General features: G+C 50.5%; 4 protein-coding genes and 2 non-coding genes across 15 annotated transcripts in view; all 6 read left to right on the top strand.

The window, feature by feature from the left end:
* The first annotated feature begins 10,006 nt into the window (after positions 1–10,006).
* ECE2 (endothelin converting enzyme 2) lies at positions 10,007–23,751 on the top strand. 3 transcript variants are annotated; one of them, XM_029215211.1, is made up of 19 exons: positions 10,025–10,156; positions 10,426–10,650; positions 10,860–10,995; positions 11,210–11,425; positions 11,886–12,010; positions 12,127–12,273; positions 12,426–12,491; positions 16,251–16,439; positions 17,136–17,278; positions 17,562–17,676; positions 19,049–19,159; positions 20,106–20,204; positions 20,312–20,389; positions 20,917–21,020; positions 21,199–21,309; positions 21,435–21,502; positions 21,684–21,874; positions 21,982–22,077; positions 22,786–23,751. In XM_029215211.1, exons 1-19 carry the CDS (start codon positions 10,118–10,120, stop codon positions 22,960–22,962), a joined length of 2,436 nt encoding a protein of 811 aa, XP_029071044.1. In that variant the 5' UTR covers positions 10,025–10,117; the 3' UTR covers positions 22,963–23,751. The 3 variants fall into 3 exon arrangements, with proteins under 3 accessions (XP_029071046.1, XP_029071044.1, XP_029071045.1); XM_029215212.1 differs by having other exon boundaries at positions 10,118–10,156; positions 10,426–10,512; XM_029215213.1 differs by lacking the exon at positions 10,426–10,650 and having other exon boundaries at positions 10,007–10,156.
* Positions 23,752–29,432: 5,681 nt separating this feature from the next.
* PSMD2 (proteasome 26S subunit, non-ATPase 2) lies at positions 29,433–38,377 on the top strand. The gene is made up of 21 exons (XM_029215202.1): positions 29,433–29,619; positions 30,070–30,126; positions 30,510–30,674; positions 31,814–31,935; positions 32,101–32,325; positions 32,608–32,766; positions 32,920–33,064; positions 33,234–33,294; positions 33,549–33,695; positions 33,867–33,973; positions 34,171–34,298; positions 34,518–34,605; positions 35,404–35,566; positions 35,692–35,793; positions 35,959–36,104; positions 36,343–36,426; positions 36,638–36,806; positions 36,899–36,993; positions 37,223–37,349; positions 37,768–37,886; positions 38,035–38,377. The coding sequence occupies exons 1-21, from the start codon at positions 29,485–29,487 to the stop codon at positions 38,215–38,217; spliced, it is 2,727 nt and encodes a 908-aa protein (XP_029071035.1). The 5' UTR covers positions 29,433–29,484; the 3' UTR covers positions 38,218–38,377.
* Positions 38,378–42,499: 4,122 nt separating this feature from the next.
* Positions 42,500–60,993, top strand: EIF4G1 (eukaryotic translation initiation factor 4 gamma 1). 7 transcript variants are annotated; one of them, XM_029214306.1, is made up of 33 exons: positions 42,500–42,666; positions 43,487–43,543; positions 43,766–43,859; positions 44,151–44,237; positions 45,361–45,537; positions 45,767–45,866; positions 46,948–47,060; positions 47,850–47,942; positions 48,141–48,207; positions 48,530–49,351; positions 49,617–49,705; positions 49,798–49,984; positions 50,077–50,210; positions 50,339–50,497; positions 50,651–50,836; positions 51,024–51,221; positions 51,428–51,574; positions 51,787–52,023; positions 52,234–52,338; positions 52,454–52,613; positions 52,817–52,917; positions 53,740–53,842; positions 54,081–54,183; positions 54,410–54,642; positions 54,786–54,904; positions 55,030–55,202; positions 55,504–55,629; positions 55,788–55,869; positions 57,409–57,507; positions 57,620–57,754; positions 57,880–57,961; positions 58,099–58,239; positions 60,364–60,993. In XM_029214306.1, the coding sequence occupies exons 3-33, from the start codon at positions 43,800–43,802 to the stop codon at positions 60,546–60,548; spliced, it is 4,803 nt and encodes a 1,600-aa protein (XP_029070139.1). In that variant the 5' UTR covers positions 42,500–42,666; positions 43,487–43,543; positions 43,766–43,799; the 3' UTR covers positions 60,549–60,993. The 7 variants fall into 7 exon arrangements, with proteins under 7 accessions (XP_029070139.1, XP_029070138.1, XP_029070142.1 ...); XM_029214305.1 differs by having other exon boundaries at positions 42,533–42,666; positions 50,648–50,836; XM_029214309.1 differs by having other exon boundaries at positions 42,533–42,666; positions 48,530–49,258; positions 50,648–50,836; positions 60,364–60,988.
* Positions 49,404–49,484, top strand: LOC114891368. Its single transcript, XR_003792479.1, has one exon. It is a non-coding gene; the product is annotated as a small nucleolar RNA SNORD66 (small nucleolar RNA).
* On the top strand, positions 52,662–52,737 carry LOC114891367. Its single transcript, XR_003792478.1, has one exon. It is a non-coding gene; the product is annotated as a small nucleolar RNA SNORD66 (small nucleolar RNA).
* A 94-nt stretch (positions 60,994–61,087) lies between the features above and the next one.
* FAM131A (family with sequence similarity 131 member A) overlaps positions 61,088–67,591 on the top strand; it is a 9,370-nt gene continuing 2,866 nt past the window's right edge. The window contains exons 1-6 of one of the 2 annotated variants that reach the window (XM_029214659.1): positions 61,088–61,816; positions 63,061–63,121; positions 64,107–64,249; positions 66,416–66,509; positions 66,744–66,926; positions 67,083–67,199. In XM_029214659.1, coding sequence (XP_029070492.1) covers positions 66,440–66,509; positions 66,744–66,926; positions 67,083–67,199 — 370 coding nt within the window. In that variant the 5' untranslated portion in view covers positions 61,088–61,816; positions 63,061–63,121; positions 64,107–64,249; positions 66,416–66,439. Of the gene's footprint in view, positions 61,817–63,060; positions 63,122–63,369; positions 64,250–66,415; positions 66,510–66,743; positions 66,927–67,082; positions 67,200–67,591 lie in introns of those variants that run through there. The other variant, XM_029214658.1, reaches the window with a different exon arrangement.

Genomic DNA, 67,591 nt, shown 5'->3' with positions numbered 1-67,591 from the left:
TTATCATCCGGACGTTCAGTCCATACTCGAGGCGGAGAGTTCTCCACTGTCCCTGAAGCGCTTTTCCTCCCGCCCTCTAAATCACTTAGCTCCTGGCGCTGGGTCTCCTTCCTCCAGCAACTCCTCACCACGTGTTAGTCCTGGGGACACAAAGGCGAATGCCATGGTGGCTGCCCTCAGGACGAGGTTGGGAAGTGCCAGAGTTGCCTCTGTACAGGCCTCACTCAAGACCATAATCCTATCCCTATCAAACCCTGCTCTGCTGTGTCCTAGTCTCTGGGATGAGGGCTGAAGCTGGAGGTGGAGGCCCATCTGGAGTGAGAGGAGCCTCCAGACCTGGAAGGACAGGAGAAGCTGGAGCTCAGGGTCACTAGGAGAGAGTCCAGAAAATTCCACCCCCGCAGGGGGTTGTCCAGCAATGGGTTCCAATCCAGCCTTTGCCACTTTCTGTGTGGCCTTGAACTGATGGCCCCACAATTAGTTTTTAAAAATTAGTTCATTTGTACCTGTAACCTTTTAGGGAAATTTGGAAAATCACACAGAACCTTTCACATATATCCTTCCCATCTTTTTCTCATGCATTTGCGTAATATGCATACCTCTCTGAGCCTGCATGTTCTAGTGTGAAGCCTAGAGATGATAGAACCTACATAATGACAGTTTTGTAGATGAACTTGTCATGAGGTGAAGTGGTTTGTCTCAGGAGGTAATGAGCTGCCCCTACCAAAAATGCTAAAGGGGCCATCCAGGTTCTTGCCAAGAACAGTATGAGAGCACTGGGTGAGGAACTGAAACATTTCTCGTTTCTCCCCTCAGAATGAGGGAGACTGGACGAACAACAATTTAACTTGGAGATCCTTCTTAAATAATCTTAGTCCTGTAAGGTACATGCTGGATTGTGATTAAAGCAAAAGACATAAGTGCATAATTGTAAAGATATAGTAATATATGTTTCAGCTATGTTGTGAAAATTTGGAGGGAGTTTTTTTTTATATAAATTTACTTATTTTTATTTATTATTTTTGGCTGCCTTTGGTCTTCATTGCTGTGTGCAGGCTTTCTCTAGTTGCGGCAAGCAGGGGCTACTCTTCATTGCGGTGAGCGGGCTTCTCGTTGCGGAGCACAGGCTCTAGAGCGCAGGCTTCAGTAGATGCGGCGTGTGGGCTCAGTAGTTGTGGCTCGTGGGCTCTAGAGCACAGGCTCAGTAGTTGTGGAACACGGGCTTAGTTGCTCCACAGCATGTGGGATCTTCCCGGAGCAGGGCTCGAACCCGTGTCCCCTGCACTGGCAGGCAGATTCTTAACCACTGCACCACCAGGGAAGCCCTGGAGGGAGTTCTTTAAATTATGCTCCTTTACTTAAATTCTGATGTTCTGCATCCCTGACCATGAGATGAAAATTCATTTTCACAGCTAAAATGAAGTAAAGTTTGCTTGGATTTTTGTGAAAATGCATTGAATTTCTTTTGAAAGCCCCTCAAAACCTAGTGAGATTAATCCATACATTCTCAGAAGAATAATATGCCTTTTGACAATTGAGTATTAATGACACTTTTATTCAAGTGGGAACTGTAGGCCTGTGTAGTGGGTTGAACAGGGTCCCCCCCTAAAATTCATGTCTACCTGGAACCTCAGAATAGATCTTATTTGGAAATAGGGTCTTTGCAGATGTTAATTAGCCAAATTAAGCTAAGGTCATACTGGATTAGGGTGGGCCCTATATTCAATCACTGGTGTCTTTGTAAGAAGAGGACAAGTGAGCAAGACATATACACACATGAGAAGGCCTCGTGAAGAAGCAGAGATAGGAGTGATGTGGCTGTGAGCCAAGGAACACATAGTGTTGCTGGGAGCCACAAGAAGATGGAAGAGGCAAGGAAGGATTCTTCCCTAGGGCCTTCTGAGAGAGCATGGCCCTGCCTAGATTTTGGACTTCTCACTTCTGGAACTGTAAGAGAATAAGTTTCTGGGTTTGTTTTTTTTTTTTTTTTTTTTGGCTGCACCACACGACATTAGTTCCCCAACCAGGGATCAAACCCACGGCCCCTGCAGTGGAAGTCCATCACCCTAACCACTGGACTGCCAGGGAATTCATTATAAGTTTCTGTTTTAAGCCATCCAGTTCATGGTACTTTGTTACAGCAGTCCTAGGAAACAAATACAATCAGTTACAAGTATTTGGGCGTCATCTTTTCACATCTCTCATGATCATGTTTCTCCTTTCTTAAGCTCTCCCCGGACGCTTTGCTCCCACCCTGTCCACTCAAGGGAAGCCTACACCATGAGGGTATTTCTGGGACTCTTCTGTTTAGCAGAAGCTGATAAATCACAAAAAAGAATGAAGCACATCTGTGTGGATTGACATAGTAAGATCTCCAAGGCCTACCAAATAACAAGTGTAGAGTATGATTTCATATGTGTGTATATATACATATGCACACTTACACACACACACACAACAGTGTATTTAGGTATGTAAATGAATATAAAAGAAAGAGCAGGAAGGATACATACCCAACTGCTAATAATGTTTATCTCTGAGGATGGTACTGGGATCCTGGCAGAATGAAGTTCATCTTTTATTCTATATACCTCTGGAGTATATTACATTTGCAATAAAAAGGTTTTAGTGATTTTTTTAAAAAAAGGTTTAAAACCGATGATATAGTCCATTTATCAAACATCACACTCTGACCCTAGACAAATCAGTTGACTTAGAAAGGAGATTAGTAGTTAACAGCATGGAGTTTAGATTCAAATCAAGGATCTGCCTTCTTGCTGATGTGTGACTTTTAGGTATGTCATTAAGCTTCCCTGTGTTGTAGGTTCCTCATCTGGACAGTGATATTGGTAGACTCTATTTCATTGGGTCATTGTGAGGATTAAATAAGTTAACATACATAAAGTGCTTAGGTAAGTGCTAGACAATAGAATTGTTAGCTATTATACAGAAAAGCACAAAGAAGAAGTTAAAAGTAACCTCATCATTAGATACATTCAGATTCACATTTTGTTGCATGTCCTTCCAATCTCTTTTTTTAACCTATGCTTTTTTACGTTTTTGCTTCAATAAAATGAGATTTTGTAATTCTTTTTCTCCTCCACTTAACTCTATATGGAGAACATTTCCCGATAGTATTAACTCTTCTTTTCTATCATTTGTAAATGTTGCATTGTATCCCATTGTATGGATGTTTGATTTATTTAACAAGTCCTCTACTCTCAGACATTGAATCCCCTCCCATTTTTTTTTTTTGTTATTATAGACAGTGCTGAGATGAACATTTGCTGTAGGAGAAAAATGGCCCAAATATTTAATAGCTCTTCCAATCAAGAAGTAGAACCTGGACAGACCAATCACAAGCACTGAAATTGAAACTGTGATTAAAAATCTTCCAACAAACAAAAGCCCAGGACCAGATGGCTTCACAGGCGAATTCTATCAAACATTTAGAGAAGAGCTATCACCTATCCTTCTCAAACTCTTCCAAAATATAGCAGAGGGAGGAACACTCCCCAACTCATTCTACGAGGCCACCATCACCGTGATACCAAAACCAGACAGACAAGGATGTCACAAAGAAAGAAAACCACAGGCCAATATCACTGATGAGCATAGATGCAAAAATCCTCAACAAAATACTAGCAAACAGAATCCAACAGCACATTAAATGGATCATACACCATGATCAAGTGGGGTTTATTCCAGGAATGCAAGGATTTTTCAATATACGCAAATCAATCAACATGATACACCATATTAACAAATTGAAGGAGAAAAACCATATGATCATCTCAATAGATGCAGAGAAAGCTTTTGACAAAATTCAACACCCATTTATGATAAAAACCCTGCAGAAAGTAGGCATAGAGGGAACTTTCCTCAACATAATAAAGGCCATATATGACAAACCCACAGCCAACATCATCCTCAATGGTGAAAAACTAAAAGCATTTCCACTAAGATCAGGAACAAGACAAGGTTGCCCACTCTCACCACTCTTACTCACAATAGTTTTGGAAGTTTTAGCCACAGCAATCAGAGAAGAAAAGGAAATTAAAGGAATCCAAATGGAAAAGAAGCAGTAAAGCTGTCGCTATTTGCAGATGACATGATACTATACATAGAGAATCCTAAAGATGCTACCAGAAAACTACTAGAGCTAATCAATGAATTTGGTAAAGTAGCAGGATACAAAATTATGGTAAAGTAGCAGGATATAAAATTAATGCACAGAAATCTCTGGCATTCCTATACACTAAGGATGAAAAATCTGAAAGTGAAATCAAGAAAACACTCCCATTTACCATTGCAACAAAAAGAATAAAATATCTAGGAATAAACCTACCTAAGGAGACAAAAGACCTGTATGCAGAAAATTGTAAGACACTGATGAAAGAAATTAAAGATGATACAAATAGATGGAGAGATATACCATGTTCTTGGATTGGAAGAATCAACATTGTGAAAATGACTCTACTACCCAAAGCAATCTACAGATTCAATGCAATCCCTATCAAACTACCACTGGCATTTTTCACAGAACTAGAACAAAAAATTTCACAATTTGTATGGAAACACAAAAGACCCCGAATAGCCAAAGCAATCTTGAGAACGAAAAATGGAGCTTCCTGACTTCAGACTATGCTACAAAGCTACAGTAATCAAGACAGTATGGTACTGGCACAAAAACAGAAATATAGATCAATGGAACAGGATAGAAAGCCCAGAGATAAACCCATGCACATGTGGTCACCTTATCTTTGATAAAGGAGGCAGGAATGTACAGTGGAGAAAGGACAGCCTCTTCAATAAGTGGTGCTGGGAAAACTGGACAGGTACATGTAAAAGTATGAGATTAGATCACTCCCTAACACCATACACAAAAATAAGCTCAAAATGGATTAAAGACCTAAATGTAAGGCCAGAAACTATCAAACTCTTAGAGGAAAACATAGACAGGACACTCTATGACATAAATCACAGCAAGGTCCTTTTTGACCCACCTCCTAGAGAAATGGAAATAAAAACAAAAATAAACAAATGGGACCTAATGAAACTTAAAAGCTTTTGCGCAGCAAAGGAAACCGTAAACAAGACCAAAAGACAACCCTCAGAATGGGAGAAAATATTTGCAAATGAAGCAACTGACAAAGGATTAATCTCCAAAATTTATAAGCAGCTCATGCAGCTTAATAACAAAAAAACAAACAACCCAATCCAAAAATGGGCAGAAGACCTAAATAGACATTTCTCCAAAGAAGATATACAGACTGCCAACAAACACATGAAAGAATGCTCAACATCACTAATCATTAGAGAAATGCAAATCAAAACTACAATGAGATATCATCTCACACCAGTCAGAATGGCCATCATCAAAAAATCTAGAAACAATAAATGCTGGAGAGGGTGTGGAGAAAAGGGAACCCTCTTACACTGTTTGTGGGAATGTAAATTGATACAGCCACTGTGGAGAACAGTATGGAGGTTCCTTAAAAAACTACAAATAGAACTACCATATGACCCAGCAATCCCACTACTGGGCATATACCCTGAGAAAACCATAATTCAAAAAGAGTCATGTACCAAAATGTTCATTGCAGCTCTATTTACAATAGCCTGGAGATGGAAACAACCTAAGTGTCCATCATTGGATGAATGGATAAAGAAGATGTGGCACATATATACAATGGAATATTACTCAGCCATAAAAAGAAACGAAATTGAGCTATTTGTAATGAGGTGGATAGACCTAGAGTCTGTCATACAGAGTGAAGTAAGTCAGAAAGAGAGACAAATACCATATGCTAACACATATATATGGAATTTAAGAAAAAAAAATGTCATGAAGAACCTAGGGTGAAACAGGAATAAAGACACAGACTTACTAGAGAATGGACTTGAGGATATGGGGAGCGTGAAGGGTAAGCTGTGACAAAGTGAGAGAGAGGCATGGACACATATACACTACAAAACGTAAGGTAGATAGCTAGTGGGAAGCAGCCGCATAGCACCGGGAGATCAGCTCGGTGCTTTGTGACCGCCTGGAGGGGTGGGATAGGGAGGGTGGGAGGGAGGGAGACGCAAGCGGGAAGAGATATGGGAACATATGTATATATATAACTGATTCATTTTGTTGTGAAGCTGAAACTAACATACCATTGTAAAGCAATTATACTCCAATAAAGATGTTAAAATAAAATTAAGAAAAAAAGAGGTAGAATCTGGGACTTCCCTGGTGGTCCAGTGGTTAAGACTCTGCACTCCCAATGTAGGGGGCCTGGGTTCAATCCCTGGTCAGGGAACTAGATCCCTCATGCCACAGTGAAGATCCCACGTGCCGCAACTAAGACCCTGCAAGCCAAACAAATAAATATTAAAAAAAAAAGTAGAATCTATTTCTCCATCATTGAATCTGGGCTTGACCACCTGACTTGCTTTGCTCAATAGGGACATTAGCAAATGTGATGCAAGCAGAGGCTTGAAAAGTGTTTATGTACTAGGGCTTGCCTTGTTTTTTGTTGCTGGGAATCCTGAGACCACCATATGAAGAAGCCTGGGCTAGCCTCCTGGGGAAGGAGAGACCACATAGAGACTGGGCCCAGCCATCCCAGCTGAGGCCCAAGCATGTAAATGAGGTCATTCAGCTACACCATTCAGCTCCTGGTGAGCTAACCCAGACCTGAAGAACCACCCAATCAATCTACTGAACATGAAAAGTAATAAATGTTTGCTATTTTAATCCATGAAGTTTGGGGAGGTGTGTTATGCGGCCAAAGCTAATTGATACAAACATGCTGTAGATAATGATTATTTCCTAGAACAATTTCCTAGAATTCAACTTTCTGGGTCAGAAAATATGTACACATACGTTTTGATTCATATTGCCAAAAAGACTGTATCAGTTTTATAAGCCATCAGCAGTATATGACAGTGCCCACATTCCCCAGCTTTGTCAACACTGGACATTAATGTGTGTTGTTATCTTCATAACTATACTGTTCTTGTAAGTTAACACATAAACATTTTCCATTCCCTCTCAATTCACAGTCAATTTAGAGAAAAATAGACCCCCAAAACTTACTCTTATATGAAAAGAAGGGCAGAAAAGAGAGAGAAAATAATAGTGAGAGAATAAAACAGAGTCAAAGGTTATAAACACAGAGGAAAAAAAATAGAAATATAGAATGCAGCAGGGACTTCCCTGGTGGTCCAATGGTTAAGAATCTGCCTTCCAATGCAGGGGTCGTGGGTTTGATCCCTGGTCGGGGGAATTAAGATCCTACATGCCTCGGGGCCACTAAGCCCACGTGCTGCTGCCATAAAGACCCAGCACAGCCAAAAGAAAATAAAAGAATAGAGCAACCTCCAAGCCTTTTTATACATAGGGTACTTAACATGCATTCAGGAATAGCTGTGAACCTAATAAATGATTTGGGTCATCAAAGAGGCATGGAAAGGAAATGTCCATTTAGGCCAAACCTAGTGAAACTGGGAACACTGTAAAAGCAGGTACTGGCCTCTTTCTTATGTGGTTGCATTTAATTCTTACAACAATACTCTGAGATAGGGATGATTGTTCCCACCTTACAGATGAAGAAAAGTGAAAGGTCAGAGCTTTCAAATAAATTAATATAGATTATACACCTGATAAAGAGTTGAGTCAGATTTGAGTCCAGGTTTGTCTGGCTTGAAAACTATGTGCTTCCCCTTACTCTTCCAGAGATGTGGAGAAGACTATCAACTAATGCTGGGAGGAAGTATATCCTCCTTTTGATTCATATTGCCAACCTGCTCTTCAGAGGGCTGTTAGATTGCCTGGGTTTGAATTCCAGCTCTACTGCTTACAAGCTGTGTGACTCAGCCTCTCTATGCCTCAGTTTCCTCATCTGTAAAATGGCTTCATAAGTGCCACGAGGATAAATGAGTACATCGAGGTAAAGCACCTAGCGCAGTGGCTGGCCATGGTACAGTGCTGTATAAGCTGGCTACTTACAGCACGTCATTGCAGCACCCATGGGACTATTCTAATGAACCTGTTGCCAGAAAGTCCTTACAAAGTGGCTTTGCTTATACTCACATGGCCATGTCATGGTGGAATTTTCCATGTGGCAGGACTGACCCTGCTGCCATGTTTCGCTTCATCCAGGCTTGGGGGAGAGGGGAAAGAGGCGAGTGATGTGATGCCACATTGCCATCAGACTGAACATGAACAACTCCAGAGACTTGTCCTATGTGGATATCCCAAGGTCGTTTTGCTGCAGACCACAGTGTGGCTGGATGTGAAAGTTCCTTGCTCAGGGAACCCCTGACTAACCTAGAACCCATGTGCCTACTCTACCGTCTGGGAAACAGAACAGGCTTCCTCCAGCCGTACAATTCTCATTTCTACCTATAGGATTTTAATAATAACAACAACAACAATAATAATAGCAGCTAGAGTACTCATTACACGCCACACATTGTCCTAAGCATTTTACAAGTATTGTTCCATTTAATTCTCACAACCATCCTTTGAAATAGGTACTATTCTTATTTCCATTTTACAAGAGAGGAAATTGAGTCCGAATCCAGAATCTTTCATCCTAACTATGACACTGTACTGTCTCTTGTTTGAGAACATGCAATTTTGGGGTGGAAAATGCCAAAAGACAGCAATCCAACATTTCTCAGCCTGATCCATTCATCACCTACCCTCTCTCAGCCACAAGAGCATTCCATGTTAGAAATGCTCACAGCAAGAGGTTTGAGAACTGAGGTGACAGTCAAGAAATGGGTGGTGGATTTGCTACCATTCCAAGCCTTCTCAGGTCAAATCCATATACTCTTTTGCAAAAGAGAGGTGGGATGAGGATGAGGCACTTTAAAAATTTTTGTGGTAAAAAAACAAACAAAACAAAAAACTAGGCACTCTTCAGTGAAGCAGACTGTAACACCACCAGGCTTGATTAAGGAATGACAATATGGAAGGCAGATGGCAGATGCATAGATGCCACACTATTGCCTTTCAGTTAAATATTGCTTGGTGTGTGGGTTTTTTTTTTTTTTTCTTGTAAGCCTCCCAAATAAAGTGATTTGCTTTCCTCAAGTTAGAAGTGTTAGCTCGTCTTTCCTTTAAATATCTGTGCATAGCTGTTTTTTTCCCTGCCGATTTGTTACCATCTGTAACCCTTCCTTTGTGAGATGATCTGATGACAACAATTATCTTGGAGAGTAAAAGTGCAGTCTTGAAACAACATGTAAGGGTGGACTCAGACTGTGGGCTGTGTGTACATGATGCCCGAGCACTTTGTGTGTGTTGTATGTGCGTTGTGTGTGTGTGTCCAGAACCTCAGTATAGAACATATGTTGGCTCTGGGTGCCTGGTGCGTGTATACATTTTGTGTGAATATGCAGTGTGTGCATTCTGTGAGTGGTGAGTGTGTGTGTGTGTGTGGACCGTGTGTCGGGCTGAGTGCCTGCCTGTGTACTTTGGGTCTATGCGCTCCCTGTATAGATATCGTGCGGACATCCTGAATGTGGGTCACCTCCTCCGTGCTGCTCTGTATGTGCTGGCTGAAGAGGGGCAGTGCGGACAGCTGGGGGAAGACGTTCTCCATGAGAGCACAATTTCTCAAAGGTGTTAAAGGGAATGGGGAGGGCCTGCAATCTGGGGAGTTGGGCCAAAAAATATCAGCAGGGTTTGGGCCTGGGTCAAAGGAATGTAAATTCCGGGAGTCTTGCAAGAGGGTGTTGCTGGGATGGGTGCTGACCACGAAGCGGAGAGGGAGTCTCCGGCGTTTCTGCAGGGCGGCTCGCTCCGGCTAGGGCAGCAGGCTGGGTGCAGCTCTGCGGGGCGGGCCGCGGGCACCCGGAAAGAGGACCGGGCGCCGGGCGGACGGCGGGGCGCTGCAGGCGCGCTCCTCCCCCTGCCCCGCGTCTCCCCCACCCCTGGCGCGGCGCCGCGGGGGGAGGGGGGCGCAGGCAGGCGGGGGCGGCGGCGGCAGCGGAGCAAGAGGCTACGGCGACTGCTGCGATGAAGGGCGGTGGCGCGGCCGGGCCGGGGGCCGAGGCCACGGCCCCGGCGAGGGCCAGCCGCCGGGAGCCCTAAGGTGCCGCCGGCCCCGACTCCACCATGAGCGTCGCGCTGCAGGAGATGAGCGGCGGCGGCAACGTGAGTGGGGGCCCCGGGGGAAAGGACCGGGGTTGGGGGGAGGCAGAGGGGCAGGCGGCGTCGGGAAGGGGCTCCGGCTCGCGCAGAAGGGGCTGCGAACTTGACGGGCGGGGGTCGGAGGGACCCAGGCCGGAGAGCCCGGTGAGCCGGAGGGAAGGAGCCCGCACTTCATGCAGGAGGGGCCCGGCAGGGCAAGGGGCGCCGGGGCAGGGCAGTGGGCGCGCAGCTCTCTCTGCCTGACCTGGGTTGGCGCCCCGACTGTCTGGCAGATGGTGGAGTACAAACGCGCCACGCTGCGGGATGAAGACGCACCCGAGACCCCCGTAGAGGGCGGGGCCTCCCCGGACGCCGTGGAGGTGGGCAAGGGGGTCATCCCTGTCTCACCAGGCCCCCGCCCTGGCATGACGGCCGGCACACCCGGGAGCTCTGGGTTGCCCTGGAGGGTCACCTGCCCCCACCTCCGATCCATCTCTGGCCTCTGCGCTAGGACTATGGTGAGGCGATTCGAAGTCATGACGTTGCACAAAACAGGCTGAGGGATCATCTCAGCTTGCTTCATTGCCCCTGTGCCCCAAGTTAACCCCGTTAGCGTCTTTGCTTCATGGCTCTGGAAACTGCCTGAGCCTTCACCCTCTGGGAGGACTTCTGTGATTGGGTCGCCCACCTGCAGCTTGCTAGCTCCAGGTCCTCCTCTGTTCCCCAGGTGGGATTCCGGAAGAGGACAAGACGCCTCTTGGGCTCACACACCCAGCTGGAGCTGGTCTTGGCTGGTGTCTCTCTACTGCTGGCTGCACTGCTTCTGGGTTGCTTGGTGGCCCTGTGGGTCCAGTACCACAGGGGTAGGTGGGCCCACTCCTGTCATCAGCCCTCTTAGCTTGGGGGCTCTGGAGGCAGAAGGGGCTGCTAAGGTTCTCCCTGGGTGGGGCCAGCCTTCCCCCAGCTGTTCTCCCTCCTCCCAGCCTTTCTGCTGTCACGGCCCCTCCCAAAGCATTTGCCTCTCCCAGACTGACAGACAGCCCCCCACCCCCCTACCCCCCGTGTCCCCTGCCACAGACCCATCCCACAGCACTTGCCTCACGGAGGCCTGCATTCGAGTGGCTGGAAAAATCTTGGAGTCCCTGGACCGTGGGGTGAGCCCCTGTGAAGACTTTTACCAGTTCTCCTGTGGAGGCTGGATTCGGAGAAACCCTCTGCCTGATGGGCGTTCTCGCTGGAACACCTTCAACAGCCTCTGGGACCAGAACCAGGCCATACTGAAGCACCTGCTCGGTAAATGGGCCTGTCGGGGAGGCACTGAGCCAAGTACATGCCTTGTTCCCAGCACAGGGCTCGGCACTTAGTAGGTACTCAAGAAATGTCCATGAACGAATGAATAAGTGGATGACTGCCACCACTCCTGGCGTAGGGGATGCAGAGAGCAGGGGGCTCCTGAGGAGTGGAGATGAGTTTGAGGGGGCAGACCTCTGAGGTTAATGAAAGGACTCCTCCCTGCACTCTGGAACACTGCTGAGGTGTGGTAGGCACCAGGGAGTCTGTAGTGCTTAGAGATCTTTGACAGTCTCCCTGGACAGGGGAGAGGAAGCTACTCTTTGCTGTGGCAGACAGTCTTCCTGGGTCTACATTAGGAGGACTACCCCCTTGAGAAGGCAAGGAGAGGGATCAAGCAAGGGTCCAGGACCCCTCTTAGCAGTTAGCATGGTTGCCACCGGACCTGTGTTCTATTCAACAGAAAGCACCACCTTCAACTCCAGCAGTGAAGCTGAGCGGAAGACACAGCGCTTCTACCTCTCCTGCCTACAGGTGGAGCGCATTGAAGAGCTGGGAGCCCAGCCGCTGCGAGACCTCATTGACAAGGTAGGCCCCGGGGATGGGCTGCAGGTAGGGGAGCGGCACAGGCCTTGGGAGAGGATGTGGCCCCAGAAAGCTTTAGAGGCCCCTGTTCCAGAGGTGCCACCATGGTCTCTACTCAGATTGGTGGTTGGAATGTTACGGGGCCCTGGGACCAGGACAACTTCATGGAGGTGCTGAAGGCAGTAGCAGGGACCTACAGGGCCACCCCCTTCTTCACTGTCTACATCAGTGCCGACTCTAAGAGTTCCAACAGCAATGTTATCCAGGTACTGGGCTGGGGAAGGGTGGGGAGGGACTTACGGACTATTTGCTGAGACCAGACTCCCCTCCCCTGTGCTGGGCTGGCTGGGGTGGCTCCCCCCGCACAAGAGTCCAGATTTCATGTGGGGAGGACTCACTCCTCACCTTGCTATTGCAGGTGGACCAGTCTGGGCTCTTTCTGCCCTCTCGAGATTACTACCTAAACAGGACTGCCAATGAGAAAGTAAGGAGCATCCTCAGAATATCCACCCTGACCCCCCTGTTGAGCTGGGCTGATCCCTGTTTACTTTTCCCTTTACCCAGGGTCAGAGTGGCGAAGGTGAGCCTATCCTGTCACCTAGTGAGCTGACTACCATTCCTTCTTTCTCTCTTCGTTCTCCCCTCCCTGCATTCTTCCCTCCCTCCTTTCTTCCCTTCCTTTTCCTTTCTCCCTTCCTCTTCCCTTCTTTCCTTCCTTCCTTTCTCTTACTCTTCCAGTAAAACATTTTACAGGCACCTGCTGTGAGACGTACATTTCAGAGCCGCTGTCATAGGAAGCTTTCAGTGTAGATGGGTTCACAGACCTAGACAGCTGAGAACACGGCTCAAAAGAGGGCCTCTGGGACTCAGGAGAGACCTGGCAGCCAGAGAAGTTTTCCTAAGAAGGTTGCATTTGAGCCAGGCCCTGTAGAATATCTAGGACTGGGTGAGGGCATGCTCAGATTTTAAACAAAAGTGTTGAAGAAGGAAAAGCTAAGGCGTGTTTGGACCCCAGGAAGGGGTCCAGTTTGGCAAAATGTAGAGCTCAAAGCAGATGAGAGGGTGGAAAGGTGGGTAGGAACTAGTTTGGGAAGGCAGTATGGCTGGGTGTGAAAAGTAGATGCAAGAGAGGGAGCCTGGAGATCAGTTAAGAGTGTCTGCAGTACTTCCGCCAAATGGCGGAAGTGGCAGAAGGAAAGTCAGGAAGGGGAGGATGCAAGAGACATAATCAAGGCCAAATCATGAATTGTTGATGCCTGGATGTTAGAAGAGAGGAGTAGAAGGAGGAACAGGTAAAGATAGTTCAGGCTGTGCACCTGAGTGATGGTGGAGTGGAGGGGTCCTTAGAGAATTCGGGATGCCTACAGGGAGAACCAGCTTCAAGCACATTGGGGAGGTGGTGATATCACAGGAAAAAGGCAGACTTTGAAGTCAGACCTTGATTTTAATCCCAGCTTGGCAGCTTGGTGCAAGTTGATTAAGCTCTCTGAGGCTGTTTCTTCATCTGAAAAATGGGGATCACAGCATCTACCTCATATAGTGCTTGGAAGCAGGAGGAGGATGCAAATTTACACTTCTGCACGTGGCAGACCCTTAGGGAGTGGGAGCTGCTCGTTTCAGACGTGTGAGTGTGAGGGAACTGGGTACCATCTCTGTACAGAGGTCAGCATACAGCTGTGAAAGCTGGGTGGGGTCCTGGAGAGAGCACGGGCCTAGAGGGAGCCGAAGGCTTGAGAGGCATCTCCTTAAAAGCCTAGACAAAGGCTTAGGAGAAGTGAGAGAAAGGGCAAGACTAGAGAAGGAAAACAAGGAGATCCTTGGGATTTCCCTGGTGGCGCAGTGGATAAGACTCTGTGCTCCCAACGCAGGGGGCCCAGATTTGATCCCTGGTCCGGGAACTGGATCCCACATGCATGCCGCAACTAAGAGTTTGCATGCCACAACTAAGGAGCCCGTGTGCTGCAAGTAAGACCCAGCGCAACCAAATGAATAAATAAATACTTTTTTAAAAAAAAGAAGGAGGAGATCCTTGTATTTCAACGGCAGCGGGAGAAAGAGAGACTTCTGTGGGGAAGGACAACCAAGGGGGGGGTTGTCCGTCTCCCATTCGCTCCCAAACACTTACCAAGCATCCCTCAGCCAGACCCTCTGCTACCATGTGGTGAACAAGACACTGCCACTCAGTGGGAGAGAAGGCATGAAATGGCCAAGTGCACTTATCCTTTGTACAGTTGCTGGGACTGTTGTAAGAGGAGGAGCATGGCATTCCGAGAGTGCAGTAACAGGGAGCCAGCCCGGTCCTAGGGTGAGGGTAGGCTGTGGGAAGGGAGGGGGTTCTAGGCAAAGGGAACAGCTGATGCAAAGGCTCTGAGGTGGGAAGGGGTGTGACTTGTTGACAGATCAGAGAGGGGTGTGGGAGGGGAGAGTGGGCCAAGTCCTTCTGGACAGGTAGGTGGAGTCATGGTATACATAAACACTATGGGTCAAGTTGAGCATTTATCCCAAAAGAAATGGAATAGGAAACTCAAAAGTGGAGAGTGTTATGAACAGATGTGTGGTTTTGATATCACCTGAGTCAGGGGAGGAATTTTGAGAATTCAGGAGAGAACCACATGGTCTGACCCCCAGGAAAGGGCAGGAGAAGCCTCGATTTACCTCTCAGTGTGTCACCAGTTGTCTTGGGTAGGAAGTCTCCTGTGCCAGCATCTAGGGGAAGCTGTAGTGCCAAAGAAGTCTTGGGAATTCTCTGGTGGTCCAGTGGTTAGGACTCTGCACTTCCAATGCCAGGGGCCTGGGTTCGATCCCTGGTCAGGAAACTAAGATCCCGCAAGCCGAGTGTCACGGCCAAAAACAACAACAACAACAAAAAAAAACCACATTAAAAAAAAAGGCAAGTCTTAAGCTGAAAGTAAGGAAGTAGGGAGAGAGGGGTAAGTGAGCTGGGGGGTGGGGCAAGATCACTGGTTGAACCAACCATCCACTTTAGGAGCTGGGATGACTGGAATTGGTACGCAAACCTCTTCTTCTGACAGCAGCAGCAAGAAAGAGGGGAGGTGGGAAAAAGGAGTTATTTTGAATATCTTGATATTTGAATATTTTGCAGAGAATGGATATTAAGGGATCTAAAACTTCTCAGTAAAGTGGAAGAGGAGATGGCCTTTGGCAATGAAAGGAGCCCCGGGTGGGGCTTCAGGGCAAGAGTGAGAGTGGTCCCTGGGAGGAGGGCCACAGGAAGTCAGTGCTGAGCAGGGCTGAGGGTCTGTGCATGGGTTTTCATCCATCAGTCAACAAATATTTACTGAGCACCTACTATGTGCCAGATGCTGTGCTAGAGCCTGAGACTACAGTGCAGAACAGAACAAACAGCCCCTGCCCCCATGCAGCTAAAGTGCCAGCAGGCTCTGAGGCGACATGGGTTTGTTCTGAGCCCAGGCAGTGCTGGGATTGTGGCCCTGGAGTCATCAGGCCTAGGCCACATTTCAACTCTGCCATCTGCTAGTTTGTAGTATGAGTCAAATCATGTAATCTTGCCAAGCTTCATCTGTAAGATGGAACTATATGGAGTTGCTGTGGTGGGCGCCGGGTCAGGGGGCAGATATATTACATGTAAAACGCAAGCAGAGAATTTGATACGTGTATATACATGTAGTCACTAAATATTTCTTTTCTGTGCTTTTCTCCCCCTTGGAGACCAGAGGGGAAGGCAGCAAGTTTGAGGCCTGGCAGGATGGGAGGTAGAAGGAAATTGAAGCCACTGTGGACCGAATTCCCCACTGGGGTCCACTCAGCTGTTAAGTGAGGGCACATGGTCACTGATGGGCTGGGAAAAGTAGAAGGGCTTTAGGAAATGAGAAGGCAGAGCAGTATGGGAAGCGGATCCATCCACTGGACAAATGTTTACAGGGCTCCTGTGCTAGGCCCTATTCCAGACCCTCGGGATACAGTGGTGAATAAGCCGCTGTAACTTGGAACAGTGCTCTCCTGGAACTTACCTTCTCCTTGGGGAAACACATGATGAACAGTTGCACAAATAAATAAAAAAAGATCCTAGCAGATGGTGATAAGCAGTATGACAGAAATGATGAGGGTCATCCAGGAATACTTCTATGAGGAGGGTCTGCAGACGAGACAGTGAGGAGGGTTTGCAGAAGAGATGGTGAGCAGGGGTAGCAGCCAGAATAGTCGTCTGAGCCTTGGGCAGGACTTGTTGCTGGGCTCTGAGGATGACTTGGGGCCTTGACAGGTGCTTACCGCCTACCTGGACTACATGGAGGAGCTGGGGATGCTGCTAGGAGGACATCCAGCCTCCACGCGGGAGCAGATGCAGCAGGTGCTGGAGCTGGAGATACAACTGGCCAACATCACGGTGCCCCAGGACCAGCGGAGGGATGAGGAGAAGATCTACCACAAGATGAGCATCGCAGAGCTGCAGGTGGGGCAGGCAGGGAATAGAGACAGCTGGGGGGGGTGGGGCAGCCCCAGCACAGGCCATGCAGCTTCCCTTCATGCCATCTGTCTGAGGCAGCCAAGCCTCTCCTCATTTCCTTGTTTTCTCTGAGCTTCCCAGCTGAACTGTTGCTATCCTGGAAGGAAAAGTGGTGTCCATTTTAGGGCACCCCCACTGGGCCATCCCTTGGTCCCTTTCGCATTGCCTGGGGATGCATAGAGGGATTATGTTAAAAATCCATGACAACTTGTACAAGATGTCCACAAAACAATCAGAAGAGAAATGGAAGCATCTCCTGGAGGGCCCTTACTGTGCCAGGCATCGGCCTCTTAGTCGCTGGATTATGGAAAAGTTGGGTAAGGGGGGGTTCTGGAGGAGAGGCCAGGTATGTAGGGACCCTGGGTGGTATCTGGGGAGTTTGTTAACTGTCTGAAAGATATTTGAATATCTGCAGTCCAACTAAATATCACACATGGTGGTTTTCCTTGTACGATATGTGACTGGGTTCCCTGATTGAAGAGCACTTAGGCCTGAAAACGGGTTTATGATAGGAAGGGGCCTCCAAGCAGCTAGTAGCTGTTGCTATGACAATGGAAAGGGCTCCCAGCTCCAGTGTATCAATGGGGGAGTGGTCTGCTGAAAGCCAAGGGGGCAGGGACGCTTGAGATTTTTTGCTCACAGGCCCTGGCGCCCTCCATGGACTGGCTGGAGTTCCTGTCCTTCTTGCTGTCGCCGCTGGAGCTGGGTGATTCTGAGCCTGTGGTGGTGTATGGGATGGATTATTTGCAGCAGGTGTCAGAGCTCATCAACCGCACAGAGCCAAGGTGGGGGGTGGAGCCCAAGGTGTCAGGGGTGGGGCTCAGGGCTCTGTGCAGGCTCTTCCCCTAGGCCGGGGCTTCGGGGGACCCACTTGTGGTCTTTATTTCCACACCTAGCTCCAACCTGATTTTTACAGGCAGGTGTGTGGTCCCAGGGTAAGAGAGAGGGATTATGGGACAGCTCCCACATGTGCCTCTTGGGACTCCCGCTGTCTGCATGCTGGTAGAGCTGGTTTGGGGTGGAAATGTTACCTGCCTTTACCTTATGTTCTGGCTACCTGAATGCCAGTGTCCTGAACAATTACCTGATCTGGAACCTGGTACAGAAGACAACATCAAGCCTGGACCGCCGCTTTGAGTCTGCACAAGAGAAGCTGCTGGAGACCCTCTATGGCACCAAGAAGGTGGGCTTTCTGACTCTGCTCCCACCTTCCAGTCCAGTCAAGCTGACACTTCACACCCACTGTGTGTAGGCACCATTTGCACAGGGTTAGGAATCAGGCTGACTTGGGTTCCATTCCTAACTCCTCTATTTCTTGGCCTATGGGACCTTGAGCATATCGCCCCCACCTCTCTGACTCTCCATTTCTTGGTCTGTAAAACAGGAATTTCTTGTGGGGTTGTTATGAGGACTGAGTTCACGTAAGTGAAGCACCTACCCAGTGCATGCTATGTGTAGGCACTCAACTTTGATGATGAGGGTGAAGGAGAGAATGAATAAATGCAGTTCTTAGTTTCAAGAAGCCCTGTTAAGTGGGGGAAGGAGATGTGTAAACAAACATTATATTTTGGGGTGATAAGTGCTCACACTGAGTGACAAACCTTCTTTGTGTTGTAGGACAGAGGTGGAGACAGCACATTTTACCTGGGGGATAGGGGGCATTAGGAAAGTCTTCTCTGAAGAGGTGACATTTGAAGAATGAGTTCATCAAGAAAGCCAGGGAAAAGGGATTCCAGGCTGAAGGAATACGATGTGTAAATTCCCAGAGGCCAGAAGGAGCGTGGTAGTTTTGCATGTGTTCTGGCATGACTTTGAGGACAGGGCACCGGAGAGGCCGAGGGTGGTGAGGCGGGCCTGGGGCAATCCTTGGAGGGACCTGAACGCTGTGCCTAGGAAGCCTGGCCTTGATCCAGGGATAGAGAACCTGGGATGGTTTTAAGCAGAGGTGTAACCTGGTTGGATTTATGTATTAGGTCATCTTTCTGCAGCTAAATGGAAGATGGATGGAGGGGGTGACGGGAGGGGGATGAGAATGGAGTCGAGTGTCTAGTTAGGAGGCCACTGCAATCTTCAGGCAAGAGATAACAGTGTTACAGGACAGGGAAGTGACAACGGCGTGGACGGAGGAGACGATTAAGAAGCAGAGTTAGTATTAGAATCTGGTGATAGATTGAACGTGAGGGTAGGGAGATGGAGGAAGCTGGTGACTCCCAGGTTTCTGGCATGGGGGACTGACTGGATATAAGACTGAGATGTGCAGCTGAGCAAAGAAACGTCTGGACCCCAGTGGGGTCCAGAGGAGGAGAAACATAAGAGGAGGAGAGTGCTGCAAATAGATTGGGCAGCACACATGTCCCTCCTGAGGTTACGCTGCTGGGGTTGGCATGCTTTGCGATATTGCCCTTCATTTTCCCTGGAGTCTGAAGGAGAGATGGCACCCCAAACCCAGGCCTCCTATGTGCAGAGCAAGAGGGGTTGGCCCTAGAGACAGAGAAAGGCCCTCAGACTGGAGGGCAGAGCGATCTCCAGGAGGCCTGGCTCTTTACCCCTTCCAGTCCTGCACGCCAAGGTGGCAGACCTGCATCTCCAACACGGACGACGCCCTTGGCTTCGCTCTGGGCTCCCTCTTTGTGAAGGCCACGTTTGACCGGCAGAGTAAGGAAATTGTGAGTCTTCAAGGTCCTTCCAACACTGCCCCTTGTTTTAGTTAAAATTCACCATTCATATTTGTATGTACCTACAGGGAAAAAATGTGGAGGAAATTCATCGACAAATTAACAGTGATTACTTTGGGTGGTTGGGATTATGAGTTTGTTTTTTTTTTTCTTTTAAAGTTTTCTGTGTTTTCCAAGTTTTCTACAATGAGTTTATGTTACCTATATAATTAGAAAAATAATGTTTATTTTTTAGGAAATGATGTTTGTACTTAAAATATTACCTATAAGGATGTAAATGGCAGTGTTGTTTATAATAGGTGAAAATGACAACAGCTTAAATGTCCAGCATAGGGGACTGGAAAAACAAATTGTGATTAGGCTGGATTATGAGGCAGCCTTAAAACTGATGATTGTTAAGTGAAAAGAAAGTAGGTTATGAAATGCATATATGTTGCACAACATAATTCCATATTATATGTATATGTGTGTAAATATATGTATGTATATATATATGAATATCCCAGCAGGGGGAAGACACTAGACATAGGTAGTCAAAATGTTGAAAGGAGTTATCTGTGAGGGAGAAGATTTTAAATGGTCTATTCTCTTCTTCAACTCTTCTCAATTTTCCACATTTTCTGCTATTAATGCCTTCTTTTCATAATCGGATAAAAATCAATGCACTACATTAAATTATAATGTTAATTCAGTTAACTTATTGTCAGTTTTTTGATTAATTAGAAAAAAAGCCACCACAGTCCCAGTACCTTCACAAATCATGTTTCCTTCTCATCCTGCCCAGATGCTCAGCCTTATTTCAAGAGTCTGGGTACTCCCATGTGCTCCCCTGGAAGGACAGGGATGGGGCACTAGGGGGGATGGGGCACTAGGGTAGATGGGGAGAAAGGATGCTTTAATGCGAGTGGGAGGCAGACTTGTGCACCCTCCCTCCCAGGCAGAGGGGATGATCAGCGAGATCCGGACTGCCTTTGAGGAGGCCCTGGGACAGTTGGTTTGGATGGATGAGAAGACCCGCCAGGCAGCCAAGGAGAAAGTGAGCAGTGGCCAGGGTTGGGGTGCCATCTTGAGGTGAGGATGGAGAATACAGTTTTGGTGTGGGGGGGAGCCCGGGGAGGGAAACCCTTAACCTGGTCTCTTTAGGCAGATGCCATCTATGATATGATTGGTTTCCCAGACTTCATCCTGGAGCCCAAAGAGCTGGATGATGTTTATGATGGGGTGAGTACCCTGCCCATCAGTACTGAACCTTAGCCCTGTGGGGGGCACAGGGCTCAGGAATGGGAGCTCAAGCACTGAGAGGGAAGGAGATACTTGTTAGTGCCTTTCAGAGGCAAGTGCAGGCAGCCAGCATTGCTCAAGTGCTGGCTGTGTGCCAGGCTGCAGGCCAGACAGCAGTAGAATGCAGTGTTCACAAGCAGGGATTTGTAGTCAAACCTGTTTTTACCTAACTGTAACCTTGGACAAGTTGTATAACCTCTCTGGGCCTCAGTTTCTTCATCTGTAAAAGGGAGTCCTATTAGCACTTACCTGATAGGATTGTTGTGAGAATAAAAGGAGATAGTTTTAAAAAAAAATAAAGCAGCTGCAACATAATATTGGCAATTATTATTTATTAGCTGTTTTACACCCATTTTACAGTTGAAGAAACTGAGGCTCAGAAGGGTGCTAATTAGTAGCCAAACTGGGACTATTATCTTCTCCAACGTGTTCTCTCACTGGCTTTCTACTTCCCACCATTCCCACAGTATGAAGTGTCTGAAGATTCCTTCTTCCAGAACATGTTGAATTTGTACAACTTCTCTGCTAAGGTGATGGCTGACCAGCTCCGCAAGCCTCCCAGCCGGGACCAGTAAGAATGGGGGCTGCAGACACTTGGGGCAGCAGGAGACTTAGGGGAGGTTTCCAGGGCTGAGGGAAGGGGATGGCAAGATGGATCCCAAATGAGGCACGAGGTTCTTCTAGAATGTAGGTCAGGGCTGCTGGGCATCGAGAGAGTCAGGCTCCGCCTCAGCTTCTCCCTCCCCCAGGTGGAGCATGACCCCCCAGACAGTGAATGCCTACTACCTTCCAACCAAGAATGAAATCGTCTTCCCCGCCGGCATCCTGCAGGCCCCCTTCTACGCCCGCAACCACCCCAAGTGTGTCTGAGGCAGGAGGGGCTGGGTGCTGGGGCCTGGGCCTGCGGGCAAGCTGGGAGCAGGGCTGGAGGTGGGATCTAGAAGTCCCCCCACCATGTCCTCACTCAACATTCCTCACCTACCAGGGCCCTGAACTTTGGTGGCATCGGCGTGGTGATGGGCCACGAGTTGACACATGCCTTTGATGACCAAGGTAGAGGTCCATGTAGTTGTCTCCTCCAGCCTAGAATTCCTAGTGGCTCCTGCAAAACCTTGGGATGTTGGAAGCAGGCCCCGTGGACCCCGGGGTCTGTGGACTAGGGCTGGTGGGGGCACTTGTGCCCCCAAGGGTTGAGTTCTGCTCTCGGTGGGGTGCAAAGGTTAGTTCTCCTCAGGGCGCGAGTATGACAAGGAAGGGAACCTGCGGCCATGGTGGCAGAATGAGTCGCTGGCAGCCTTCCGGAATCACACGGCCTGCATGGAGGAGCAGTATAGCCAGTACCAGGTCAACGGGGAGAAGCTCAACGGCCGCCAGACGCTGGGGGAGAACATCGCTGACAACGGAGGGCTTAAGGCTGCCTACAACGTGAGTGGCCCCCTTGTGGCTGAGGCTCACCTGCCCTGGGGGGGCAGGGCACTGGGTGGAGCTGGTGGGCAGGCCCCAACAGACTTGCCGTCTGTTCCCAACCCCAGGCTTACAAAGCATGGCTAAGAAAGCATGGGGAGGAGCAGCAGCTACCAGCCGTGGGGCTCACCAACCACCAGCTCTTCTTTGTGGGATTTGCCCAGGTATTGCCCTCCTGGGAGGCCGGGGGTCTGCCCTTCTCCTACAACCTCCTGGGCACGTCATTAGAAGTCTGGGGCACGCAGAAGGGACTGGGAAATGGGGCCGAAGTTGGAGTGTGGAAAGTGGTTTGGGAAGGCCTCGTGAAGCCTTTTGGCGGGGTCCACAAAAGCACGTGAGGAGGACTGAGGAGGGAGAAGGCTTCAGGAGGCTTTTGCAGATCTCGAAGGTCAGGGCTGCCCTGCCTGATGGGGCAAGGGGTGGGGAGCGGGACTGATCTCCATGATGCTCCCGTGAGGTGGCTGTGGAGGAGGAAGCGCGGGGCCAAGTGGCTCTCCAGGGCTACCCAGGAATAAAGTAAGTGGCAGACTCAGCAGGGTCTCCTCCAGGTACTTTGCACTACAGCAGGCAGCCTCTGGGGGCTGGGTTTCTTCCCCTCTGACACATCCATCTAGGCAACCCATTGTCCAGGCAGCTTTGAAAGGCCCTTAAGGAACTTGGGAGGGAGGGCGCTTTCTCCTCCCTTAGTGCTGATGGCAAGGGGTTGGGGCTGAGACAGCCCGGCTAAGGCCTCTCCTACATCCCTGAGGCTCCCGGAGCCCAGGGCCTGGGGCAGTGGTGCCGTGTGTCCCCAGGATGGCTCTGCTGCAACTGGGGCAGTGGCCTTGCCCGCACTAGACACCCTGTGTCCCCATGTCTGTCCTGGCCTGCAGGTGTGGTGCTCGGTCCGCACACCCGAGAGCTCTCACGAGGGGCTGGTGACGGACCCTCACAGCCCTGCCCGCTTCCGCGTGCTGGGCACGCTCGCCAACTCCCGTGACTTCCTGCGGCACTTCGGCTGCCCTGTCGGCTCCCCCATGAACTCAGGGCTGCTTTGTGAGGTGTGGTAGGCTTGGGTTGGGGAGAAGTGGCCAGCTGTTGCCAGGGCCTGGGGCAGCTTGCCCAGTGAGGCTGTCTGCTCTGCGGTTTGGAGAAGGCAAATGCCAGCTGGGCTGGGCCCGGCCCCTCCACACCACGGATGATGTGAGTCCTAGTCCCTCCTCAACCACCACATCGTGCCAAGGCTTCGGGGGTGTCCCTGCCTCCAGCAGAGCCCCCACCATTCACTGTGACATTCTTCCGCGTCACCCTGCCTGGAGGATGCCTGGGCAGAGGGCACCAGTTCCCACAGGAAGGAGTCCACCTCTTCAGGTCCCAAGCTCCCTGGGCTTGGTGGCCATGGGGCCTGCTGTGACTGCCACATGCTGACCACGCAGGGCCCGGCTGGTGTGCCTCCCACACTTCTCCCCAAGGCTCACTCAGTGCTCCCTCGGGAGTAGACGGAGCTCCTTTCAGCCCCACCCTCGGGGTGGCCCCCACCCCGTGTTCCTCCTGCTGCTGCTCCTAATACTGCTGCCAGCCCTCGCTGACAAACCACCTGTGCTCAGTGCTTAGTGGAAGCCTTTACGAACCTTCCTGCCACCTCCCAGGTTCCCTGGGCTCAGAGGGGAAGAGTGTACATGTAGGGGATGCTAGTCCCTGTGTCTCGGCATACAAGACTTAGGGGATGACTGATTCTCCCTGGACCAAGCAGGAAAGCAGACAGAGCAGGGAGAGGGAAGGATAGAGTTTATTTTTACAGGAAAGAGGGTGGGGAAGGAATGGTCTTGGCCCTGTAGGACCCTGTGCCAATAAACAGACACGCATCAGTCAGCCTGTCTCTTCCTTCAGTCCTGTTTTCATTTACTCATTCCACCAGTATTTATTGAGTACCTGCTGTATGCCAGGTACTCTTATAGGCATTCATTTACTCACGCACCAGACACAGGGGACTGAAATTTGAAGTCCCAAGAAGACAAAGAAAGAGGCAGGATGGAGGAATGGCATGAAATTTGAGTCTGGCAAGTGGAGTACATCCTCCGCTCACTGGTGGCCATGTTCCATCACTGGCTGTTCTATAGCTGGAAGCGTTTGCCACGGCCCTCCGCTGGTGCATGCAGCTGGGTCTGACACTGAGTCTGGGTAACTACCACAGTCGGCTTGGAAGACGGGTGGCCCTTACCCTGCAGTGGAGGGCGGTCCTGGCCAAGGTAGCATTTCACTCCCTGGAGCTTGGAGCACCAGCCTCTGCTTGTGGCTGAGAAGACATGCATTTCTCCATGTTCTCAAAGGCTTAGCGCTCCTGAGAGCCGCTCATCCCATCTACACATGCTCATCGAGGCCTACCAAGTTCCAGGCACAGAGACTGCGGGTTTGGCTGCCACCCTCCAGAACAAGCGAGGGAAACGGAGCATTTATTGATACCTCTGTGTTCCAGGCACTTCTGCTAGGTGGCTCATTTCTTTCTTCATTCATTTAGTTATAAATTTATATATTCATAGATTTATTTTTATAAGTATATTGATTACCAATAATGTGCCAGGCACTGGTGACGGAAAGAGGAATACGATGATTCCCTCCCTCAGGTGACTCTTCTTCTGTTGGCACTTTCACCTTCATAAGCTTGCCCGATCCTCGCAGCAACATATTTTCTAAGTGCTCCAGTTTCCATTTTACAGGTCTAACTGTAAACACTTCACTGCAGTAAGAGACCCGGATTGAAACTGAAGCTCTGACAGCTGTGTGAGCTTGAGCCGGTTCCCTAACCTCTACAAGCCTCAGTTTCTTTATCTGTAAAATGAGAACCAGAGCAAAGCAGTGGAGAAGAGTCCAGTCTCATTTCTCTTAAAAATGCAGTGTTCTCCAAGGTGTAAGTAGGTGTGGGTTTATTAAGTTTGCAGGGGTAAGAGTGAAGCTTTGTCAGTGATTGCTGCTGGGGTCACTGGTTCCTGGGTGATGGCACCAGCACATGTCCCACAGTCTGTATCCTGTCCCAGCATCAGACTGTCCCCATAAAGAGCTGTATGTGGGTCTCTGTCAAGTTACTTGGAACTGTGGCTGCTCACCAAGGGAAGGAAATTGCTGGCTACTAAGAAAAAGGAAAAGTGGCCTTGGGAACTCTAAGACCAAGAGAAAGCACGGCTTGAGTCTCTGCTCTGAGAGCAAAACTCTAGGAGAGGTGGCAAAGTGTATTGGAAAGAGGAAGGCCATCACGTCTGGAAATCTGGTTCTGGCTCCAGTTCTGCCACTCCCCTGACACCAGGCATGGCTTATCCCCTCTTCAGATCTCAGTAACCTTAGCAGTCTGTAAAATAAGTGGGTTGGATGAGATGATCTCTGAGGACTAGATCAGCTTTAATGTTTTAAGAAGTGAATTCATGGGCTTAGCAGGTTCCAGAACCCAAAGAAATATTAAGCAATGGCTTGTGAAGTTTGGGTGTTGCACAGAGTATGAGATTTATAATGTCAGTGTAATGATAGAGGAGATAGGGTTGGTTTCACAAAGCCTTGCCCAGGGTTGGTTTCACAAAGCCTTGCCCTTCCCTTGACACCTGATTTCAGAGGCCAGCTAGGGATACTGACCAGCTGGCCATTGTGGCATTAAAACACCATATTTGCGGGCTTCCCTGGTGGCGCAGTGGTTGAGAGTCCGCCTGCCGATGCAGGGGACATGGGTTCGTGCCCCGGTCCGGGAAGATCCCACATGCCGTGGAGCGGCTACACCCGTGAGCCATGGCTGCTGAGCCTGTGCGTCCGGAGCCTGTGCTCCTCAACAGGAAAGGCCACAACAGTGAGAGGCCCGCGTGCCGGTTAAAAAAAAAAAACAAACAACTCCATATTTGCAAAGGTCGAAGTGTCAAATAATGATGATGATGATAATGAGCAGCTCTCATTTACTAAGGCCCTTTAAAAACATCACCTCATTAAATTCCCACAACAGCTTGTAAGGAGGTCCTATCATTGTCTCTATCTTACAAGTGGCGAAATTAAGGAGAAAGATGACATAACTTCCAGTGTCAGCTAAGACAGACTGCATTAAAGTCAAATTTGGAACTCAGAGCCTCAGATTTGGGATTCAGATGTTCTTAATCACCACCACTTAGTCTGCTAAGTCATGGCAGAATTTAGACTCAAGCATATACATCTGCCTTCTGGGCAATTTTATCATGCTTCCAAGGGAGGCCATTACCAGCAGGTGCACTCTCACGGCCCCCATCTCATCCGGGCCAGGTACATGTGACAACCATGCAGCTGCAGGAAACCTAAGCACATGTTGACCTGAAATTAAGCCAGGTGGCACTGTTTGTTGAGCACTCTGCAGGTGCTTGGTTCCATGGGCAAGGCAAGGTGAACATCAAGTGACAGATGTAACCTTCACCTTTAGTAGCCTGCCAAACTGATAAGTATGCATCTGCAATATGCTCTGATGTGTTAAAGCAGAAGGGGGAATAATGGATGGTGCTCCTGGGTGGACACATGAGAATAGTTATTAGTAAGGTGCTGGGCCGTACCCTACACTATCCCATTGGAAGTTTGACTAATTCCCATGCACAATACAGTAACATATGCCAAACAGTATGATTTCACACTCGCAAGTGCTCTCAAAATGTCAAGTTGGAAGAGAATCTCCATAAAATAAGCACAGTTTCAGTAGACCTATCACGAGTCACAAATGGAGACTCCTGACAGTTTCCCAGTGCTGAGCTCTGGGCTCCAAAGAGAGCTCCCAATGGGCTATTATTATAAACAAAGATGACCTGAAGTTGAATGCAAAGCCATTCATTCATTCATTTATTCAACAAATATTTGTCAAGGCCCACCACAAGCCAGGTATTAGATTGGGTGCTAGGGGCACAAAGTTGAATAAGACACAGTTCCTGTCCTCTAAGAGCTCAGAGTGGAGGGAGGGAGAGGTATGTATCAAGCATTGTAGGAGCACAGGGAAGAAATTAATAACTTGAAAGACAGAACAGGAAAGGCTTCCTACACAGGTGATACTGAGCTGGAGTACAGAGGATGGGAGAATTTGCTAGCCAAAAACAGTGAAGGGCATTCCATACAGAAATAACAGCAACAAGAAAAGACTAATCCAGCTTGAAGGGGCAGGGCATGTTCAGAAGAGGTGAAATGTTCAGGGAGATCAGAAGGAGGTAAATGAAAGGGGCATAATGAGAGGTGAGAGCCTGAAGAAGGGAAGTTGTAACAGTAGTTATAAAAAAGGGGATTGTAACAACTGCTTTCAGTCCTGGGAATTAACAGTAAAAGGGCCACAATGCAATCTGATTTTGAAAAATATCACACAAAGAAAGTAGCAACCCAGTGGAAACAGTGCAATGCTGTGTCTGGCCTGAAGCATTTCTGGTATTACATAAGTGACGCTTTGGGTCGAATGATTCTCAGATGAGTAGAGCCATCCATAAAATGTGTAGCTCTATAGCTCAGGCCATACGTTTGGGGGAAGCATGGCTGGCCAGTGGGTGCAATGTGAAAGAAGGTGGTAGGAAGGGACAGGTGATGGGCTGTCTCCTGATTGGAGAGCAATTTGGTCACAAGGCTGGGCGTCTGGCCAAATGGTAGGAAGGAGTGCTTCTGGGAGAGCAATTTGACTGAAATGAAGCTTGAGGCAGGAAATCAATGTTATCATAAGGCCTTGAGAATAATTGCCAGACATCTGCATTTGGCCAGAGAGGTTTGGGGCTTGAGTGTTTGGAGGTGGGGAGCAAGGGGCAGCCCTGCAAATTTGAGGAAGCTGGAAAATGCTAACTGCCTCCTCTCCAGTTGCCAGGCACTTAGCTAAGCACTTTATATACACTGTCTTACTTTATTCTCATAAAAACTTCCGAGGGAGATACTTTATTACTCTCATTTCATAGAAGAAGAAACCAAGCTGAGAGAGGTTAGGAAGCTTGCCCAAATATCACACCTGGTGAAGGGCAGAATTTAGTTTTAAATACCGGGTCTGTCCTCTCTAAAGCTTATGTTCTCCCACCCACCCCCAACTTTTTATTTTACAAACTTTTTATTTTACAAACTTTGCCAACTTTGTATTTTAAAGCTACAAAAAAGTTGAAACATAGTACACAGACATTCGTTTACTCTTCACCTGGAGTCACCAGCTGTTAATAGCCTGTGCTTTATGCCACAACATCACCCCGTCTCCTCTAAGGTACTGGTGGGGATGTGACTGGTATAAAAGACAAAATCTGAGATTGGATAGAAAGAAGTCATGGAAATAGGAAAGATTTAGGAGAAATACCTCTACTGATGACTGAAGAAAGCATGACAAAGTATGGACATCTCGAAGCCAGAAAACAAAGTAGGCGCACCAGCTATGGACCATCCAATTTCTGTCAGTAGACTAGGGCTGGGGCCATCACCGGTGATGCAAGTGGAAGGTCATCCCCAGAATCCAAACACTGAGTGGAAAAGACCAACAAGTTTTAAAATGGGCATCAGACCCTTACATCAATACCTATACAAATGTTTAGCCAACATTCATTCAATGCTAACTGTGCTGTGACAGGTGGTTTGTTTTTTTAAACAAACATTTTCTGCATTCTTTAATGCCTCAGGACCCATAAAATAAGATTCCAGGCCAAATGGTGAGTGTTCCCACCAGATGAAAGGGAGAATTACTTCCTCTTTTCTCACCTTCTAGATATATACACATAGCCCGATCAGAACTTTGAGGTTTGCCTGAAACACTCAAGAACTTGGGAGACTCAAAGATCGAGATTCATATCCTGATTCTACTACTTACTATACGATTTCCGCTGTAAAATGGACACAATCCTACCAAACTCAAAAAGTTGTGCGAACAATATATATCATTTAAAATAAGCCCTGACATAAAGTGTCGGTCACATCCCCTCTAAGTCATAAGAGGGAGAGGAAGACCAAAAGACACACTGAGGACAAAGACCTTATCTTGTCCCGTTTTTAGCTCCAGAACTTCGTATTAGGGTATAGGGCTTGATGTATTCATTTCTACTCCATCTGGCTCCGCAGGTGGATTTAAGATGGTATCCACATCCTTATGGTAATAGTAGAGAACTATTCTTCAGCTGGGGAGGTGAATATGCCACAGTAGTGTGGGACTAAACATAGATTACACAGACTTCACAAAGACGGCAATCAAGCGTCCAGGATTTCAAGAATCTCTTCCGTTTGTCCCACCACGCGGCTAACGGGGGTATCACTGGGGTGTACTATTCACACTGCTTTGGCGGAATCGAGGGGCAGTCTCGGCTCGTAGCCAGCTCAACTCCTACTGCAGCTGGCGCCCCCAAACCCCAGACGGCGTTCAGGAAACTCCAGGTTCGAACCGGGGAGGTGCCTATGGCACGCGGGAAGCTGGGAATTGGAGTTTTCGTGAGGTTTCGGAGGGCGAGGTCCGAGGGCTGGAACTCCCAGGCCGCGGGGGTGGGTGGGTTGCCGCAGCGTTTCCGGCCGCAGGCGGGCTCTGGAGAAGGAGGGGCGCCGTGGGCCACGCACGCGAGGACATCTGGGAGACGGGGCGGTGCGCGCGCAGCGGGCCGGCAGTGGCGGCGGCGATGGAGGAGGGTGGCCGGGAGAAGGCACCGCTGCAGCCCCAGCAGCCCCCAGCGACGTCCCCCGGTGGCGGGGATGAGAAGCCGAGCGGCAAGGAGCGGCGGGATGCCGGAGACAAGGACAAAGAGCAGGAGCTGGTGAGGCGCGGCCCCGGGAGCCGGCGGAAGAGGCCGCGGGCTGAGTCACGGCGGCTCCGCAGGCCTCGGGCCCGACTCCCAACGGCCCCGCCGCGCCCGGGAGAGGGCGGATAGGGCGACCCCTCGGGGCTCCCGGCACCCGCCTCTCTGCCCCTCATCCTCCATTCCGCGCTGTCACCGCCGCCGCCCCTACCAGTCCTCACCACCGACTCGTGAGGTGGGCCCGGGCGGGTCATTGTCATCCTCGTTTTTCAGAACGGCGTTCAAGCAGAGCCTGGCCCAGAAGCCAGGCTCCCTTCCCATCAGGGCTTCCCATTCCCTCTCTCTTTCCTTGTCTCACCTGGTCCTTCCTAAGGAGGCAGGCTCACTCTCCACCTGCCCCAGGGTGAATGGGAGGAGGATGTGTTTGAGATTCCTTGTCTTGATGAGCTTCTTCCCTCAACCCTCCAGTCTGAGGAGGACAAACAACTTCAGGATGAACTGGAGATGCTCGTGGAACGACTGGGGGTGAGTCACGCTGTTAACAAAAGCCGGAGCATATATGGATCTTTCCCACTTGTTTGCTTTATTTCACTTGGGGCAACAACAACTATATGAGATAGGGAAAGAGAGACTGTATTTTGGAGTCATATTACAACCATGTTGTGAGGGAGGGGAGTAAAAAAAGATAATTGAAAGATTTTGTAGCTTTGTTTCGTGGGAGAAGCAGTTCTTGAACTCTTAACCTGGGACATTTGTTTTTGTGTCAGGCAGTGTGTGTGCAGGGCGTTGGGCAATCACAGATGGATAAGACACAGTTAGTTACTTTCCTAGGAGGTCGTTGAACACTTCTGTATTACGACTTAAGGTATGAGACTCCTTTTGTCTGAGCCCTAACATCTCCTGATCAGGAGAAGGACACGTCCCTGTACCGACCAGCCCTGGAGGAACTGAGGAGGCAGATTCGTTCTTCTACAACTTCCATGACTTCAGTGCCCAAGCCTCTCAAATTTCTGCGTCCACACTATGGCAAACTGAAGGAGATCTATGAGAACATGGCCCCTGGGGAGAATAAGGTAAAACTATTGCAGAAGCTGGTGGAGGCCTAGTTTAGGAATTCCTTTTCGTCTAGACCATGGGGCTCATGGTGAATCTCAGGAAGCCTGATAGACCTGAGATCTGAGCTAGTTGAACAGTGCCCGGGACTTCCCTGGTGGCGCAGTGGTTAAGAATCCACCTGCCAATGCAGGGGACAGGGGTTTGAGCCCTGGTCTGGGAAGATCTCACATGCCACAGAGCAACTAAGCCCGTGCGCCACAACTACTGAAGCCCGCGCGCCTAGAGCCCACGTGCCACAGCTACTGAAGACTGCACACCTAGAGCCCATGCTCCACAACAAGAGAAGCCACCGCAATGAGAAACCCACGCACCACAACAAAGAGTAGCCCCCGCTCGCCACAACTAGAGAAAGCCCATGTGCAGCAACAGAGACCCAATGCAACCAAGAATAAATAAATAAAATTAAATAAAAAAATTAAAACAACAAAACAGTGCTCGTCGTAATCGACATGGTCACATAAGAGCTGACAGGAAGATTGTCTTCAGAAACAACAGTGTTTCTGTCATTTATGTTGGACCTTGGGATTTTATTATCATGATTTATTATTAACTTACTTTTAACCGTAATATTTTTCTTTTCTCTGTATCACATGCACCTTCATTTGTTTTACCTCTAAAATATATTCCCAGTTCAGTAACTTTCTTGCGTATTGGCACAACCCTAATCCAGGTTTTCAGTTCTCACTGGAACTACTGCAGCAGCCTCCTAACTGACCCTCTTCCTTTGGTCTGTGACCTCCTACACAGTTTGTCTTTCATGCAGCAGCCATAGTGATCTTTTCTAGAGTGTGAATCTTTTCTGCTTAAAACCTTTTAATCGTTTATTATTACGATTGGAATAAAATTCAGAGTCTCCATTTTTCTCCACTCTCCACTTGTTATCACCCTTCAGTCATGTTGGTTCAAAAGAGAGATTGCAACACTAACCTTAGGATTATTATGAGGCTTAGCTGATATAGCATGTTTTAAGTTTTTAGTATGGAGGCTGGTGATATACTTAGCATTTAATTTTGGGGGTAGTGACAGTGATCTTGATTCCATAATGTAACATTCCCCTTACCCTGGATTTGACTTCAAAGGACTGGTTTCTTTATAGCGTTTTGCCGCTGACATCATCTCTGTTTTGGCCATGACCATGAGTGGGGAGCGTGAGTGCCTCAAATACCGTCTAGTGGGCTCCCAGGAGGAATTGGCATCATGGGGTCATGAGTACGTCAGGTAAGACCTTTTCTTCTTGGGAATCTGAAGGGGTTCTGAGATATAGTTCTGAGTTCTGTCTTGGAGTACCAGTGTATTGAGTTTCCCAGATAGTGAATTCCTTGACCCACAGGGAAGTGCTTCCCATGAAGCACTGCTCCTCTAATAGTCTGGGCCTGTCCGTAGGCATCTGGCAGGAGAAGTGGCTAAGGAGTGGCAGGAGCTGGATGATGCAGAGAAGACGCAGCGGGAGCCACTGCTGACCCTGGTGAAGGAGATTGTCCCCTACAACATGGCCCACAATGCAGAGCATGAGGCCTGCGACCTGCTTATGGAAATTGAGCAGGTGGATATGCTGGAGAAAGACATTGATGAGAATGCATATGCAAAGGTCTGCCTCTATCTCACCAGGTGAGTGAGCAGGGTGGGGAATGGTGGCAGGCCTGCCCTCCCCAGCACTTCTTCTCAACTGTGGCTCCTTTATTCTCCAAGAGTATCTGCTTCAAAGGTCGCAATCAAGCTGTAGTGAATTTGTTAACATCTGTGAACTTCTTGAGGTCAGAGACGGCATGTCTCCTTAGTAGTCCCAATAACTAGTATACTTCCTGGTATGTAGTAGGCATTCACTATTGGGTAAGTGAATTAAACGGGGTAAATGAATGCCTGATAGCTTTATTATTTTTACCTTTGTAGTTGTGTGAATTACGTGCCCGAGCCTGAGAACTCCGCCCTACTGCGTTGTGCCCTGGGTGTGTTCCGAAAGTTCAGTCGCTTCCCTGAAGCACTGAGATTGGCATTGATGCTCAATGACATGGAGCTGGTAGAAGATATTTTCACCTCCTGCAAGGACGTGTATGTAAAGGAAAACGTTGGCAAAGGGATAAGCTCATGGGTGGGACATTTGCATGAAGTGCTGGGACATGTAGTTTCTGGTTAGGATTTGAAGGGCTTTTCTGTGCCCTTAGTGGATGGGGGCTGAGCAGATGTGATGGCTCTCTCCCACAGGGTTGTACAGAAGCAAATGGCATTCATGCTAGGCCGACATGGGGTGTTTTTGGAGCTGAGTGAAGATGTGGAGGAGTATGAGGACCTGACAGAGATCATGTCCAATGTGCAGCTCAACAGCAACTTCTTGGCTTTAGCTCGGGAGGTGAGAGTCTTTGCCCTTTTCCAACAAGGTTTTTTGCTTGTGATGATACCTGGCATTTCACCTCTCTGACTAGACTCTCCTTGGTTAGAATTGCCATTCAATGGGGTAACAGAAGGGACAGCTAGGGGAGGACTGGGGGAGCAGTTGTGATCCTGTGACTTCTCTTCAGCTGGACATCATGGAACCCAAGGTGCCTGATGACATCTATAAAACCCACCTAGAGAACAACAGTGAGTAAACATCTCCATGTTTGGGGATTGGAGGATTGTTAATTATGCCCCTTGTATTGAGAGTGATGGCTGGGCCCAACATACTTAGGAATCCTATAGAGCTCAGAATTCCCACATACTTTTTCCCTAGGTCACTGTTGGGGTTATAGATAGAGGATTCCAAGGGGCCAGCTCAGAATCAGAGATCAGCTGCCATACTGTGTTCTTTTCTTGTCCTACTGTAGACCTTCATTTCCTCCTTCCCTCCTTTGCAGGGTTTGGGGGCAGTGGCTCTCAGGTGGACTCTGCCCGCATGAACCTGGCCTCCTCTTTTGTGAACGGCTTTGTGAATGCAGCCTTTGGCCAGGACAAGCTGCTGACTGATGATGGCAACAAATGGCTTTACAAGAACAAGGATCATGGTATAATTCTGTTCCTACTCTATCTTTGTATAATTTTGGTCAATCTTGTTGTCCTCCTAGGTTCATGTGTTATAATGGCAGATCCCTAAGGCAGTTCTTTGGAGAGCTCTTTATAACAGTTTTCTCAGGGCAGGGCCATTTTAAGACTGATAGGATTTTTCCTTGGTATAGGAATGTTGAGTGCAGCTGCATCCCTTGGCATGATTCTGCTGTGGGATGTGGATGGTGGCCTTACCCAGATTGACAAGTACCTATACTCTTCTGAGGACTATATCAAGGTTGGTCTGGGTACAACCCACTAATGCAGACATCCCCTCCCATGTTCTAGGGCCCTCTCAGGACCTCCCTTTCACTGGTAAGGTCTACCCTGTTTTTAACTCCAGTTAAGGCGGGTGCTATAATAAGGCCCATGTTGCATTCTTTGTGGTGAGGAAGGTAGAGTAGCCCGAGTGAAGAATCTATTTGCATTTTGCAGTCAGGAGCCCTCCTGGCCTGTGGCATCGTGAACTCTGGTGTCCGAAATGAGTGTGACCCTGCTCTGGCACTCCTCTCAGACTATGTCCTCCACAACAGTAACACAATGAGACTTGGTTCCATCTTTGGGTAAGGCTTCTTGCTTCTCCTTTTGGTAGTGCTTAGCCTGTAAGCTCTGTGAAAACAGAATCAGGCCCTTTCACCTTTGTATTGCCAAAGAGTACCACTGTGCCTGTTGAGTATTTGGCTCTTGGTGACTATTTGTTGAAATGACCAATCCTCTTTTTGTTTCTTCCTTGTCCTATCGTCGGGTGTGTGTCGGGGACTGCCTCTCCCTGGCTTTTGCAGGCTTGGCTTGGCCTATGCTGGCTCCAATCGCGAAGATGTTCTAACACTGCTGCTACCTGTGATGGGAGATTCCAAGTCCAGTATGGAGGTGAGTAGAGTTTGTTGATCACTTAGGGGAGATAGTAGGGAAGGTGCTCTGAGTCTTGCCGGTCTCTGATAAATGGTGAAAAAATATGTGTGTGTGTGTGTGTGTGTGTGTGTGAGAGAGAGAGAGAGAGAGAGAGAGAGACAGAGACAGAGACAGAGAGAGAGAGAGAGAGAGAGATGTATTATTTCAGTGAAACTGCTTGGGATTGGGCTTCTAAGTCTCAGGAGATATTGAGGCTAAAGAGTTAACATTTTAGTATTGAGTTCCAGCCCTTGGGATCCATGAGGAAGTACCAGACTAGAGTGGGGAGTAACTTAACCCAGCTTGGGGGGGGTACACTGTTTTAGTCATGAGCCAACTTTAAATTTTCTTACTTGTGCAGAATCATTTTAGTGATGGATAAATATAGTATGGTGGCTAAAAGCATAGGTTTTAGTCAGATAGGCTTCATTTCAGATCCTGCCACCTCTGCTTACAAACAATGTGATCTTGGACACATAACTCAGTCTCCTTAGGCATCATTTTTCTCATCAATAAAAGAGGAATAACAGTAGGACCTGTTTCATGGGGTTGTGAGGATTAAATGTTAATAGTATGCAAGCGAGTTGACTTAGTGGCTGACCTGTAGTATTCAGTGAATGGTTGATGCTACTGTTATTTTGACCTACTATCAGAAAGGGGTTATTACCTCATGTGGTTTCAGTGGACTGTAGGAATTGGCTATCTTGAATCAAGATAGGTAAACAACTATTTTAACACCTTATTTTAGTAACTTGATGTCGATTTTCCTATTGCTAGGTGGCAGGTGTGACGGCTCTAGCCTGTGGAATGATAGCAGTGGGATCCTGCAATGGCGATGTCACTTCCACTATCCTTCAGACCATCATGGAGAAGTCAGAGACTGAGCTTAAGGACACTTATGCCCGTTGGCTTCCTCTTGGACTGGGCCTCAACCACCTAGGTTAGGGGATGTCTCTCTATTTGGGCAAAAGGCTGGTAGTAACTGGATACAACAGGGAGAGTTTATGAGTCAGGCTGTGCTGGAAGGGAGTACATGTCCTCTGACCCCTCGAATCTCTCCTTTAGGGAAGGGAGAGGCCATTGAGGCCATCCTGGCCGCGCTGGAGGTTGTGTCAGAGCCATTCCGCAGTTTTGCCAACACACTGGTGGATGTGTGTGCCTATGCAGGTCTGTGTCTTTGTTCTTCCTCAGTGACTCTTCACTTCTCTCTTGGACCTCCTTTCTTAAGTCTTTCTGAATTGCCTTAGATTCTTTAGCTTCTGTTCCTAGAGCAAGCTTTTCCTTGGTGCCTTGTCATTTCTATCTTTTCTCTCCCTTACCACCCTGCCCCAGGCTCTGGGAATGTACTGAAGGTGCAGCAGCTGCTCCACATTTGCAGTGAACACTTTGACTCCAAGGAAAAGGAGGAAGACAAAGACAAAAAGGAAAAGAAGGACAAGGACAAGAAGGAAGCCCCTGCCGACATGGGAGCACATCAGGTTCTGTGGGCAGCTGGGCATACTCCGAGGGAAGCTCTGAGAAAAGATAACTGTGGGTTTGTTTGTTTTAGAGTCTCTGGGTATCACTGTGTATTGAAATAGCATGAGACTGGGTTCCATACATGAGGGTTCAGGGTGTGCCCCACAGGATGGCTTTTTCTTCTTACATGGGACTTGAGTCAGGGGTGAGTTTTTTGTTCCCTGAGCTTATTGGGCTCTGCTGCCTCTTCAATTGCAGGGAGTAGCTGTGCTGGGGATTGCCCTTATTGCTATGGGGGAGGAGATTGGTGCAGAGATGGCACTACGAACCTTTGGCCACCTGGTGAGTATCCCATGGAGAAGATTGAAGTATATTAGTTTTGATGCCTGGGGTTTCCCCAGGAATTTCCCTGATGGGTTTTGTCGGTGGAGAAATGGTCTTTTTGCTGTACCTTTTCTACAAAAATTAAGACCCCGTCTATCCATCTGTTCCTGTAACCGAGCTTATTCTTTCTGCTTTCTATGATACCCTTGTTGTTTTTTTTTATCACCAGCTGAGATATGGGGAGCCTACACTCCGAAGGGCTGTGCCTTTAGCACTGGCCTTAATCTCCGTTTCAAATCCACGACTCAACATCTTGGATACCCTAAGCAAATTCTCTCATGATGCTGACCCAGAAGTTTCCTATAACTCCATCTTTGCCATGGGCATGGTGGGCAGTGGTGAGTATTGGTCAGAAAGAGATCATAAGCATCTTGGGGGAAGGGTTGTTGAGGCCCTTTTTTCAAGCCTTTGTAATGCTTAACATTTCCAGGTACCAATAATGCCCGTCTGGCTGCGATGCTGCGCCAGTTAGCCCAGTATCATGCCAAGGACCCCAACAACCTCTTCATGGTGCGCTTGGCACAGGTAGAGAATAGAACTCTTCTCCTTAGAGTGAATGTGCCAAAGGAAGCGTCTGTGTGATGGAAGGGAGATGTGACGCTTCGTGAAGGGGACCTTGAGTTTGGCCTGGAAAGGAGGGTGTGAATGAGCTGTGAGGTTTCTGTGTGGCCGGGTTAGGTGATTTCTCCTTAGATGTGACTTGTGACTCCCCACGTCCACTTCTCTCCATTTTGTTTTGTTTTCTTTTCCCCAGGGCCTGACCCATTTAGGGAAGGGCACACTCACCCTCTGCCCCTACCACAGTGACCGGCAGCTTATGAGTCAAGTGGCCGTGGCTGGGCTGCTCACCGTGCTTGTCTCTTTCCTGGATGTCCGCAACAGTGAGTCCCTGTCAGAAATCTTACATGGTGGCACATGGCGCCCTCTCCACACCCCTACCAGGGCCTCCTTGGTAATTTAGGAGCAAGACTCTGAGTTAACTCTGCTGCTCTGGATTCCTGAGGTTCATTGGGCCTCACTGAGACTTTCATCCCCCACACTTTTGATCTGACCCAAAAAGATTTTCTTTTGAAGATGAAGAACTGAGCCCAGTTTTTGCCTCTGAGTGACTGGGGGAAAGTGATGATCAAGTCCTCAACCTGTAGGCAGAGTATGGGGGTGGCATCTCCAGCTTGTAGTAGGGTGTATGAGGGGAGGGTTGTGGGTTCAGCTATATAACTGAGGGATTAAAGAGTCAGGGCTGGAGTGGGGTCCCAAGGTTCAGGCATGCCTCTAACTATATTTGTCTTGTGCTCTTAGTCATCTTAGGCAAGTCGCACTATGTATTATATGGGCTGGTGGCTGCCATGCAGCCCCGAATGCTGGTCACATTCGATGAGGAGCTGCGGCCATTACCAGTATCTGTCCGTGTGGGCCAGGTGAGAGGCTGAGCAGAGGGGAGGGCTCAGGCTGTATTCTAGAGCTTGTAGAATGCACAGGTACCATTTCTCTGAAACTTGAATTGGCACTGGGTTGCTGCTGTACTCCTATCCAGAGTCTCTTCATCTCAGTCTTCTCATCCCACAGGCAGTGGATGTGGTGGGCCAGGCCGGCAAGCCCAAGACCATCACAGGGTTCCAGACACACACAACCCCAGTATTGCTGGCTCACGGGGAGCGGGCAGAATTGGCCACTGAGGAGTTCCTTCCCGTCACCCCTATTCTAGAAGGTTTTGTTATCCTTCGGAAGAACCCAAACTATGATCTCTAAGTGGCCACCAGAGGCTCTGAGCTGCAGCTGTGTCAGTGGGTCATGCTTCCTTCCATCAGGGGTGGACACTGCTCCAAACCTTTGGGAGAATTGTTACCTCCTGTTCTTTTGTTACTGAGTGAGATAACTTTGTTGAATAAAGACCTTTATCCGCAAGGTCCCTCTGTGTCTGTTTTCTGGGGTATTGTGGCTGGAGGCCAGACTGGGGTGGGGAGTGGATGTGAGAGGGTATTGTTTGTAGCAACTCTGAGCCTGGGCTAGCAGGGAGGCTGCCAAGAATGGAAAAAACTAAGCCCCTTTTCCTTCTCCCCTCCTTCCTAATCATCTTAGAACAGTGGTTCATCTTTAGAGGCATGAACCGTTGAGAAGCTGATAAATGTACTGGATCTTATTTCTACGAGATGTATGTACACAAATTTTTACTTAAACTTTTACAAATAACTTTCCAAGGGGCTTGTAGGTTCCAAACATCCCCCCTATTCCCACCTGCCAACGCACACCCACCTCAAGCCCATCATTCCCTGGCTTTGGACTAAGGATCCCTTCTCTTAAGAGGCAGCAGAGTTAGTTCCACTCTTCCTAACTTGACTTCTGTGCTACTGAATGAAATGAACATCTTTACCTCGTATGACCCGCTTGTCCTTTTGGGGAGGCTGCTATTTGAGAGATATGATCATGTTAACATCTACCTCGAGGCTGTCCTTGCGGGAACGGTGCAAGAAAGCTTGATCCTGACCTTCCTCTTAGTAGAGCAATGGGAACGAAATGGCCTCCTTCCTGGAATGTAATCACTCTTGATCTGTAGTGCTCCTTCCTGGTGGGACTGGTATGAGTATAGCTACACTGCCGGTGGGGGCCTAGACCCCTGTGGATGCAGTGGAGGAGAACATGTGGCCCTGTCAGATAATTGCTAGCATTTATCCAACACTTATTGTGAAAACACTTACCGTGGGTTTAAGCTCCAAATAGTGACCAGTACCTAATAGGTCATCAATAAATGTTGAAAGAATAATTGCTGTACATACCTCACAACAACTTTGAGAGGTAGGTATTATCCCTGTGTTTTGGTGAGGAATGTAAAGTTCAGAGAGGTTCAGTAACTTGTTCAGGATCACATAGTAAGTAGTAGAGCCAGGATTGGAATCTAAGTCCATCTGACTCCAAGGCCCATGCCCTTCTCGCTGTTAATCAGTCTCTGTAGCCTTGGAGACTTGTGGACCCTATAGTAGTCCAAGCTCTTGGCTAGGCTGGAGAAGCAGCAGCTTTGGATGGAGTGTCTCCATAGTCTTCCCTCTAGTCTCACTTAGCAGCCTGTGTAAAACCTGTATAAAAGGTGGAAATGCTGGACTTGGGAGTCAGCAGACCTGTAAAGCCCCTTTAATGGGAACTGTCTTAAGCAAATCAGTGTGATAAGCCTCTATTATCTCTACATTGGGGATATAGTAATTGTCTTACCTGATTTCTAATGGTGGTGATGTTAAGAAATTAGAAAGTGATTTCCATCCAGTGGAACATTCCTCAACAATAAAAAGTGACACAAGGGAAATTCCCTGGCGGTCCAGTGGTTAGGACTCTGCGCTCTCACTGCCGGAGGCCCAGGTTCAATCCCTGGTCGGGGGAACTAAAATCCCACAAGCCGCACAGGGCAGCCAAAAAAAAAGTGACACAAATAACAACATGAATGAATGTCAAATTTATTATTTTGCATGAAAGAATCCAGATTTTTAAAAAGTACAAGAATAAAAAAAGAAAAGAGTACATACTCTATCAGTTCATTTATATACAATTCTAGTGACAGCAGATCAGTGGTTATCTGTGGATTGGAGTGAAGAGAAAGATGATTCCAAAGGAAGAAAACTTTTGAGAGTGATGGAATTGATCAGTATCTTGATTGTGGTAGTGGTGGTGATGATATTCAACATATCTGTCAAAACTCATCAACTTGTACTGTTTCTTTTTTTTTTGGCTGCATGGCTTGTGGGATCTTAGTTCCCCAGCCAGGGATTGAACCCAGGCCCTCAGCAGTGAGAGCACAGAGTCCTAACCACTGGACTGCCAGGGAATTCCCTGTACATTTTAAACATGTGCAGTTTATAACATACCTAAATAAAGTTTTAAAACATGAAACAAAATTAGAAAGTGATTGCAAACTGGAAAACATAAATAAAAGGATAATTCTCTATCCAAGTCAGTGATTGTACTTTAGAGTAAGAAATTTTCACAGTGGCTCTTAACCTTTCACATTTAGTGTCATTCAGCAATAAGTATCAATGGAGACTTACTTATTCTGCATTGGACATTATTTTAGTTTGTGGATACGCAAATATAGAAAAGCAAATCCTCACAAAGCTTATATAATGAAAAAGAAAATAATTATGTTGTACTGGAGTGTGAACAAGTTATTCTAGGATCACTGAAATAGGGCCTAAGTGCCCGGGTAAGTGAGGGGAGATTTTTGAGGAAACTGATTCTTGGAGAAAGATGAGTTTATCCAGAGGAAAAGAAGGCAGGATATAGCTAAAGGAGTAGGAAAAGCAAGAGGCAGACAAGCTATTTGTTTTCAGAAACCATGGATAGTTTGGCTTGGCTGTGTATAGAGCTATGGGAAACTGTGGTAGGAGATAAGAGACACAGGCTGATGAGGTTTAGAAGAGCTTTGTTGTGCTAAGAAATTGACAGTGTCTCTCAATGGGGACCAATGAATGAGAGCAGGAAAGTGACATGGTCAGCTAGCTATCTGGGTGAGAAAGCTCACCATGGAGGCTTGGAGACCAGGCAAGGGAAATGAACTGAATTATGGCAGTAGAAATGGGGAGGGGGGAAGGGCAGAAGTGCTATTAAAGACAAAATCAACAGGACTTGATTTTGATTCAAACACCGATAGGACCTGATGTCTGATGAGACGTGTATGGGAAGGAATGTAGGATGAATCCTAAATTTTCTGGTTAGGCACTTATTCATAAAAAAGAATACATGAGCAAAACATGTTTGGGAGCAAAAGGAGGACTCTATCCAGTGGGGAGAGATGATGCATTTCTACCTGGGCATACACAATTTAAGATGCCTGTGAGGTGACTAGGTGAAGATGTCTTTTAGGTAGTACCTTGTTCTGACTGGAATTCGAGAGTGATTTCTGAGCTAGGAACGAATTGGCATGCAGGCAGTAACTGATTTTTATTTATGAGTTTGCTTAGGGAGAAAGAGAAATGAGAAGAGTAGAGAAGGGAGCCAGCCATACATGATAAAGTCACAGAAGTCAAGTGAAGAGTGTAACAGAGAACACTCTAGATCTGCATTTTCATTCTCCTTATGGTTCCTCCTCTGTGTGTCTATTTTGCTCTCCTTTCTTTGGAGTTTCAGTTACTCAGATATAATGGGAATAATAATACAACCGATTTTGTAGGAAATTGTGAGGATTAAGTGAGATCACAAAGGTCATATATTGAGTGACCAGTTCATCATTGGTGCAAAGAAAATGTTTTCTTTTGAGATTATATGTGTTTGTATACAGAGACGGGGGTGGGGAGGAGAGAGAGAAAACAGAGCTAGATACCTAGGCACAGTTTTAAGCACTTTCACAAAAATTAATTCCTTTAATCCTCACAATCCAATAGCGTGAAAGCACGATGGGTAAAAGCCCAGAATTGAGCCAGACTGCCTCGTTTCAAATATCCCCATTTTACAACAGGTATTAAGTAGGTAGATAGTAGGTACATCGCCAGGGGAGTAAGTGGCAGAGTTTGGATTAAAATCCAGGCTGACTCTGAGTAACTAGATGTGGCTCTAGTGTGTCCCTTCAGGCGGTTCAAAATCTTGGCTATCGGGCAAGGAGAGGTCTTGGATTACTTCTTCCATCACTATTTGAACTTTCCGTGATTGGTTTTAGTCCCTCCCTGGGAGTGGCCGATCTCTATAAAAGACAAATCTACTAATTCCCTACTTAGAATGTTTCAATCCTTTTAGTGTAACATTCAGTTTAATAGGTCTTTCAATGATCAAATTTACATTATTTCAAAGCTGCCTAATTCGTATTTCTTTCCGTATTTGTCCAAGATTTACTTCCGCAGGACTGAGTCTTTAATTTCAGTGTTCTCAGCCCTCAGCCAGCACTTCGCCTAGCACACAGTATGCAGTCAATAAATACTTGCTCGAAGTATGAATGAACCGCGGAACAGAGACGCAGAGGGGATTCGGTCTGGGGAGTTCCAAAGTTCGGGAGGGGACACGGGGCGGGCAGTGACTGTCACATGACGAGGCGGGGCAAATCCCATGTGCTCCACGGCGCCGGGCGAAGCCCCGCCCTCTGCGCCGGTCACGTGGGGGCGCCGGCTGCGCCTGCGGAGAAGCGGTGGCCGCCGAGCGGGATCCGTGCGGGGAGCCGGAAATGGTTGTGGACTACGTCTGTGCGGCTGCGTGGGGCTCGGCCGCGCGGACTGAAGGAGACTGAAGGTAAAGCCGCCATGTCCGGGCCCGACCCGGCCCCCCCACCCCCTCCCCCCGCATCCGCCGCCATCCGGGCCCGGACCGGCTACCCTGCGCCGCCGCCCCGGCGCCCTGGCCCCGTGGCCCAAGCCCGGGCCCCGGCCCGCCAGGGCCTGATCCCCGGCCCACGTGTGCCCGGCCTGGCCCGGCCTGGCTGCTGGGTGGGGGTGGGGGAGCGCGGGGCCGGAATATGCGGTCCCCGCGGGCTGGGAGGGCGCCGGGTTCCCCGGCCGCTAAGTGCCACCTCGGTCCGACCCGAGGAGGCCCCGCGGGCGCAGGCACCGCGGCTCCCGGCCCGCCGCCCCCTCCCCCCTTTGCGGCCCGGCCGCCGGGAAGTGACACGTTGTTCTTTGGCACTGGCCGGCGCTGCGCAGGGAGGGCGCAGGGGAAGGAGGCGGCGGCGGCGGGCAGGGAGGAGCCCCCGGCCCCGCCCGCCCTCCGGGCCGACCCTCACTTGCTTCAAACCGGCTCCTCTTCGGCCGCCGCCCGCCTGGCCTTTTACGGCCCGACTACCGCCCTTCCTGGCCTCCACTCCTGGGCAGCGGCAGGCCTCGTCTCTGGCCCCGCGCGGGTGCCCCCGCGGTCACCCGCGGCAGGCGTGCCTCGTGTGCCCCCGGGCCAGGCCCCGAACCCGGTGTCCCCGGGTGGGGGGTGGGGACACCACGGCCGAAGCTGCTAGCTCCGTTTGTGATCCGGGAGCCTGGTGCCAGCGAGACCTGGAATTTCCGGTCTGGTTGGTCTTGGGCCCCGCGGAGCCAGGTTGATACCCCTCACCTCCCAACCCCAGGCCCTCGGATGCCCAGAACCTGTAGGCCGCACCGTGGATTTATTCTTAACCGAGGGGGTGAGTGAGGGGCTGTTTCAGCAGGCCAGGGGGGTGGTTGGAGGCGGTGTGGGTTTGACAGGGTGTTGGTGGGGACGTAAGCTGGGTCTTTAATGCTCCTTCACCCGCTTGGCGCCTCCGGGGCTCGCTGCGGGCCCCAGCCCTTGCTTCAGCCCTTCCCCCACTCCATTTGCCTTCAGCTTGGGTCCCTTCCCCTTTCTGAGCTCCTCTCTTTCCCAACAGGTGCTGGGGGGACCCTGATGTGGCACCAAATGAAATGAACAAAGCTCCACAGCCCACAGGCCCCCCACCTGCCCCATCCCCTGGACTCCCACAGGTAATTAGGGAGGAATTAGCAGTGACTGGGGTGCAGGTTGGGGAGACCAGGCAGCCGGGTCAGGAACAGGTTCCAGCCTCTGGATTTTCCCACCCCTTTCTGTGTCAGGGCAAAGTGCAGCTTCCTGCTGCCAAATTGAGACACGGCCCCTGGGCTGTTCCCAGGGGCTGTCATGGGGAGGGTATATGTGGACTGTTGAGGCTCTTGCCACAGATCTGCCCCCTTCACCAGCTTGAGTTTCTGCCCCACCTGGGTTTCCCCTCTTGCTGAAATCTGGTCTCCCCCCTTCAGCCAGCGTTTCCCCCGGGGCAGACAGCACCGGTGGTGTTCAGTACGCCTCAAGCGACACAAATGAACACGCCTTCTCAGCCCCGCCAGGTGAGGGGCTGTGGGGAGGGGAGTAGGGGGCATGGGTGGGAGCCACGTAAAGCTTAGGCCAGTTTGGGCCTAGGATGGAAACTACGGAGGCCCTGTACCTGCCCCAGTTTCCTGACAGTTGCTGTGTGTTCTTTCATGGGGCTCTGCACTTCGCACTGTTGATTACTTACGGTGGCTGGCCCCTCGGTTAGTATATAGTCGGTGGGGATGGCATTACTAGGGGTCCTGGTGCCTTAAGAATTGGGGGCAGTGTTGGGCCCTGCTGCCAACTCTTTGGGCCCTGCTTCCCTATTTCCTCCTTTTACTGGGAGGTTGCCATTGCTCCATTCCCCCCCATCCCTTCTTTCTCTTTGGACTGTGGGAAGATAAACACTCCAGCTGGTTCTTGCCTTTCTCTATTCCCTAAATTCTTCCTCATTAAGTGGGAGAGGATTCTTGTCCTGCGTCCTTCATATTTTCCTTCATCTTTTCCCCTCACCTTGGGGATAATTCTCTTCTTTCCTGTCCCCATGTGCTCTCAGGGAGGATTCAGGTCTCTGCAGGTAATACCCCTTTGCTAATCCTGGACTCTCTCCTGGTCTCACCATTACCCTCCACCCTAGTCAGGGGCTAGAGACAGGGACTGGGGTTCCTCAGGGTGGGGACTTGTTTGCTGTCCAGGTCCTCATTCTGAGGCTGACCAATGCATGTTAGGGGCTAAATCTTGCATAGCGCGTATCTGGGAACTGGGAGACTTGCATGTTAGCGGTTAGCTCCTCAGTACCTTAGGGTGGAGCAGTGCATGCTGGGGAGTATGTTGCTGAAAAAGGCTTTACTTAGGCATGATGCATCTGGATGTTAGGAAGCCTCTGCTGAAGGATAGACTGGAGGAGGTGACATGAGTATGCATGGCAAGGAGGGAGTAAATATGCAGAGTGCAAAGTGTGTATCTGAGTTTGGAGGGCACATTGTGAGTACAAGAGGCCACTTAAACATCACTTGGTCAGGTGAATCTTGGAAGTGTTGGTCCCCATGCTCCAAAGCCCCTGGCACTTCTGTCCAGACTAGAGACATAGCAGAATGGCCATTTTGCTGTCCACTTCCTCCCCTTCCCAGTGCCAACTGCCTTCCTCCCTCCTGACAGCACTTCTACCCTAGCCGGGCCCAGCCCCCGAGCAGTGCAGCCTCCCGAGTGCAGAGTGCAGCCCCCGCCCGCCCTGGCCCAGCTGCCCATGTCTACCCTGCTGGATCCCAAGTAATGATGATCCCTTCCCAGATCTCCTACCCAGCCTCCCAGGGGGCCTACTACATCCCTGGACAGGTGAGGCTGGAGGCTTGGGGGCTGGAGGCCACACAACCTTGTACCCCAACTCCCACTTTCCTTACCCTGACCCCCCAGTCCCATCTCTTCTCCAGAGGTGGGACTTTCTTCTGGTCATCGCCTAGAGTTGGCTTGTCCTGTCTTGCCTTATATTCTCTTTGTAGTCTGATACGGTATTCGTAGCTCCGTCAACTCCTCTCCCCTCCTTCTCCCCCTTCCCCTCCACCAGGGGCGTTCCACATATGTTGTCCCGACACAGCAGTATCCCGTGCAGCCGGGAGCCCCAAGCTTCTATCCGGGTGCAAGCCCTACAGAGTTTGGGACCTACGGTAAGCAGGGGAGGGAGTCAGGTGTGAGTGAGTCCCAGGGAGCATCTAAACTCACCTATTAATTGCTAAGACCCTCCCCAGCCTTGTTTCTTGGTCTAAAAATGACAGGGGTAGCAGGGATTGGTGCTCAATATGTAACTGGTGTTGGGGGGTGGTGCGGAGAGGATTTTATACTGTTGCTGAGAGTTGGACTCCTCCCCATGTCAAGGAATACAGTTCAAGCACTAGTTTGAAGGCCTATTAGTAAATATTCCCTGTGACACTCGTTCCATGGTTGGGGGGAGCCCATGTAACATGGATCTGAGAGGTTTCTGTAGCTGTTTTTCATTTATATTCTAGGAAAGGATTAGTCTGTTCTTTATGGCAGTGGTTTCCAAAATTTTTTGACCATCAGGAAAAATTTTGAGTATGTACTTTTAATGTATGTTTTTGTTTGTTATACGTATGCATAATTTAGACAAATAGCACTTAATGTTGCTTGTCAGAAACAAACAAGTGGAGGTTATGGATGATATTAAAGAATGTATCCCATTTTGGAGACCATTGCTTTAAGGAATTTTTCTCATCCTGGGCCTGGTTCATAATGTTACTTTTTGTTTCCTTGCCCCTTAGCAAAGGGCTGGAGACTGGAATTGGACTCAGGTTGAATGGAACAGGGTTGGCAAATCTGTTTTTATCATTCCCAGCCAAAGACCTGATTCTGTTTCAGGTTAAGTAGTTGCTGCTCTCTCAGAGTATATGTGTGTGTTTTGCTGGGGGTGGGGTGCGTACGTGTTACCTTACGGGGTAGAAGAGGAGCAGACATAGTCCTGGTAGCTGGTGTGTGGTGGGGAAGAAGTGCCTGCCTACAAGGGGTGTGTGTGTCAGTGTTAGGAATTCTTGTAAACGCAGTTCAGACTGGTTCCCCAGCTTTGATAGACACCTCATTCCCTTGGGGAGGAGGGTGGGGCAGGGCGAGGGGCCAGCTGTGGGTGATGAGAGGTTCTCCAGGGGGTGGGAGGTGTTCAAGCAGGCATTTGTATGTGGTTGGGCTCTGACCCTGCCACTGTTCTTCCTTTCCGTGTCCCTCCCGCCCCCCAAGCTGGCGCCTACTACCCAGCCCAGGGTGTGCAGCAATTTCCCACTGGTGTGGCTCCCCCGCCGGTTTTGATGAACCAGCCACCCCAGATTGCTCCCAAGAGGGAGCGGAAGACGGTGAGTAGCAGCAGGGGGCTCTAGGATATCTGGGAAAGGGAGAATCAAGGTCAGGCACATTGTGGGTCAGGGAGCAGGAAATTGAGGGAGATCTTCAGCTGAGAGTAGGCAGAGAATGGGGATCTGTGAAGTGCTTAGGTTCTTTGTAAGGTGCTAAGATTTCCGTGTAGAAGAAGCTTACTGGAAGATTGGAGTGTCTGGTGGGGAAATTCCTTAGAGACCTGGGTCCTGGGTCCGTAACATCTGAGTTTGGTTTTGGGTTTCTGGTGGCTTGCCTTGGAAATGGTTTGCTTTCTGTGGCCCCACCCCCCAGTCCTGGAAGCTCTTGAGGCCTCCGCCTCTGCTCGGTCCTCAAGCCCTGGGCGTGGTGCCCAGAATAGGGTGCCAGGGCTGGGGAAGCCGCTGAGTCACCCTCGCTCCACCCACTGGATCTGGTCTCTGCCCCCAGAGATCAAGCAGACTAGCCACAAGTGAGCCGGATGGGTGCTATATGGGGGTCCTGGGCCCCAGGGCATGCAGCCACTTCTTGGGGACTTCTGGTTGGGCAGGGATGAGGGAGGGAGGAGCATTGTGATGTACGTGGCTGCTGTGAGGTCAAGGGTGTCTTAGGGGTAGCGGCCAAGAGGAGACTATAAGAGCAGCTGGATGGGTTGACAGTAGAACTCATGGAGTTTCTGGCACCCACCTGCCTGCTTCTCAGTGAGGGGTGGGGAGTCCTAGGAGTGGGGCAGGGTGGAGAGGTGGGTTCCTCCTGCTTCCCACTCATCCTGTAGCTTTCTTTTCCCCCAGATCCGAATTCGAGACCCAAACCAAGGAGGGAAGGATATCACGGAGGAGATCATGTCTGGGGCCCGCACTGCCTCCACACCCACCCCTCCCCAGGTACTGTTCTTTGAGTGATGCCCTGGCTGGGATGGCTGTTCTGCCCTGGACTCCTAGGTCCCTGGATCTTTTTCTTCAACTAAGGGATTTATGTCCCTGCTTTCCTGGATTTCTAGGCGGCTAAAGTAGAAATGGCTCTAGTAAAGAAGGGTTGTGGGACTCTTCAGGGCAAACTTGGTAACCCTTTGTGTCCTGCAGACGGGAGGTGGTCTGGAGCCTCAGGCTAATGGGGAGACACCCCAGGTTGCTGTTGTTGTCCGGCCAGGTAAGTAAGCAGGTGGGGCAGAGCCTTTATGGGGAAAAGGAGTGTGAACATTTAAAAAACCAAGGAAGTGGAGTGACTTGAACTGGGTGCCAGAGAAAGCAGTGTGATTGGTTCATCCTGTTTTCCTTTCAGAGAAGAACTAGGTGTCAGGTAGTCAGATTTTAGGGTAGATTGGATTTTGAATGAGAATGGAAAAGACCTAGGTGGGAGAAGACTGGTGTGTGTGTAGGGGGCTGTTAGGTTGGGAATGCTTGGCTGGGAGGAGGAAGAGCAGTAGCAGTGAAAGACTTGCCTCTGATTACTCGTTCTTCCTATGGTGCAGATGACCGGTCGCAGGGAGCAATCATTGGGGAGCGGCCAGGACTGCCTGGCCCAGAGCACAGCCCTTCAGAATCCCAGCCTTCATCACCTTCTCCGACCCCATCACCACCCCCAGTCTTGGAACCGGGGTCTGAGCCTAATCTCACAGTCCTCCCTATTCCTGGGGACACTATGACAACGGGGATGATACAAACATCTGTAGAAGAATCAACCCCCATGCCCCCTGAAACTGGGGAGCCATATTGCCTCTCTCCAGAACCCACTCCCCTCGCTGAACCCATACTGGAGGTAGAAGTGACACTTAGCAAACCAGTTCCAGAATCTGAGTTCTCTTCCAGTCCTCTCCAGGTTCCCACCCCCCTGGCATCTCACAAGGTGGAAATTCTTCCTGAGCCTAATGGCACAGTCCTATCTGAGAATTTGGAACCAGAGTTGGAGTCGAGCCCAGAGCTTGCCCCTCTCCCTCCCCCGGCTTGTCCCTTTGAATCCCCCATGCCCATTGCTCCAACTGCCCAACCTGAGGAGCTGCTCAACGGAGCCCCCTCGCCACCAGCTGTGGACTTAAGCCCCGTCCGTGAACCAGAGGAGCAGGCCAAGGAGGCTACAGCATCGGTGGCTCCCCCCACCATCCTTTCTGCCACTCCAGCTGTGGCTCCTCCAGCTGCTTCCCCTGCTCAGGAGGAGGACATGGAGGAAGAGGAAGAAGAGGAAGAGGAAGGAGAAGCTGAGGGTGAGAAGGGAGGAGAGGAACCGCTCCCCCTAGAGAGCACCCCTGTCCCAGCCCACCTGTCCCAGAATTTGGAGGTGGCATCAGCCACCCAAGGTAAGGTGTGGCTGGATGGTAGAGGTGGGGCACGCTGGGTGTGGTTCTTTTTCTTCATTGATGACTTCTCGTGACGTTGTGTCTGGGTCATAGAAGCCCTGTAATGGAAGGGTTAGATTCCATCTAACCGAAGGGTTAGATTAAGGAATTCTAAGTCAAGAGAGGGTGTGATGAAAAAAGGGAATATTGTACAGTGGCTGCTTTTTATTTTTCTGAGGGGTTTGGGGTACTCCTTAAGTTATTCTCACTCCTCCCCCCCAAATAGTGGCAGTATCTGTGCCAAAGAGGAGACGGAAAATTAAGGATCTCAATAAGAAGGAGGCTGTAGGAGACCTTCTAGATGCCTTCAAGGAGGTAAGGGATCAGAAAGCGGAGGGAGAAGGGCAAAGTTTGGGTATGGAACAGCGGTCACACTGCAACCAAAACGGAATGTCCAATGGTTACAGGTGAACCCAGGAGTACCAGAGGTAGAAAATCAGCCTCCTGTAGGCAACAATCCCAGCCCAGAGCCTGAGGGCAGCAGTGTGCCCCCGCGACCAGAGGAAGCAGACGAGACCTGGGACTCAAAGGAAGACAAGATTCAAAATGCTGAGAACATCCAGCCGGGGGAACAGAAGTATGAATATAAGTCAGGTATGCAGAAGGAAGGGTTGAGAAGGGTTGAGTATGCTTACCAGGGCCCCAGGAGAAAGCAGTGTGATTGGTTCATCCTGTTTTCCTTGCAGATCAGTGGAAGCCTCTAAACCTTGAGGAGAAAAAGCGTTATGACCGTGAGTTCCTGCTTGGCTTTCAGTTCATCTTTGCCAGTATGCAGAAGCCAGAGGGATTGCCCCATATCAGTGATGTGGTGTTGGATAAGGTTGGTGGGCTTAAGGGAGAGGGTAAGTTTGGGCAGGTTGGCTGGCTGGGGAGGAGCCAGAGGTCTTGAAAGAGTGGTCAGTAGCTAGCCCTAGCCTGTTTCTCATACCTTCCCCATCCTTTTCGCAGGCCAATAAAACACCATTGCGGCCACTGGATCCCGCCAGACTTCCAGGCATAAATTGTGGCCCAGACTTCACTCCGTCCTTTGCCAACCTTGGCCGACCAGCCCTTAGCAGCCGTGGGCCCCCGAGGGGTGGGCCAGGTGGGGAGCTGCCCCGAGGGCCGGTGAGTGGGACTGGCAAGGGGAGTTGGGGGTGTTGGCTTCCTGTATCTCATTGTGGGGGTGGGGAGAAGTCTGCCCTGGAGATGTGTGGTAGTGGTAGTAGGTCGTGCTGACTAGCTCCGTGGCTTCTCTTGTCCCTGCTCCTTGCTTAGCAGGCTGGTCTGGGACCCCGGCGATCTCAGCAGGGCCCCCGAAAGGAGCCACGCAAGATCATTGCCACAGTGTCAATGACTGAAGATATAAAGCTGAACAAAGCAGAGAAGGCCTGGAAACCCAGTAGCAAGCGGACAGTGACTGATAAGGACCGAGGGGAGGAGGACACTGATGGCAGCAAAACCCAGGTACCTGCAAGTCGTGGTTTGGTCTCCATTCCTTCTTTGCAAGGTCTGCTCTCTGAGCCAGCCTTGCCCTCTTTGCCTCTGTCCATTCTCATCACTGGTATCTACTTTGTCCATCCCTCCCAGCAGCCCCTGTCCTTCTGAAAACCTCACTGGATTCTGTGCTTTCTCTGTCTCCTCTTCTCTCCAGGACCTGTTCCGCAGGGTGCGCTCCATCCTGAATAAGCTGACACCCCAGATGTTCCAGCAGCTGATGAAGCAGGTGACGCAGCTAGCCATCGACACCGAGGAACGCCTCAAAGGGGTCATTGACCTCATCTTCGAGAAGGCCATTTCAGAACCCAACTTCTCCGTGGCCTATGCCAACATGTGCCGCTGCCTCATGGCGGTTAGTTTCCACTGTTTTATAAACCTTGTGGTTTAGCTTCCCACTTCTCTTCCTAAGACTCTGAGTCCAGCTTCTTGGTTCTCTATCCTGTGCTGTTGGTGGCAGAGCCAGGGCCAGAGGTCTTCCTGGGTCAGGTAGTTGAAGACTTTTGGAGGGTTTTCCCTGCCCTGGACTAGTCTGAATGTGACGTTCTCTTTGACATACAGCTGAAAGTGCCCACTACAGAAAAGCCAACAGTGACTGTGAACTTCCGAAAACTGTTGTTAAATCGATGTCAGAAAGAGTTTGAAAAAGACAAAGATGATGATGAGGTTTTTGAGAAGAAGCAAAAAGAGATGGATGAAGCTGCTACGGTGAGAGAAACTCCATTCCCAGTTCCACTGCTCACCCAGATGCTACTCAGCTGCAGAAGTGGGGGTGGGGATATTGGTGTTTTGGGGGTTTCTCTGCCTTAGGACGTGAGTGCTTGCTGCTAGGTTTAGGAATCTAGATAGTGGAAGAGAGAACAGTTATAGCTGAGTGGCTGGCTGTCTTTTTGATGTGGTCCCTGTCCCATGACCGGCAGGCAGAGGAACGGGGACGCCTAAAGGAAGAGCTGGAAGAGGCTCGAGACATAGCCCGGCGGCGCTCTTTAGGGAATATCAAGTTTATCGGGGAGTTGTTCAAGCTGAAGATGTTAACAGAGGCAATCATGCACGACTGTGTGGTTAAACTACTTAAGAACCATGATGAAGAGTCCCTCGAATGCCTTTGCCGTCTGCTCACCACCATTGGCAAAGACCTGGACTTTGAAAAGGCCAAGGTAGGGGCTCCTGGGGTATGGGAGAGGACAGGCTGAAGCGCGTGGGGTCTGCGGTCCACTGGCAGACACCCTTCCCAGCTGTTGTGTCTGAGTTGCACTGTGTGCCACTGAGCTACAGTGGCGGAGCTGAAGGCCTGAGGAGGGGCATGGCCTGTAGTTGGAGGTGAAGTTTTAGAAGTTCCTGAACTTGATCCCTTTGCTTCTTGTTAGCCCCGGATGGATCAGTATTTCAACCAGATGGAAAAAATCATTAAGGAAAAGAAGACTTCATCCCGAATCCGCTTTATGCTGCAAGACGTGCTGGATCTGCGACGGGTGTGTGTCCCCTCTTTCCCACTGTTTGCTGCCTCTGACCCCACAGTCCCAGTTCCTGACACTTTTGTCTGGCCCTGTCTGATGTAATTACCTTGTGACTGGCCTGTCGCCACAGAGCAATTGGGTGCCGCGTCGAGGGGACCAGGGTCCCAAGACGATTGACCAAATCCACAAGGAAGCTGAGATGGAGGAGCATCGGGAGCACATAAAAGTGCAGCAGTTAATGGCCAAGGGCGGCGACAAGCGTCGGGGTGGCCCTCCAGGCCCACCCATCAGTGAGTTTGAGGCTGGGACTGAGGAGGGACAGTGTGAGGGGTTGTGCTTTCCACTGATGACTTCTTGTTAGTGCCACGTGTCTGGGCCACTGAGACCCCATGATGGAACTGAGGATCTGAGGAAGGGAGGCTGGGGGCAGCCCTCGCAAACGGGGTTCTTGGGACTTAGCCATCATTCCAGTATGCTTTCCTTTTTGTCCCAGGCCGTGGCCTTCCACTTGTGGATGATGGTGGCTGGAACACAGTGCCCATCAGCAAGGGCAGCCGCCCTATTGACACCTCACGACTCACTAAGATCACGAAGGTAGGGGTGTGTGTGTTGGAAGGGCTGATGTCAGTGATGGGAGGATAAAGAGGGGTCAGATGGGCCTTAAGCACAGGTTTGGATCTTAATCCCCTCACTTGTCTGAGGTTGGGAAGGTGACAGCTCAGTTTTCCCCCTTAGACTAGCTGGTTAGATTGCTAGAGACGGGACTGCCAGCTCTAGGGGATGTATTCACATTGGTCTGGACCACTGGTCAGCACCCTGACATGCACACCAAATCCAGCCATTCCCTCCTTCTCTACAGCCCGCAAGCTAAGAATGAGAGTTTTCTACATTGTTTAATGGTTGAAAAGAATCAAAAAGTGAACGATACTTTGTGTTAAGGAATTATATAAAGTTTAAATTTCAGTGTGCATAGTTTTTTTTTTTTTTCTTTTGGCGGTACGCGGGCCTCTCACTGTTGTGGCCTCTCCCGTTGCGGAGCACAGGCTCCGGACGTGCAGGCTCAGCGCTCTGCGGCATGTGGGATCTTCCCAGACCGAGGCATGAACCCGTGTCCCCTGCATCGGCAGGCGGACTCTCAACCACTGCGCCACCAGGGAAGCCCTCAGTGTGCATAGTTTTATTGGAACATAACCACACTCATCCCTTTTAAGTATTGTCTGTGACTGCTCTTGTGCTACAGCGGCAGAGTTGAGTAGTTCAAACTGCCTGGTCTGTAATGAATATTTACTGTCTGGCCCTTTACAGGGAAAGTTTTCCTGGCCCCTGGTCTGGACCCCTTACGGCTGTGTGTGGTGAGGGCTGGCGGGGGCTTTGGCTGGATCAGACCCGTGACTCTCACTCCCTTTCCTTCCTCAGCCTGGCTCCATTGATTCTAACAACCAGCTGTTTGCACCTGGAGGACGATTGAGCTGGGGCAAGGGTAGCAGTGGAGGCTCAGGAGCCAAGCCCTCCGATGCAGGTACGGAGGCCACTGTAAAGAGCTGGGTGGTCAGGAATCAGCTCTCCTGAGGGCAGCGTCTTCTCTGTACCAGGGGCTTTCATTACAGAGTGGTTAGTTAGGTAATACAGGCAGTGTGTACTTGGCACCAGGGACTGAACTACTCTAGTGTCAGGACTAGGACCAAGCGTCCTAAATTGGCGAGTAGGAGATAGGATGTACGGAAATAGGTTTTAATCTGGGTTTTCTCCCTCCCCAGCATCAGAAGCTGCTCGTCCAGCTACTAGTACCTTGAATCGCTTCTCAGCCCTTCAACAAGCAGTACCTACAGAAAGCACAGATAACAGACGTGTGGTACAGAGGTGAGGTTTCCTCGGTGTCTTTGTTTTCACACTGGGAGTACTGATTGGGTTTTGACTGCTGCCATAGGAATCCTTACACCTGTAATGCTCAGAGCTCCTGGCTGAGATTGGGGCATATACCTGATGACAAGAACAAGGCCTGACAGTTGCTCAGCATGTTGGATAGTTAAACAGGAGTGCATGTGGGCAGTACAGGTGAGAGACGATGTGCCTGTCTTTCTTCCAGGAGTAGCTTGAGCCGGGAACGAGGTGAGAAAGCTGGGGACCGGGGAGACCGCCTAGAGAGGAGTGAACGGGGAGGTGACCGTGGTGACCGGCTTGATCGCGCACGGACACCCGCCACCAAGCGGAGCTTCAGCAAGGAAGTGGAGGAGCGGAGTAGAGAGCGGCCCTCTCAGCCTGAGGGACTGCGCAAGGCAGCTAGCCTCACGGAGGATCGGGACCGTGGGCGGGATGCTGGTAAGGGGCTGGGGGGTGGGGAAGGGAAGGGTGTGGGCTGGTTTGGGACTAGCTAGTACCCAGACAGTGTCTTCAGGGCCCCAGACCCTGCTTGCTAGGAAGACTGGAATTGAAGAATCTCTGATCTGTTTTTCTACGCTCAGTGAAGCGAGAAGCCGCCCTGCCCCCTGTGAGTCCCCCGAAGGCTGCGCTCTCTGAAGAGGAGCTGGAGAAGAAATCCAGGGCCATCATTGAGGAATACCTCCATCTCAATGACATGAAGGTAAGCAGTGGGAGTGGTCTGAGTGACAGCAGGGTGGGCGAGAAGGGGCCTGTGCCGACAGGCATGGGTGTAGGGTCTGGGCCAGACAGTGACTGGTCTCTCTTCTGTGCGCTGCACCCCTGCAGGAGGCGGTTCAGTGTGTGCAGGAGCTGGCCTCGCCCTCGCTGCTCTTCATCTTTGTGCGGCACGGCATCGAGTCCACACTGGAGCGCAGCGCCATTGCCCGTGAGCACATGGGGCGACTGCTGCACCAGCTGCTCTGTGCCGGGCACCTCTCCACTGCTCAGTACTACCAAGGGTATGACTTGGTGGGCCTCCCACTTTTACATACCCACAAATTTCCCTCCTTTGTAGGACCCGTGGAACCTTAGATAAGAATGTAGGCTCCTCAGCCATCCTGGTCAACATAACTTTTGGCAGGGTTGGGGGTGAGCCATCTAAGGAGAAGACGACGGCCTTAGTTTGAGATAATTGCCCCATGTTTAGGAAGTGTTGCTGAAGTGCTCCACGGTTGATCCTTTAGCCGTGCCTTTGTTGCCCCAGCAGGAGGGTAGGAGTGCAGCTTGTCTCTCCTAGCTGACTTTGAATTCTCTTTGCAGGCTCTATGAAATCCTGGAATTGGCTGAAGACATGGAAATTGACATCCCTCATGTGTGGCTCTACCTAGCAGAACTGGTAACGCCCGTTCTGCATGAAGGTGGGGTGCCCATGGGGGAGCTGTTCAGGTTAGTCCCCTTTGGTGGAATTCAGGGGAGGTAAAAACAGGAAGAAGAGGGGAGAGGGAGGGGAGGTGTGGCAACTTAGACCCCCGGCTTTAGGGAGGGATGGGATAGTGTGTTGAGAGGGCGTGGAAGGCTATCAACACTGGATTTTTCTCTTGTAGGGAGATTACAAAACCTCTGAGACCCCTGGGGAAAGCTGCTTCCCTGTTGCTGGAGATCCTGGGGCTCCTATGCAAAAGCATGGTGAGTGAGAGAGCCTTTCAGAGGTAGTGTGTTGAGAACTTCTCTACCCACCATGTGGTTTTGGGTGCTGGCAGTGACCCTGAAGCCTCATGGTCCTTTGGTGGGATGGTAGTGCTGTGTGGGTACCTGGGAGAGGAAATGTCGAGGCTGGCACTCTCCCTCAGACCAGTGCCTGTTGTAGGTTCTGGCCAAGGCTGGAGGAGAACGAGAATCTAAGGCCCTAGGCCCTTGATTGATTCACTCATTCATTCAACTAGCATCTTTTAGAACATTTACCATATACTAGGTACTGGGAACACAACAGTGAATAAAAACACAGTTAGGAAACAAGTTGGAAAAGAAACGACAGCTTAATGAAAACAACAGTGTGAAGTAAAGTGTGAAATAAAATAGCTGAAATGGAGTGCCTTAAGTACTGTGAAGTTGCAAAAGGGTGTCTGTTTGGTAACGTTCACAACAGAAACTGCTTTGTTAAAATTAATTTTGATTAGCAAGGAGAAGGGTGAAATGATGGGAAAGGCAAGTTGGGTGTGGTACTTAGTAGTGGTGAGATGTTGGGAAGTGCAGTTTTTTAAAAGAGTTCAGCTATCTGGAACTTAGAGGAGTAAGTCTTTGAATCGAGAGGAATTGTTCTTTCAGCAGCATATTACTTGTTTTAGGTAGAAATACGCACCAGGATAGTTTCTGAGAAATTTAAAATAATAATTTAAAAGAAAAAGCATATGGGACTATTTATGTATTTCATTGACTCTAAGGTGCCATAGATTCTACAACATCTTATGTATGCACTGCTGAGAAAGAAAAGACATGGTCATATTTTTAAAATGTGGTAATATGCCAGCTGTGAGCCAACTCAGTTTTAGTGGTGTTAAAATGGGCGTTTTTAAAATCCATGAAGTACAGTAATTTTGTCAAGGGTTGATGGCGTCATCCTGAATATCTGTTATTGTAAAACAGTGATGGCTTCAGAATCTCTTGCCCTTTACAGAAAATGAACTCAAACTGCCGTTTACATGAAGATCTCTGATTTGTGTTGGGTTGGGGGTGGGGACTTAACATCTGCTTCTAAAGTTTTCTGGACTTGGGAACCAAATAAGCATACTGGTGAGATGTTTTTCTCTTCCATGAGCATTTGTTACTTGCAGTAATGAAAAACTAAGCTATTTTAGAAAAAAATGTAGATGAGTGTGGAAGGCTAGGATGAGATACTTGGATTTGGTTGTTTACATTTTGTGGTCCAGTAATTCTTTGAGAATCCTGTGACAGCTAATTGACATTTTCCTAGAGGTCTCAGGCCATCCCCCAGGTCTCATAGCATGGTGGTGGGTGAGTTCTTGTGACTTGGGGTGGTTATTTGACTGACGTTTGTGCCCGTTACTAGACCGTAGGCGTACTGTTCCCATTCAGTACCTCTGTAGCATCCTGAGCTGCTAGCAGGCACCTAGTGGGCTTTCAGTAGGCATTCGTTGGATGACATTTGTGGAGCTGTTAGCTTCTTGGAGAGAAAGAGAGTTGCTAAGTTGGTCTTATGTTTTCCAGGGTCCCAAGAAGGTGGGGACGCTGTGGCGAGAGGCTGGACTCAGCTGGAAGGAATTTTTACCTGAAGGCCAGGATGTCGGTGCCTTTGTCACTGCGCAGGTTTGCAGCTGGACTTAAGTTAACTCTAGCAGTTGGGGTCAGCCAGTCCTTTCCTCTTCCCTCATCTCACGTGACACAGTTACCTCCCAACTGTGGGCCTTTTTCCTTGCAGAAGGTGGAGTATACCTTGGGAGAGGAGTCAGAAGCCCCTGGCCAGAGGTTGCTGTCCTCTGAGGAGCTGAGCAAGCAGCTGGAGAAGCTGCTGAAGGAGGGCAGCAGTAACCAGCGGGTGTTTGACTGGATAGAGGTATATTTCTCCTGGATATTGGGGGAGAGAGATAAAGGAGAAGGTAGTGCAAGTGAGGGCAGCAAGAATGGAGCCTTCCAGGCATAATTCAGAACTTATGGGCCATTTGTCTGTCTTCTGCACAGGCCAACGTGAATGAGCAGCAGGTAGCATCCAACACATTAGTTCGAGCTCTCATGACAACGGTCTGCTATTCTGCAATTATCTGTAAGAGGAGCCAGGGAGTTGGTGGGGCAAGGGTGGGCCCGACAGATATGGAGGGAGGGAGGTTTTGGTCTTTGTCTCCAGTTCTGAACCAGGCTGAGGGTGCATTATTCCACTTATCCCTGTCTTCCTCCCTGTAGTTGAGACTCCTCTCCGAGTGGATGTTGCGGTGCTGAAAGCGCGAGCGAAACTGCTACAGAAGTACCTATATGACGAGCAGAAGGAGCTGCAGGCGCTCTATGCCCTCCAGGCCCTTGTAGTGACCTTAGAACAGCCCCCCAGTAAGAGCCAGGCCACAGGGATGGGGTGGGCTGGAGGAGCTACCAGATAGTAGGGGCAGTTGTGGAAAGGGTCTCAATCCAGGAGAAGTGGGTGGTCACTGGAGAGCAAAATATCCTGATGGTTGAGTCCTTTCCCCTGCAACAAACATTTGTTTGTTTCCTTACCTACAAGTGCAAGACTCGGCCTTGAAGGTTAATTGACTACCTGTTTTGTGCCTAGCCAACTGTTAGATGCCAGGAGTGCAGAGGTGATAAATGGTAACGTTTCCCAAGTATCCTGTGCTCCCTCTGCCTGGTACAGGGCTGAGCTGCTTTTCTTTGCCTCAGTTAATCCTCACAACTATTGTTTAGGGTAGATGGTGTTCCCCCCTTTTCCATATTGGGAGACTGAGGCTTAGGTTAACATGCCTGAGGTTAATGCATTTAGCAAACAGGTATGTGCCAGGACATTGGGATATTAGCAGTGATTAAGTCAAGCATAGTTCCCATGTTGGCATGGAGTCAAGATGAATGTTGGAAAATGGATCCTGCAAGGGTACTCTCTGGGAGAATTTACCTAGTCAGAGAATGAGTGGGAATTGACACATGGGAGCTAAATGACAAGTGGGAGGGGGAGACTTGACAAGAAGGAACTGTGTGTTAAGGGGAGCTCTGAGGTAGAAAACATGATGCAAGGTAAAAACTGTTGAAGGAATACCAGTGTGGGTGGGAGAGCACAGCAACCAGTTGTATGTGAGGCAAGTTGGGTGGAGAGATGGATGTGGCCAGGTCATGCAGGGCTGTGTAAGCCATGGGATGAGTTTTGGGCTTTAATCTAAGGATAGGAGAGGGCCTTTATGGGATTTTAAGCAAGGATTTTAAACGTTCTTTTTTAGTTTTTAGATCATCCTGGCCATTAGTGGGAAGAGTGTTTTGGAGTGGGGTGAATGTGAATGTGGCCGGATCAGCAGATCAGGGGTGTGTTGGTAGTGACTCAGCCTCACTGGTGGCAATGGAGATGGGAGAGGAGTGGGCAGATTCAAGACACACACTGGCCTGGGGGGCGGGTGGTGAGAGATTGGAAGACATATATGACTCCCAAGATAGTTTCAGCAGGTGAGGTGTTAGTGGGGGGTGCCATTCACTGGGCGGTAGGGAACACTGGGTCAAGTTGAATTTGGTCATGTTGAGTTTGTGGTCCTGGTCGGGGTGATCAGAGATGTCAGTCAGGTAGACAGCTGGGTATCTGATTTCATTTGGAGAGGAAGAGGTGAGGGCTGGAGGCCCATCTCTTGAACTGCTGGCACAGGGCAACACATGTGCAAGTCACAAGAGGGTATAGGATTGCCCAAGGGATACAGCCTTGAGGAGGTAGAGGTTCCACAGGTAGGGACCAAAGGAGGATAGGACCCTATGAACAAAGGACAGAATGATTTTAGGAGAGGGAAGTGGTCAGTAATGCTAGATGCGCCCGGATTCCATAGGAGCAGATCTGAAAGTTAGGGCCTCTGGAGTGTGAAAACATGGAGGCCACCCTGGCAGAAACAGTATTTGGTACAGCAGGGGGCAGGATCTGGATTGGAAAGGACAGAGTAATACCTGAATCAGGAGGGAAAAAAAAACAGCAAGTATAGACAGAAATCTTTGAATTCAACTAATCTCTTGTCAAAAGACAGATCTTTTTGGCTGTAAAGAGATAGCAGTTGTAAAGGAGGCCTTTTGTGTTTAGATGGGAGAAACTTGGGCTTGAAAGTACAGGGCAGAGTGGATAATTGAGTGTATAGGGTCCCCGGGATGGGTGTGCATGGGATTTGGAGAACAAGCTTGGGATAAATAATCTGTTGCTGCCATTGCTGTGGGATGGGGGTGGGAGGCTGTCCGTAGGCAGCGGTTGTGGATCTGAGGGTGTGCATGTAGGTTTCTGAGTTTTGGCCAAGTGACTCACTCTTGCACATCAGTCTCTTAGATCATGAGATAAGCATCCTGTCAGAGACATAGTTACTCTGGAATGGCCAGACACACAAATGTCAGCACGGTGGGTCAGGGCCTTGTCTCAGCAGTGGAGCTTAGGGGAGGGATCCCTGGGAGGGGGGATGGAGTGGTTGTGGGCAGTCTGCCTGTAACTGCTGTCCTGCCTGCTTGCAGACCTGCTTCGGATGTTCTTTGATGCGCTGTACGATGAGGACGTGGTGAAGGAGGACGCCTTCTATAGTTGGGAGAGTAGCAAGGACCCCGCTGAACAGCAGGGCAAGGGTGTGGCCCTTAAATCTGTCACAGCTTTCTTCAAGTGGCTTCGTGAGGCCGAGGAGGAGGAGTCTGACCACAACTGAGGGCGGGTGGGGCCGGGGACTTGGAGCCCCATGGACACTCGGATGGCCAAGCCAGCCGCCCGGACTGCAAGGGGGGGTGGCAGCAGCGGCAGCGGCAGTGGCAGTGGGTGCCTGTAGTGCGATGTCTGAGTTAATAAAGTGGCTGAAGAGGCAGGATGGCTTGGGGCTGCTTGGGGCTCCCCTCCAGGATGCTGCCAGGTGTCCCTCTCCTCCCCCTGGGGCACAGAGATATATATAAAGTCTTGAGATTTGGTGTGTCTTGGGGGGGGGGCACCACTGCCTGCCCCTGGTCCTTTTTTATTTTCTGAAAAATCACTCTTGGGACTGCCGTCCTCGCTGCTGGGGGCATACGCCCCAGCCCCTGCACCACCCCTGCTGCTGCCTGGGCAGGGGGAAGGGGGGGCACGGTGCCTGTAATTATTAAACATGAATTCAATTAAGCTCACTGCCTCTCTGCTTTATGGCCTGCTCCCTCTGGAGAAGGGGTCTGGGTAGGTGGGCAACCTCCTTTCCAGAGCTGGCACTGTAGCACTGTTCTCTGTAACTTGGCACCCCTCTTGCCTCTTCCCCTGTCCATGATCGGGAGGGCTAGGGAGTCTTTCCTGGAGGGTTGGCCCTCAAAGTGGACGTGGTAAGGCTCACTGTTGATTAGGAGGGGAGAAGGGGGGCACAGCTGTGGGGTACTTCATAGAACACACTTGCCTGTCTCGGCTCCTACCAGAATGTGATGCAGACTCCTGTGTGTGAAGGCCCTGGGTTTCAGGCCGTCTATATCTGAAACCTATGGCTTGAAGGTCTCATCTTGAAAAGAGAACCGTGGACACAATGAGGTTTTCTGTCCCCATGCGGTATGACCGGTAGCACGGGCCCAGTGAGTCTTTGTCCGTGCCCCGTTCCTTCGGTTCCCACCCCTCCTGCCTTCAGGTCACTCCGCAGTCGGGTCTGGGAGCAGAGGACGAGCTTTTCTCGCCGGACTCGGCCCCAGACCCCATCTGTGTGGCTGTGACGTCCGCTTCGCCCCGCCCGCCTTGGGTGGTGACGCGGGGGTGGACACGCCCCCGCGCTTACGTCACCAGCCCGGTTCCCTCTCCCGGGAGCGTTGGCGGACGCGCGGCTCCCACCCCCTCCCCTCTCACGGGCTCTCCCCTCCCCGGTGGCGGCCGCGGCCCGACCCTCTGCAAGGCGATGGCCCGGGCCCCGAGCGCGGGCTAGCGTGCCTGGGTGCCCGGCCATGGGCTGTATCGGCTCTCGGAGCCCGGCGGGTCAGGGTAAGAGGCGGAGGCCGGGCCGGTGTTGGGGAGTCTGGCTGCGGCTGCCCGGTGCGCGGGCCGCGGGGGGGGGGGGGCCTGGGGGGGGGGGGGGGGGGGGGGGGGGGGGGGGGCCTTGAGGGGGGGGCTGGTGTTGGGAGAGGGAGGAGCCTGCACTGGGGAGGCGGGCCCGGCAAGAGGAGGGAGCGGGCCGAGCCGGGAGGGGGCTTAGCCGACTCGGGTTCGCTCCTAAAGGCCTGCTGCCTGCCTCTGGGCTTTGCGGGGTGGACTCGTGGTCTTTCCGCCTGACTCCCCACCGCTGAGGGTGGCAGGAGGCTCACAGCCTAGAGAGGGGCTGGTCAACCCTCTCCAGCCCGTGGCGACTGGCCTTGCACGCCCACTCACGATCACCCCCCTCTGCCTACATCTCTCCTCTCACTGTCCTGGGAGTGGCCCTGTGCTGGGAACCTGCCTCTCCGAGCTGTGTCCCAACCCCCTTCAGGAGGTAGGCTGGAAACGCTGGCCATGCTCCCTACCACGGAGTTTTTGACTAAACTTGTTAACCTGCTTTAGAGTCTGCAGGTTGATGAAGTGGACCGCGGCCCCATTTGGGGGCACCTGTGAGCACCTGATCACCTCTCACCTCTTAAAACTGTTTTAGTTCCCTTACCCCACTCCCAACGGAAACAAAAATCACCCTACCCTGTGGAGGGAAACAGGAGCCCAAGGGAGGCTATCAAGGCATCCTTCCCACAACTGCTGATCCCTGCTTGGGCCTTGGTTCCCACAGATGGTGGTGCACGCTGGGGCCTGGCTGTAGTTCTAGTGTTTGAGGTGGGCCAGCCTACTTAACTCCAGTGTCATGGATTTCTCCACGCCTTAGGCCAGGCAGGAGCTTGTGACATTGAGGGCTGGGTTTGGAATGGGTCCTGGGCTTTCAGGGCAGGCGGTCAGTCACACAGGCCTTAGTATGTGTGGTACTTGAGGTTCTTTGGAGCTAAGACTCTAGCTGAGATTTGTACTTTACTTGGGTTCACATGAGGAATTCTGGGATTTGTAGTCCTAAATCTCATGACTTTTGAAGCTGAGAAGCAGCAGGCTGCTCTGATTCCTCTGGCCCTGCTAAGGCTTAGAGTTCAGGAAATCATCCCTCCTTTAGTCAGGAGAGTTTGGCTGACCTCATGACTAGCCTCAAGAGCCCTGATTAGGTACCAGCTGGCAGCCAGGGATGGCCTGTAACCTTGTGTCTTCCTTCTGGTTGGTAGCATTTCTGGGGACCACCAGCTGGCTGAGGCTCAGGGACAGAGACGGCTGCTCCAGCTAAAGGTCAGTTGGCACAACATTGCCTGTTGGCACTGTCTGGGATATGAGCCTCATCTCCCTGAGCTCCAGAGAGCTCAGCTGGGCCCTGGCACTCCCACCTCCTCAAAGCCATGAGGCAGAAGTGTTCTCCTTATGTGACTAGGCACAGGTTCCAAGTGGGGAGGGGACTGGCTCAGCATCCGGAGCCAAAATAGGAACAGAACTGGGAGCTGAGCCTGGAGCAGTTCTGGGCTTTTGGTTCTCCGCATCAACACAGCCAGCATGCCTATGATTTCTGTGCTGGGCAAAATGTTTCTGTGGCAGCGTGAAGGGCCTGGAGGACGATGGACTTGTCAGACAAGTCGCAGAGGTGAGGTCAGGGACGCAGATGTGATTTGGGAGGTGATGGGAAGCTGAGGAGTAGGATGCTTATGTGGCAAGAGGAAAATTACTCTGGCTTAGATTTTGGGAACCAGGCTGAAATAGGAGCAACCAAGTTGGGGCCAAACAGGGCATTAAGAAAAAGCCTTAGGGGACTGGGGCGAAAGTCAGAAAAAATCACGGGTTTGTCAGAAAAGAAGAGTAAAGGGCTGCGCACAAGCTGTGGCTGGCGAGAGGAAGGAACCAGAGCAAGCCTGTAAAGGGTCCAAGTTGGTGGTGGTGATGGTGGTGGAAGACTGTGGTGTGCTTTCCAAGAGGAATGGGTAGGCTGAGAAATCTGAGAAAATTCCTAATTTATCAAAGTTTAGGTTTCATACCTAGGGCTTTGATGACACGATATATCTTGAGGAGGATGGTGAGGAGTGGCTGCCACAAAAGGGCCCCCGGAGGCCTGAAGTTCAGGGCTGTGGGATGGGGGCTTTCAGACTTGCGGAGCGCTCCAGGTGGATGCTTATATTCTGGGAGGTGGGGGAGGTGGTATGGAGAAATGGAACGGCAACCCCGGATGAAAATGGGGATCTCGGCAGAAGTGGGAGCCCCGCTGAAAAGCCTTCCCCCCACCCCTCAGTGGCCTCGGATCCGGCGTGGGCTGTGGAGTGGATCGAACTTCCTCGGGGCCTCTCTCTATCTTCCTTGGGATCTGCTCGGACCCTCCGAGGCTGGAGCCGGTCCTCCCGCCCTTCCTCAGTGGACAGCCAGGACTTGCCAGAGGTGCTGGGCCCCTGGTTTTGGTAGTGGGGAGGGTGTGCCGCACCCCGCTTCGCCAGCCTACTCCTGGCTCCCTTCTCCTGCGAGCGAGCGGAGGCGCTATCCGGCCGGCGGGGCCCCAAGGCCGCCCCCATGCCGGTCTGCTCTGCTTGGCGCTGTGCCAGCGGGCGGGCTTTCTTGCGCCTTGGGCCCTGACGTCAGCGCATCCCGGGCCGTATCCCTGGAGACCCTGTTGCATGGTGATGGGTTGCCAGGGAGACATACACCTTTTCTCTGGGCCTGGGCCGCAGCTGCGTGAGCGCAGGCAAGGATGGCGGTGGCTGGGGGGACTGATGGGTGGGAGGGGGGCGAGCCAGGAAACACCCACCAGGTGCTCCTCCCCCCAGGCCTGGCCAGAGGCTGCCGGCACCACCCTGGGGGCGCTGTCAGCCAGGTACTGAAGGGGAGGGACACGGTGGGCCTGAGGTCAAGGGGCAGGTGGAGTCCCTCTTCTGAGGGGTGGGAACGTAACGGAGGAGAGCTAGGCAATGCCGAGGAGGGGGCGTGTGCCTCTGACTTCATTCATTCATTGAGGGAAACGTTTCCCCGGGCTGCCAAGGAGCGCTGAGCCAGGGGTAGGGTGGAGGTAGGAACCCAGGTGAATCAGACTCAGGCTTTGCCATCCCAAGATCCCTCAGGAGAGATGCAAGGGCATCGCTGAGGTGGGGCTGCAGGCATCCAAGAGGACAGAGAGAGAAACTGGACTGAAAACGTAATGGGAGGTGGCACTTGAGGGTCAGGCCTTAAATGGTAGGGAGCATTTTGTCAGGCAAGGATGGCATTCTTCGCCCAGGGGAAAGCTGCGTTCCTTTGCCTGGAGGGAAGGTGGGGAAGTGGATTTTTACTGGGCAGAGGAGATCGGTGGTGGATTCCAAGCAGGCCTGGAAGGAGGCCGGGGCCTCACGGAGTGGGTTCCTTCAGTGCCTGACTGTGAAGCTTGCGCTTCACTGGGCCTTGGAGGAGTCCAGGAAAGATTTTAAATAGGGACATATTGTGAGCAGTTGCACTCCAGGAAAATTATTTGTTTACATTTATACTTTGCCTCATTCATTCAGCCTATGTATTTTGAGAGATTACTGTGTACCAGGCGCTATGTTAAACACAAGGGTACAGCAGTGACCAAGAGAGACCAAATTCCTCAAAGAGCTAAAGATCAACAAGAAATAAGGAAACACAGGAAATAGACCATAATGACACACACGGGGTACGTTGATTGAGGATGGTGACTTGTTACAGACTGCAGAGGGAGGATGGACTACTGGTAGGGTGGCCAGGAAGGCCCTCTGAGAGAGTAATATTTCAGCCAAGACCCCAAAGATGAGAAAGAGCCAGACAGTCATGGGAAGGGGGGAGGGGAACACTTACATACACAACATTCTGGGCTGAGAAAACAGTGTGTTCCAAGTCTCAGCGTGAGTTGGAACTTGGGGGACCACCACTTGTGCTAATCTGGGCAAGGGGCACTGAGGGCTTGCCCTTGAGGAAGGGCAGTGGCAGTGGGAGTGGAATGGTTGAGGGTAGTATGAGAGACAGTTTGGCGATGGAATCATTAGGTCTTAACAACAGATACGGGTAAGCAAGATAGGGGAGAGCTGAGGTTTGGAGCCAGGCTGAATGGGCGAATGGTGGGGTGATGCAAAGTCAGGAAGTCTGGAAGCAGGGCCAGATATGGGGAGAAGGTGTTGGGCTTGGTTTTGGTCATGCTGTAGGCTCTATAAACAGCTAGAATGGGGGTCAGAAGACTGAGAGGAGGAGAGGGGCAAGGGAGAGAGGACCTGAAGGGAAGTCCCTCTTCCCATACCCTTGTCCCCTCCTCTTTGCTCTTCTCAAAGGCCCCACTCCGTTTACTTGCCAACCTGCTTCCCTCCCCTCTGCAAGCTGGGACGGTGGAGGGTTAGCTGCAGTTCTGCTTCTTTGGGCCTGACGGAGTCTCTGTTGCTCCCTGGGAGGACACAGTTTGCTGATCCTGGCTTCTTACCCTCTAACATATCCCAGCAGCCACTGGGCCATCTGAGATGCTCTGGCATCTCTTCTCGGCTCCCACATCCGCTTGATGCCTTGGGTGGAGTACGGGCATCTGGGGGACACTGCTGTCAGAGGGGCACTCACCCTCTGATGCTGTCACCCAAGGTGAATGTTGGAGACACAGTCGCGATGCTGCCCAAGTCCCGAAGAGCCCTAACTATCCAGGAGATTGCTGCGCTGGCCAGATCCTCCCTGCATGGTATGCACCCTCTCCCGTGCCTCTGGCCATTTGGTCCTTTCTTTGCCCTTTTGCACGTGCCCTTGGGGACTGTATCCTGTGAGCTCTTGCTGGGATCTTCCTTTTCCTCTCTTTCTCAGGTGAATCCCAGCCTCCTCCTCCCACCCAAGGGCACATGTGGACCCTACCACTTCCCTCCCAGATGCTCCCTGGTCTTTCCCCTTACCAGCTTTCCTCACTCTGGCCCACCTTCAGGTATTTCCCAGGTAGTGAAGGACCACGTGACCAAGCCCACTGCCATGGCCCAGGGCCGAGTGGCTCACCTCATTGAGTGGAAGGGCTGGAGCAAGCCAAGTGACTCGCCCGCTGCCCTAGAATCAGCCTTTTCCTCCTACTCAGACCTCAGTGAGGGTGAACAAGAGGCTCGCTTTGCAGCAGGTGGGTTTATCAGGGATGCTCATGTGCCTCTCCTTGGGCCTGATGTGGGGGTTGGAGTCTTTCTACACCCCTGTGTCTACCCTCTCCTGTGTCCAACCTGAGCCCTAGTCTTAGTTCATTCTCTCTGCTAAACGAATTCTGTGTCCTTCCTCTCAGGAGTGGCCGAGCAATTCGCCATTGCAGAAGCCAAGCTCCGGGCATGGTCATCAGTGGATGGGGAGGACTCCACCGATGAATCCTATGATGAGGACTTTGCTGGGGGAACTGACTCAGGTGAGGGGACATCCCATTGCTAGTGCTGCCAGCTGGGCTGGAACTGCCTGATAGGCCCTGTGATTCAGAGCTTGGCCTTTGTTTTGGAAGGGGAGATCCAGAATGTCCTCAAGCTGTGGAAGGGGAGAGGAGAGGGACAGACTCTGTCCAGGCGGTCCTTGACATTCAAGGGGTAGGTGGGCTATCTACGCTTGTGGGTGGGCAGTCAGCAGTTGGAAATGGAGTGGTTCCTCTTCCACAGGTGCTGAGCCTTCTCTGCCTGTCTGTGCAGTTGGGCTTTGCAGTCCTGAAAAAAAAAAAGGCCCAGGGCTTCCCTGGTGGCGCAGTGGTTGAGAGTCCGCCTGCCGATGCAGGGGACACGGGTTCGTGCCCCGGTCCGGGAAGATCCCACA

Source organism: Monodon monoceros, unplaced genomic scaffold (assembly GCF_005190385.1).
Source record: "Monodon monoceros isolate NGI ecotype Baffin Bay Population unplaced genomic scaffold, NGI_Narwhal_1 Super_Scaffold_11, whole genome shotgun sequence".
Taxonomy (NCBI): domain Eukaryota; kingdom Metazoa; phylum Chordata; class Mammalia; order Artiodactyla; family Monodontidae; genus Monodon; species Monodon monoceros.
The sequence above is the reverse complement of the archived record's forward strand: the minus strand, read 5'-3'. Positions and strand labels throughout refer to the sequence as shown.

Bases quoted from the DNA above. Each gene is read 5' to 3' on its own strand.
- PSMD2 (XM_029215202.1), top strand. From the start codon at position 29,485: ATGGAGGAGGGTGGCCGGGAGAAGGCACCGCTGCAGCCCCAGCAGCCC. The intron at 36,427-36,637 runs GTGAGTATCCCA...TTTTATCACCAG, and splicing joins TACGAACCTTTGGCCACCTG to CTGAGATATGGGGAGCCTAC. The intron at 36,994-37,222 runs GTAGAGAATAGA...TCTTTTCCCCAG, and splicing joins TCATGGTGCGCTTGGCACAG to GGCCTGACCCATTTAGGGAA.
- EIF4G1 (XM_029214305.1), top strand. From the start codon at position 43,800: ATGAACAAAGCTCCACAGCCCACAGGCCCCCCACCTGCCCCATCCCCT. The intron at 52,918-53,739 runs GTAGGGGTGTGT...TTCCTTCCTCAG, and splicing joins GACTCACTAAGATCACGAAG to CCTGGCTCCATTGATTCTAA. The intron at 55,630-55,787 runs GTTAGTCCCCTT...TTTCTCTTGTAG, and splicing joins CCCATGGGGGAGCTGTTCAG to GGAGATTACAAAACCTCTGA.
- ECE2 (XM_029215211.1), top strand. From the start codon at position 10,118: ATGAGCGTCGCGCTGCAGGAGATGAGCGGCGGCGGCAAC. The intron at 10,157-10,425 runs GTGAGTGGGGGC...ACTGTCTGGCAG, and splicing joins AGATGAGCGGCGGCGGCAAC to ATGGTGGAGTACAAACGCGC. The intron at 20,390-20,916 runs GTGAGTACCCTG...CCATTCCCACAG, and splicing joins TGGATGATGTTTATGATGGG to TATGAAGTGTCTGAAGATTC.